Consider the following 72,089-nt stretch of genomic DNA (forward strand, 5'->3'; position numbering starts at 1 on the left):
GAGATAAACATCTTTCTCAGACGGGATTATAGAAAAATTAAAGTAAGAACCATAAAAAAGGCAGAAGAGGTAGCACCATGAATCTGAAGAAACTGGACATGTGAATTAGTAACCAGTAGGAAGAAGAGCTGAAGATAAAAAAAAGGCAAAAAGAAAGTTCTCAATTTTCTAAGATGGAAATGTAAATCTTTCTTCTTCAAAAAGAAAAAAGTCATTGAACTCTTTCCTTTAAAATAAAATTGAAAGGGGTCACATGTTGCAAATACTGGTTTTAACCATGATGTCACTACACAATAACGTGTAGCAATCAGTTGTTAAGTGCACTGCAAATAGTTCATTACTTAATAATTATGTTATCAAAGTTTGCAATTGATATATATATTTTAGTAAATAGTAGACTGTGTGCAAAGTTGTCACTATATTATTGATAGTGTCACACTTACAACTAAAAACATAACTAGGAGGGAAAAGATGGTGTGACCTCAGATTGCTAGAGTCACAGCAAGAAAAGTCAAGAACGTGCCATCAGGTCATTTGGACAAAATGACGCTATATAGCTGTTGGGTTTATAACAGATCAGCTTGAGAAAAATAAGTCACTACATTAAATTATTTTCTACTTACCTCCAACACCCTCTCCAAGAACACATATTTTAAAATGAGAAAATATATTACATGAAAAATTACTTGCTCTCTCATTTTGAAAACTACATCAAATAATGAAGAAAAAACTAGGTTACAAACATCCTGTTATCAGTTTCAACTACCATCTTTTACCAAACTAAAACTCTAATTATCACTAATTAACTTTCAATCTAGAGCTCCTCCAGTATACAAAATCAATAACTTAAAATGTTTGATAACTTTTTTCAAATTGCCCTAAAATTTTAGAGGATAATATAAATATATCTCTTGGAAAAGTTGAGAAAGATAAAGACACTAGGAAAGGAAATGATGAAAATATTACCCCAATCAATGATGTAAAACACAAGATACGAACAACTGTTAAAAAGAATTCTCTATGAAATTGAGCAATTCTACTATCTCTACACCTGGCTATTTCCTATCAGTAATTTGATGCATAAACAAATAGAATAGTGTATTTAATGGGATCAATTCTTTTAGATGTGTGCTTTTCCTTTTAAAACTTCATATGCTTTTATGTGCTTGCTTTATTTTCAGGTGGTGTCACATTAGAACACCCTCATCTCTGAATATCTTTGCATTATGGAACTCTACCTTGGCCCTTGATCAACTGTACTCAGAGTTATGATAAACTCAGAGACTTACATGGAACAATGTTTTCTACGTCTTATCTCCCATGAGTTGTTCATGTCAGGGAGTATAGTCCACCAAGTAAACACTAAGCAGTGTCTGAAAAGCATCGGATACTAAAAGGAGGACATGCAGGGTTGGGTGTGGGCCCCCATTCAGTGCCTTAGTGCAAAGAAGAAAGAGGTAAATGCATCTCTCCAGAGACTGGGATAAAAACAGGAGGTTATGAGCACGAGGCTCCCTCTGAAGGCCTTTAAGCAGGGACCTGGAATAAAACTGTTGACACTGTGGATCATTGTTGGTTTTACAGGGAACTCATGAGGAAGATAGGACATGAAACAATGATAATTATAATAACAGCAGCAAACACGTCTACTGAACCAGGCACTGCAATCTGAATGTTAATTCTGTGCTTGAACATACATTAACTCCCATAACCCTCAAAATATCCCGAAGTAGTAGATGTTGTGCTTCTCATCATTTCATAGATGAAGAGACTGGGTACAGCGGCTAGAAAACTCAGCCAGGTTACAAAGCGGATACATGGCCGAGCCCAAGCTCAGTGCTCTTCTGTGATGCTCTTGGACTACAACTCCAAGTGAAGTCTCTAACGACTATCTTTCTCTCTATAATCCAATGGGGGGAACATCAAAGTTCTTAACTCTAACACCCATGCTATCCTTTAGGAAAAGTTAGTGAGGAAGAGATTTACGAATAGTAACAATGCCCTTCTATTTACTCTTCACTTATAGACCAGACATCAGTATTCCTGATCAGTCCACCAAGAAGAAACTGGGACTTCATTATGCCAAAAAGAAGAAAAAACAAGGAATAAAACAACCAAATTCCTTTATACATCATTACACAAATGTGATTCTTAATTCCATATGACAAATATAAAGTGCTTTCCTGATTTGGGGCTCAATATAAAGCTGATGTTAATATCATGCTATCTTCCCAACCAATAACACAAAATACTTTAAGACAACAAAAGGGAGAAAGACAAAAAACAACCCAACAGAAAAATAAATATTACATCTGAACGCTGTACAATTTTTTAAAGATTACTTAAGTGTTAGATTTAGTAAAATTTGTATCTCTATCTTGCCTTTCCCAGTTATCTCTGAAGGTAAAAAAAGGCATAAAAAAGGCACAAGGAAGCCAGTTAGGGAAGCGAGTCAGCGGGAAGAGGTGAGGTGGCCGCCCCTCTGCAGACGACAGACAGAAATCTCCCCTGCGAGCCGTCTCAGGCCTCACAAGATGTGGAGCTTTGACCTCGGGCAGTGGCTACAGCTGGACGCCAGCAGCAGTGCTTCTCAGACCTCAGTCTACACGGTAATAACTGGACAAGTCCAGTGTCCCTTCCCCGGAATTCTAACTCAGCAGCTTTGAAGTTGGGACATGAGAATTTTCCATTTAACAAGCCTACCAGTGATTTTCCTTGAGTTATCTGCAGATTATGACCAAAGGCACACCTTGAAGAGAAGCACAAACTTACTACCCAGTATGCACTGCACAGATACTTTGTGTCACACACTCTCAGAACATTCCCTGCTCCAGGGATCCCACCTGCTTCAGCATCCTAGGGCCTGTGTTCTTCATCAGGAGGTTCCGAGGGTGGCAAAGCAGACAGGACTCACCTGGGAAACTGCCCTTCTGTGTAATTCAGTGAGTGCGTGGGCTGCCTGCAGCCCAGGTGTAAAGTGGGTCTTGCTATATTTAAAAATAAATTTTTTTTAATTTTATTGAGGTCATATGGCTTATAACTGTGTAAATTTCAGGTGTACATTACTATATTTCAGTTCTGTATAGACTGGATCATGTTCACAGCCAATAGTCTTGTTTTCATCTGTCACCATACATATGTGCCCCTTTACACCTTTCCCTCTTTCCCTCTGGTAACTACAATCTGTACTCCTTATCTATGTGTTTGTTTATTTATTTTCCCAATATGAGTGAAATCAATCAGTATGTTTCTTTGTCTATCTGACTTGTTTCACTTAGTATAATACCGTCAATGTCCATCCATACTGTCACAAATGGCATGATGTTGTCTTCTTTATGGCTGAGTAGTATTCCATGGTATATATGCGTATATATCACATCTTTATTCATTCATCCATTGATAAGTACTTGAGTTGCTTCCCAGTGTTGGTTATTGTGAATAATGCTGTGAAGAACATAGGGACACACACATTTTTTTGAATTACTGACTTCATATTCTTTGGATAAATATCCAGATGTAGAAAAGCTGGATCTTATGGTATTTTTATTTTTAATTTTTTGAGTAATCTCCATCCTTTTTTCCATAGTGGCTGCAGCAGTTTGCATTCCCACCAGCAATGTATGAGGGTTCCCTTTTCTCCACATCCTCTCCAACACTTATTATTTTTTGTCTTTTTAATAATAGCCATTCTGATGGGTGTGAGGTGATACCTCATTGTAGTTTTGATTTGCATTGCCCTAATAATTAGTGACGTTGAACATCTTTTATGTGCCTGTTGGCCATCTGTATACCTTCTTTGAAAAAATGTCTTTTCATAACCTCTGCTCATGTTTTGATCAGGTCGTTCTTTTTTTTGTTGTGGAGTTGTATGTGTTCTTTATATATTATGGAAATTAACCCCTTGTCAGATATATGATTTGCAAATATTTTCTCCCAGTTGGTAGGTTGTCTTTTCATCTTGTTGACAGTTTCCTTTGCTGTGCAGAAACTTTTTAGTCTGATGTAGTCCCACTTCCTTATTTTTTCTTTTGTTTCCCTTGCCTAACAAGAGACAAAGACAGACATTATATAATGATAAAGGAGACATTCCACCAAGAAGACATAATACATTAATATACATGCACCTAACACAGGAGTAACAAACTATGTAAAGAAACTATTAACAGACTTAAAGGGAGAAATTGACAGCAACACAATAATTGTAGGGGACTTCAACACCCCACCCACATCAATGGATTGATCATCCACACAGAAAGTCAACAAGGTAACAGTGGCCTTAAAAGAAACATCAGACCAGATGGTCCTAATAGATATATAGAGAACATTTCATCCCAAAACAGCAGAATACACATTCTTCCCAAGTTCACATGAAACATTCTCAAAGATAGACATATGTTGGGAAACAAAGCAAGCCTCAATAATTCTAAGAAGACTGAAATCAGATCACGCATTTTTCTGACCACAATTGTATGAAACTAGAAATCAACTACAAGAAAAAATTGGAAAAGTCACAAATATTTGGACAGTAAACAACATGCTACTGAACAACTATTGGATCAATGAATAAATCAAAGGAGAAGTCAAAATATACCTAGAGACAAATGAAAATGAAAAACAACATATGAAAACTTATGGGATGCAGCAAAAGTAGTACTAAGAGTGAAATTTATAGCAATAGAAGCCTAACTCAAGGAACGAGAAAAAGCCCAAATAAACAATCTAACACTGTACCTAAAAGAACTAGAGAAAGAAGAATAAACAAAGCCTAAAGTCAGTAGAAGGACAGAAATAAAAATCAGAGCAGAAATAGATGAAAGAGAGGCTAGAAAAAGAATAGAAACATTCAATCAAACTAAGAGCAGTTTCTTTGAGAAGATAAGTCTCTTCCTTTTGAGGTAGAGATGGCATGTGGGCAGAGATTATAAGATCAGAAAATCCAGACGCTCAGTCAGAGAACTCCCTGAACTTTAAGCATCTTTTAAGCAATTTTTTAGCATCTTTAATACATTCAAATATGCTGTCCCTTTAACATCTCTTTGAATACGTGTGGCAAAGTCAAAGGACAGGCTGTACTAGGCACCACAGGATGATAATACCTTCCCTGCCTTCAACAACAAAAGGTCCAGGAAACTGACTTATCTTAGGTCCAAGTTGGGAACTGTTTGGGAGAAATATAGTGAAAAAGTAAATAAACTAGACAAGAATAAAAGAATTGGACAGAGATCTGCTAGCAAAGAAAACTTTTCCCAGCTACAGACAAATAGAATCTGGACAGAATGAGAAGGCTCATAACTACACCTGGCACCAGGGAGTAAAGTGGAAATCTCACAAAGGAGGCCACTTTGAGGCCTATAAACACCTTGCAAAACTACTCATTAGTATTTCAGAACAACAACATGTTTAGTATGTATGTGTTCAATATATGCATGTCCTGGGTTCTCCCTATGATATTTTCCTTACTTATATGTATATTTTGCTAAACCTTTGTTGATTATAAAGCAAAGCAAAGAGAATAAGAGTGTGGCAGAGGTAAAGAGCAAATTAAAAACAAAAAACATACTGTAGTCATCATGTTGAGACTATAAAGTAAACTGAATTAACTGATGGACAGGAGATGCTCTTTCTGTAATTTTTTTTAACAAATTAAGAGATTCATAAAATATTCTTCATCATTGACGGTAATATACAACGCATAGATGAGTTAGTTCAAGCTTTACCTTCAGGGACAGTCATTGACCCTAATAGAGAATTCAGATTCCAGGGGTCAGCTAGTCTTGTATCAGAAAGTGTCACATTTCAGACCTGGCTGTGCGTTTCAGCTATTCACGTCTCTTTAAGCTAGTCATATCTTGATAAGCACCACAGGCTTTGCTACTTAGCTTACTGAATATTAGAAATAGCTTTTCATTGGTGAAATGAGTGGTTCGCTTAATTAGCACGAATTTAGAAATGAGCTCTCATTGATGAAACTGAAAGAATTCTGTATATGTGCATTGGCCAAAATATCAGAGAATATCCTCATACTTAGAGGAAGAAGGTAAGAGTCGGGCAAGGAGGATGTCAGGCGTGATGTCCTGACAGTGCTGCACCAGCTGCTGGTTTAGGAAAATGTCTCCCTGCCTGTTGCCAGCCATTAGGCACAGGATCCTGCCTCCTTCATATCTGTATCATGTGAACATTTCACGGAAGGTGTAGCCGGGCATCTATCAGGGTAGCAAACTGCACATCTCCTGATGAATGGACTCTTGCCTAGAGCGTTTCATCATCCTAATACAATGATTCCACTCAGTCTTGGACATCGCTGGCTCCATATAAAACAGGCGGCACCAACAGCCAAAGGGATAAATGGTTTCACTTAGGATTCCACGTTCACTCCAATACAATGTATGCTATAAGCACTCTATACAACCCCATATAAACTATATATATATGGAAAGTTCAGTTGGTCCTCCAGGCTTTCAGCCACAGCCCAGGACTCTCACACATTACAGTGCTGTGAGGTAATCTCAAAACCTCTCCTTCACCGCATGGCTCCAGTAGCAGAAAATAAGGAAAACACAATCTCTTTCATGGCTTTTTAGTGTCTACAGATGCCATCTCTTCAACCAGACTATCACTTATATTTTTCTACATGCCTCCTGTCCACTCCCCAAATTCATCTCTCCCTGTTTCTTGAGTCAAGCTCCACTTCTCTAGAAGGCCCTCCCTGGTCCTCCCCTCACAGAGTCTCATCAATCACTAAAGTCTGGTTGATGGCCCAGCTCACCTGGACCACTTCGGAATCAGCACACAAACACGGCACACCTGCACCCCTCGTTTTGACAATAATGTTGTGCTTTCTGGAAGGGTGGCAGCTTAACACTTTCCTGAGTGTATCTTATCTTCCCTCAAATGCACTGAAAGTCTCTTCAGCACGAGAAGTGTGCACACTTGTCCTGTCAATCCCCCCACTCTTGACAATGTGATGATGACTGCATGACAGCCACTTAATGTCTATTGAATGAACACGCTTGTCAGGTAGAAAAATAAAGGAGATGGCTTGTCAATATGAGCAGCAGCTGTAGCTGGTAATCTCATATTTTCATCATTTGCTTAACAAGGGACCAAAAGATACCCACAAACTTTGTGGGTTTCATTTCAAAAACCAAGGTAGAAAGTTATCAGTTATATTGAAATAATGGCAATTACAGAAGATAAAGAAAAATACTGAGTAGACAAAAATCCTAGGATATCATCAATACCGGCGCCCAGACAGATCTCCTAACTTTACAAGGCCTCAGCATTCTCATCAGGAAATCAGGAATGATACCCGCTCTGGCCCTGTTCATAGGGCTGGTGTGAGGCAGGAGCAAACACTATGCGGAAAGAGCTAAGATGATGACAGCTGTTATTCAGAAATAACACACCAGGAGTACCACTCCTTTTGACATTTTAAAAATCTACGTTTAGGGCCGGCCCCGTGGCTTAGCGGTTAGGTGTGAGGGCTCCGCTGTTGGTGGCCCGGGTTCAGATCCCGGGCGCGAACCGACGCATCGCTTCTCGGGCCATGCTGAGGCCGCGTCCCACATACAGCAACTAGAAGGATGTGCAGCTATGACATACAGCTATCTACTGGGGCTTTGGGGGAAAAAATAAATAAATAAAACAAAAAAAATCTATGTTTAGTTAGAATAATCACACATTATTTCCTGTATTTAAAAATTTCTCCTCTGAGGAATTCAAAGTCATCACCATATGTCCACATCAAGGTCTCTCCAGAACCAGTGCTGAACATTTGCTTTATTGTGAGAAGCTATTTGAGCTAGCTTGAGACTCCAGAGCTTTCTTGGCATTTGTGCTGATTGTCACTATTTGCATTCACTTAATAAATTTGCTGTGGCATTTCATCGACCATTGAGGCATGTCTTTTTCTCTGCTGTGTTTCTGTTTAGCATTTCAGAAATGTAGTTATTGGGGCCGGCCCCAATAACTGCTCGGGTTTTGGGGGGAAAAAAAAAGGAGGAGGACTGGCAATAGATGTTAGCTCAGAGCCGGTCTTCCTCAGCAAAAAGAGGAGGATTAGCATGGATGTTAGCTCAGGGCTGATCTTCCTCCCAAAAAAAAAAAAAAAAAGAAATGTAGTTATTTTCCAAGTAGGGTAATAAGCTCCTTGTCTGCAGACACTATATCCTATAACCCCTGTTTTCCCCAGGATATTACATATTCTGTATACGTAACAGACACACAATGAGTACTAAGGAACTGATAAATAAATGGCAAGCAATAGGATATATTGGAGCACATGAGAAAGCCATTTGGGGTAAAACTAATTTGGCCGGAGTTTGTTTTTCCAAAAGGGCCTGTTGCCTGCATTGTGTATCTGCTTTCCCATGTCCCAAAGAGAAGAGAATATGCCCGTAAAATAAGGATGCCCTCATTGGCATTACCTTAAGCATGAGCATTTCTCCCTAAGCTAGGATTTGCTTGCTGCAGTCATCCTGTGACCACCTAGTTCGAGACAACAGACCTGACACCAGCCAAGCCCATCGAGACAGCAGACCTGCTCCCTGCTGTGTCCATCAATAGCTATTCTGGCAGGGCAGTCTGACAGGGCGATCTTGTCGCTGTAGTAAAAGGGACATTACAATCCTATGTGATACATGCTCTTTGACAGCATATATCTGCTCTGTACCCCCCACTTCGTTGATGCCCTTCCTTCCTTAGGGAAGGAAGGCCCTGGGCCATGGTCCTCAAAAGGCGGCTCATAATAAACTCACTCCAATTTTGATTTATACATTGATTATGGATTACTTATGTAGACATTTGTTGGTGTAGTCATGGCAGGATTTCAGAGAAACCCACCAGAGACCACCTGGAATCTACACTGAACTGGCATTGGGTACCAATAGGGACACACTGTGCCCTCCAGATCACTGCATTCTTCAGGTGACCCCAGTGAGTTCTCCTGAAACCTGGACCTCCTTATTGTAAGTCAACAGTTCAGAATTTATTTGAGCTGTTTTCAAGGCTTAAGGCTAGGTGTCTTAAGGGGGTACTGGTACATAATCTAGGTTAGAGGAACCTAGGGGGGAATTCCTAGGAACGAGAAACCCAGGGGGAATTTCCTTGACCAGGGGAGGCTAGGGGGCACTTTTGGAGTGAATGGGGGAGGCTGACCTTTTTAATTTGGCTTAAAATTGGAAAGAATTGTGTTTATAAGGTCTGAACAAAACTTCTTGATAGAGAAATGAGAGATTGAATCTGTTCAGCTGTGAAAAAAAGGGACATTGCTCCTCCCGGCCTTTTGTGCATTCTCAGACCTGAAGCTGTAAAACTGCTAGAAGAAAACATAGGGAAGAGGCTCCTCGACATTGGTCTTGGCAATGATTTTGTGGATATCCCACCAAAACCGCAAACAACAAAAGAAAAAATCAACAAATGGGACTACATCAAACTTAAAAGCTTCTGCCTAGCAAAACAAACAACCAACAAAATCAAAAGGCTGGGAGAAAAGTTTTACAAACCATGTATAGATAAGGGGTTAAATATCTAAAATTTATAAAAAATTTATACAACCCATAACAAAATTTATAATGAACTCATACAACCCAATAACAAAAAAGCAATCCAATTGAAAAATGGGCAAAGGACTAAGTAGACATTTGTCCCAAGAAGACATCCAAATGGCCAACATGTACATTAGAAGGAGATCAATGTCACTAATCATCAAGGAAATGCAAACCAAAACCACAAAGATCCATCCCCTCACACTTGTAAGGATGGTGATCATCAAAGAGACAAGAGATAATAAGTGTTGGCAAGGATATGAAGAAAAGGAAACCCTTGTGTGCTGTTCATGGGAATTTAAATTGGTGCAGCCACTATGGAAAAGACAGTGGAGGTTCCTGAAAAAATTAAAAATAGATACACTTCAGTATATTTATCCAAAGAAAATGAAAACACTAACTTGAAAAGATATATGCACCCCTGTGATTATTACAGCATTATTTATAATAGCTAAGATATGGAAACAACCTAAACGTCCATCAATAGATGAGTGGATAAAGAAAACGTGGTATGGGCCGGCCTGGTGGCATAGTGGTTAAGTGTGTGTGCTCTGCTGTGGCAGCCCGGGGTTCAGATCCCGGGTGCGCACTGCCTCACCACTTGTCAGGCCATGTAGTGATGGAGTCCCATATAAAGTTGAGGAAGGTGGGCACGGATGTTTGTCCAGGGCCAGTCTCCCTCAGGAAAAAACGGAGGGTTGGCACATGTTAGCTCAGGGCTCATCTTCCTCACAAAAAAAAAGTAAAGAAAATGGGGTATATATTTACAATGGAATATTATTCAGCCATAAAAATGAAAAAATCTTGCCATTTGCAATGTCATGGATGGACCTTGAGGTCATTATGCTAAGTGATATAACTGAGACAGAGAAAGATAAATACCAGTTGATCTCAGTTATACATACAATCTGGCTCTTCAGTTTCTCACCAAACTGCCACTGGCAGGCCGAGTCAAATACCAGTTTTCTTTAGTGAATCCAAGGGAATGCCTCTCAGAAAAGGCTTTTAACTGCAGTGTGTCTTGGAATTTATGTGTGAGACAGTCTTAATTCCTAGAGCTGAGGGAGGTTCTGCACGGTCTCAGATCCAGAAATGGAAGACAGAGATAGTTTGACTCAGCTCTAGGGACGAGCCTCTAAGGGCTCTGCAGTTTCTTGCCAAACTGCCACTGGCAGGCCGAGTTGAGAACTGGCTTTCTTTAGTGAATCTGAGGGAATGACTCTCAGAAAAGTTTGGTAACTGCAGTGTGTCTGGGAAGTTATGTGTGAGAGAGCCTTAATTCCTAGAGCTGAGGTAGGTTCTGCACAGACTCAGTTTCAACAATGGAAGACAGGGAGAGTTTGGCTCAGCTCTAGGAATAAGCCTGTAAGGGTTCTGCAGTCTTCTTGCCAAACTGCCACTGCCAGGCCGAGTGGAAAACACGCGTTCTTTAATGAATCCGAGGGCATGTCTCTTGGAAAAAACTTGTAACTGCAGTATTAGTGGTGGCTGTGTGCCTTGGCAGTTCTGGTGAATGGCTGAAATTCAGTATTCAGATTATTCAATGTCATGATTTGGGATGTTCAAACAGAAACGGAGGCCCCTGTTCTGTGCCCAGATGGGAATTTATAGAGATATCATGAAGAGAGTTTCAGATTCAGTATACAAAATTCAGTTGATTTTCTATATACCAACAAATAATTGGAATATGAAACAATACCGTTAACAACACACACACATACACAAAGAAATCCTCAAGTGTAAATCCAATAAAATATTTACAGATATCTGTGGAAAAAAAATATGAGACACTCTTAAAAGCAATAAAGGAAAAAATAAATCAATTGAGATATATTCCTTGCTCATGATCAAAAGTCACAATATTATTAAGATGTCAATTCTTCTTAAATTGATCTAAAGATCCAGTGCAATTCCAATAAAAATCTCACCAAGCTATTTTGTAGATATTGAAGAACTCATTTGAAACCTTGAGTGGTCTAGACAATCCTGATGAAGAATAAATTGATGAACTCACACTTCTCAATTTCAAGATTAATTACAAAGTCAAGAGACTGCGATATTTTACAATACTACAATAATCAAGAGACCGTGATTTTTTTTTATAATTTTATTTATTTATTTTTTTCCCCCAAAGAACCAGTAGATAGTTGAATGTCATAGCTGCACATCCTTCTATTTGCTGTATGTGGGATGCTGCCTCAGCATGGCCGGAGAATCCGTGCTTCGGTGCACGCCCGGGATCTGCAACCGTGATATTTTAAAAATAGGGCCGGTCCCATGGCTTGGCAGTTGGGTGTGCGCGCTCTGCTGCAGGTGGGCAGGGTTCGGATCCCGGGCTCACCCCGACGCACTGCTTTTCCGGCCATGCTGGGGCCGCATCCCACGTGCAGCAACTGGAAGGATGTGCAGCTGTGACATACAACTATCTACTGGGGCTTTGGGGGAAAAATAAATTTAAAAAAATTTAAAAATAAATAAAAAATAAAAAAATAAAATGAATAGACAGAGAGGTAAATGAAAAATCATGGAAAGTCCACACAAAGACCTCTGCAAATACAGACAACTTGATCTTGGTCAAGACAATAAATGCACTCCAACATAAAAAATAATAGTCTTTTAGGTCTTTAGTCTTTTAGTCTCTAGTCATCATCAACCATGGTGATGATACAAAAGGATGACCCTATGGAAATAAATGAACAAAGACACAAACTTTGCACCTTAGACATAAATTTACTCAAAATCACTCATCAACTTAAAATAAAATGCAAAACTGTAAAAATCATTCTGGGAAACAGGAGAAAATCTTCATGATTTATAGTTTGATGATTAGTTTTCATATACAACACAAAAAGCACCATCCATGAAGAAAATAATTGATCATGTGGACTTGGTTGAGTTTAAACTATCCAATCTGGGACAGACGGCATTCACAGAGTGGAAATACAAACTCCTGACTAGGATAATACATTTGTAAAACACATATCTGCAGAAAGACCTGTATGCAAAATATTCAAAGAACCAATCAAATACTGCAACAAGAAAACAAACTCCCCAAATTAAAATAAATAGACCAAAATATGAATAGACAAGTTACCAAAAATATGTATATACATGGCAAATAAGCAAATAAAAATTGCTCAACAACAAGAAATTATTGGAAAATAAAATGCATTGTGCATTAAGAAAAAGCAAATTAAAACACCAATGAGATACTCTACTCTTCTAGTAGAATAGCTAAAACCCAAAAACTGACAATACTAATTACTGGTGAGGATGTAGGACAATAGGAAATCTCATTCACTGCTGATGGGAATACACACAGTACAACCTCTTAAGAAGACATCTTGCTAATTCTTGTGAAGCTAAATATAGTGTCACTATATGGTGCACCAATTGTGCACCAGTGTGTTTCTCCAACTACTGTGAAAATATACATCCACACACAGACCCCTAAGAACATCTATATAGCAGCTTTATTCACAGTGGCCAAAACCTAGAAGGAACCAATATGTCCTTTAACAAGTGAATGACACCCAAGCGTGGGACACTGAGTGAAGACACTTGAGGCACACATGGGCTACAGGCACAGGGTAAGGAAACACACGAGTTCAGACAGGGGCTAGAGGAACAGTAAATGAAAACACTGGTTGTCTAGATAGGCTGGAGGCACAGAGAATGTAGACAAACACGAGCTGGCGTGGGCTGAAGCACAGCGGACAGGCATGCTCAGGGATGGAAAGGGATGCAGACACATGGAATGAGAGAGGCATGTGAGGTCTGGTATAAGATGTGGGCACAGGAGATAGAGACACTCGAGGAAAATATACGCGCTGCAGGTAATTGAGAGAACGACATGAGTTGTCTGACATGGGTTTTAGAGAGAGGGGATGGAGACTCATATGGGTTGGCAAGGGCTACAGGAACAAGGAATGAAGACTTTTGAGAGGTGGTATGGACAGAGGGGAGAGAAAATCTTGACAAAACAAAAGGGCAGACATGGACTGCAGTCATATGAGATGGTGACACTCGACACAAGGTATGAGCTTCAGGTAGAAGGATGGAGACACACAAAGACTGGCATGGTTGCAGATCATGGGCTGGAGACGCTATGGGGCAGACATGGCTTGCAGCACAGAATTTAGAAATACACTAGGGAAGACAAGAGATACCAGCTACATCTGTATGTAGCCTTAAATGAATGTATGAGTATGGAAGAAAGGAAATCCACAATCTCAGCTTCTGTCTCAAGAATTAAAAGAGAATAACACTGGAAAAAATACAGATAGGAAACAATAATAAAGATAAGAATCAATGAAATAGAAAAATACTAAAGAAATAAATCAGGCTAAAAGTTATTTTTAAAATATTAATAATGTTAATAAACCACTAGCAAAACCGATTAAGGAAAAGAAAAAGAAATGAAACACAAATGACCAGTATCAGAAATCAAATAAGAAGTATTGTCTACAGAGTGCTTAGATCTTAACGAGATACATCATTTTGTGAAATACTTAGCACTACGAATTAGACAGCAAAGGTCAAAATTCACTTTATAAAAAATCCATATACTGAAACTAACACACACAAAAAAACATAAAATAGGAAAACTCACATATCTACGAAATAAATTGAATTGTTAGATTGTTAAACCAACTAACCAACAAGAACAACAAACACTTTCCACAAGCAAAACTCTAGGTCTGGGATTATTAACTATTCCAGACAATAGAGGGAGGATGGAAGGAAAGGTTCAGATTCCAGATTAGACTGAACACAAAACTAATATAGATTTTATTCACATTGAATACAGTACAAAGATGATTCTTTACCACACAGAACCTCTGAAGTCACCTTTCCACTATACTACCCAATAAATTGAACCTAGAGAAGAACTGGAGAAAAAAAGCACAACACTTATAAATATATATATATATTTTTTATAATTTTATTTATTTATTTTTTCCCCCAAATCCCCAGTAGATAGTTGTATGTCACAGCTGCACATCTTTCTAGTTGCTGTATGTGGGACGAGGCCTCAGCATGGCCGGAGAAGCTGTGCGTCGGTGCGTGCACGGGATCCGAAGCCATGGGGCCGGCCTTATTAAATATTTTTAATACAGTAAAGAAACTGAGGTTATCTAAACAGAAGAGGAAAATGCTAATAGGTGACATTTACCATCTTCAATGTATGAGGAAGTCCAGAGAAGGCTAAATTTAAAAAGTGGATATAAAGTGAAAATTATTTAAATAACACAAAGAAAAATTTTATTATATGGCAAAGTAATATAGCAGACAATCAACCAATCAATAAAAAACCAATTAATTAATGTATATCATTGATTAGAGATATCAGAACTGATTTCTGGAGTTAGTGGAGCATTTGTCCCTGGAAACTTCTCAGAAACAAACATTAAGGCATTTGTTCTGGATAGACTTTAGACCTTCTCCTGCTGGGGCTCAAGGCCCCTTCAAGTTTCTTCTGTAATTTTACTCTATTGCTAAATTAAATGAGAGAAGGCATGGTGAAGTCAAATATAAGTGTGGTCTGGGGGGTTCATTAGAGGAGTGGTGGAGAAACAGTGAACACACCTGGGATGCCGTAGGGTTCTGAGAAGCAGAGCAATAAAAGTCTGTAAAGGGCTTGAGACATATTAGGTCCTCAGTAAATAACCATTGTTATCACTAGTAATTCATTTCCAATAGTGTAGATAAAAGAAAGTGGGCTATTCTGTCAAAAAAATCTTCCTCAAAAATGTCTTAATTGACTGAAGATTAAATAATCAAAGCTGGCTTTGTTTTTAATATTCTTTCCTAGCCAGGTGGGGGTTGCCGGAAGCAAGCAAAGGAATTGGGTAACACATAGGAGAGTCACAAACCTTGAACTCAGAGTAATCTTTGCTTTAGTCTCTGAAAATTCAGGAGCCTCTAGATCCAAATGCCAACACATTGAAGTTGTTGGTGAATCTTGATTAAGATTTTGATAGTTTTGGCTGTCTGCTCAAGCAAAGCATCCTTTGAAGCCTAGGGTTTCTAAGCCGGTGGTTCTCAATGTGTGGCTGGTCAGCAGCATCACCTGGGAAATGGTCAGAGACGTAAATTCTCGGGTCCGCCATCCTACTGGATCACAAACTCTGGGATGGGCTCAGCATTCTGTGTTGTAGGGGACCTCCACACAGTTCTAATGCACACTGGAGTTCGAGAACCACTGTCTCAGGAGAAGCCAGTCCTAGGTACAACATAGGGTTAGCAAGGATTCCTCTCTCACGAGGGCTTCTCCTGAGGCCCCATGGCCAAAATAAGGATTCTTTTTTATGGCCATAGGAAGAAGTATCGGCTCAACTCCAGGTAGCCTTCTTCAGGAATTTTTCCAATATGACCAGGAGCTCTGAAATTTGGATTCAAAAAAGAAAAAAATATAAAAAATTGGCTCAACGTTCAAGAAATTTTCCTGCTTTAGATTGAGGGTGGAGAAGTAGCTGAAATAGAGAAAACTTTCCCAGAACACTGATCTATCATTTCTTGATGGAAACCACTGAGTTCCTTCAGTGGAACTAAACAATGACCAGGAAGGTTATGGTTAGTCTGATGTGTTAGAGGAGAAAGAAACACAAAGATAAAGCAAAAAAAAAAAAAAAAAAAGGAGAGAGGAAGAAACAGCGACCATCAGTCAGAGGTGGTGAGAGGAGGGAGAAGGAATAGAAGATGCGGAGGGAGAGAAGCAGCTGCCGCTCGGTAGGAAACATACCTGTTGACACTGTGCACGTGTGGCTTTCATAGAAAGGTGTAAGGTTTCTAAAAAGCAAAGAAAATAAAAACAAATCCATCCAATATAGTAACTTGTCCTAAATATTCATTGATCAGGTCTGATCACGCTGATGTCTTCCTACTCCTTTATTTCATTCCTGTCTCAAATTCTACGTCCTGCCCTTGTCTAAGGCTTCAGAAACACACCACAATTCAAACTGTCACAAGGTGAACTTTTTAAATCATTTCAACTTCTTCTTCCTTGCCCTTCTGCACAAAATAGATGCCCTACAGTGTTAGCTCACCTTTCGGTGCCTTTCAAAAAATCTTTAAACACTTTATTCTTAACAATACTGCTTTAGATTCACAGAGAATTGAACAGATAGTATGTCGGGAGAGGGAGAGAGTCTCCCTCTGCCCTTTCCCTTAAGGTTCTTATGGCTGGCCAAATAATTAACAAGACAGGTTAGCAGGAGAAAATAATACCAAGTTTAATAACGTGTATACATGGGAGAAACTCAGAAATGAGCAACTCGTCACTCTGTCTAAGCTGCTTGCTTAAGTATTGCAGCTAAAGGCGAGGAGCGTGTTGGGGGCGGGTAGTGGCTTGGGACTTCAGAGGGCAGGAAAACAATTCTTTTCAGGGTCATCTATAGATAATGTGGTCAGGAGACACAGAGTTTTTGATAAAAGAGGCTTGGTGCCTTTCCTATTGTAACCTCTATCCTACATTATCTTTACAGCCATCATGATAGAAGATCTGTTCCAGGAAGGAGCCACCATGTATAAATTCTTTAGGCAGTTAGTGGGGGAGGTCAAATGTCTCTCAGAGAAAACAATCAAGGTAAAGAGATATATTTCAGGGTGGCCAAATCTTGATCTCCCACAGTACATAGAGCTCCATACACTCACCATACTGCCTCTTCCCTCTCTCCCAAGCGCCATCTCCCCTGTTATTAACACCTTGCATTAGTGTGATACGTTTGTTATAATGAATGAACAATATTGAAACGTTGTTATTGTTGGGGAAGTGAGAGAGAATCTCCCTCTGCCCTTTTCCTTAAGATTCTTATGGCTGCCCAAATAATTAACAAGACAGGTTAGCAGGAGAAAATAATATCATGTTTAATAACATGTATACATGGGAGAAAGCAGGGACATTGCGTTTCTGAACACAATAGCAGAAATTCTCGTCTTAAATACCATGTTCAGCTAATGATAAAGGAGGATGTTGGGGGTGGGGAGAGTCAGTTACAGGAGATTATCACTAAAGCACAGTAAACAAGAGTAAGGTTATTATGCAGATTTAAGACCTCATTTTTCACATTGATAAGTTTCTAGGAATGAGGTCATCCCCCCTCTTCCCAAATACAGAGAGGGAGATACCTTTACAAATGGATATTTCCCGTATAAATGTAAATGTCTGTCTGGCAACTCCTTGCAGGGCCATCCAAAGAATGTGGCCAGAGACAGAACTTCTGAGAAGATGGGCTTGTTGGTGCCTTTTCTATTGTAACATCTATGACACATTATATTACAGCCATCAGACAGAAGATCTGTTCCAGGAAGGAGTTACTATGTCAAATTCTTTAGGCAGTTAGTGGGGGAGGTCAAATGTCCTCAGAGAAAACAACCAAGGTAAAGAGATAGATTTCAGGTGGCCAAATCTTGATCTCCCACATTATGAACTACAGTCCCTAGATTAAGGGTCACTCTTTGTGTTGTACAGTTACATGAGTTTTGACACACATATAGTGACATGTAGCCACCATTATGTACAGAACAATCTCACGACCCTAATAATCCTCTGAGCATCAGGTTATCTCTTAGTGGCTTTTTAAAATATTAACAGTTGTCAGAATGACATAAATTTTTACCACAAAAAATGTTCCACAGGTGTTAAGTTTTGTTAGTCTCACTATTATGATCACTATGAGAAATAATGAAAAAAATGAACTCCTATATAAACAGCAAAAATCACAGAATTTTAAAGATAAAAAAGATCTGGAAGATTAGGAAATCCCACATTCTTCAAGACCCTGCCCTCCAGTCTCTCAGCTTTCTGTGTCATTTATCTGCCGACTCCACTGAGGAGAAAGAAAGAAATCGATAAAGAAAAACAAAGCAAAAAACAAATTTTGGTTCTAAGTAGTCCTCTTGAGCCCGAGTTAATCAAGCATGGATTCTTTTTTACTGCCTATTTGCATCAGGAACATAATTACTAGCTAGAGCCTAATTTGAGAATATCCATTAGAAATGAAAGATGTCATATCTAAGAGCAGAATGGAATTCACTGAGGCTTTATTCTTGGGATATTTGTAGGATTAAGTCAGGACATGCTGTGAGAGTGATAAATAAGTTCTATATATTTTTCTTCTCCAAGACCATGGATTTCAGCCACACTTTATACCTATGTACTTTGCAACAATGAAAAACAATTAAACACTGACCTTGAATATTTTGCCCTCAGATACATTAGTCTTTAAAATATAAATTGAGCAATTTTAATCTAGATGAGTGAAAGACTATGGACATTTCTAGAATGTCACGTTAGGTCCTTTAGAAGTGAAGAATTGACTTTATAAAGCATTTCTATTCGTTCTCATACCTTGACAATAGTGCTACTGTGACTCTGTTTTAAAGAGGATAATGGCAGGCTTTACTTTGATTTGCACCTTTTTGTTTTAAGTACATTTACTTAATATTTCTCAGTCTCTTGAAAACTTTTATCATTAAGCTCAACCTTCATTTAAATCACCAGACCTATTTGATGAAGGCGACGTGAATATTTACTTGCAAACTCCTTAGAAAATTACTAATTTAACCTTGCTTCAGATGATCCATTGTAGAACTCAAACTGGATTTCCCAGGCCCCTCAGAACGGCTCATAACTGTGTGTTTGTACATCTATCTGTGAAGATATTATCTAAGGGTAATTGTTCTTCCCAAATGCTTTCTTTACCTCAAACAGCAATACTTCCAAAGTTTTAATGAAAATGTGGCCAATTTGGTGAAAACCAAGTGACTTGTTTGTTTTTGCATGCCAATGAGATTAAGAAAATAAGTATTTTAACTATTGTTATTGATTATAAAAATCAGAACTTAAGAAAACAAACTTCTTTGTCCAAAGACATTTCTGCAAGTGAAATCGTCAGAAAAACTGACAGCTAGCCTCCCATTTTAACCACTCAACCATAAGAAATGTAATATGGTGGGCAAACATGTGAGCGTTGTCACTTGCACGAGTCCCCAACGCTGTGGCCCCATCACGGCCACAACTCAGAGGAAGGAGCCGGTAGAGGGGAGACAGCTGTGCCCTCAGCGTCCTTCCTTCCTAGGTCAGAACTCAGTCCCAGCTGCTCACTGTCTAGTCTTCTGGGGAAGCAGATAATACTTCTGGGGACACGACACACCAGGTGTTAAGGATGTCATTGTTCTTTTTTAAACAAATGTTAGATCGTGTAACGTGCTTCTCAGGACAGGAGGAGCTGCCTCAAGGGAAGGCAGATCTTCTCCAGGAGCTGATGGTCATCCAGGGAGAGCAGAGTCAAGGACTGCAGAGTGCCAGCCAGCTCTAGCTCTCCCTCTCAGGTACACCTTGGTCCCCGCACCCCCATCCCCCTCCCGGTGCCCCCAGCGGCTCCCATTGTTCTTGGAGGCCAGCGCATGCGCAGGACTGGCTCTCGGAGCGGCAGAGGGGTTGGCGAGCTGGAGAGCCCCGGGGCGTGTGCACTGGAGGTGGGGCCCCAGGTGCGCAGGTGGCTGTCTCGGAGGTTTGTGTGGGGGGATGGGCGGTTTCTGGATCCTTCCTCCATGATTTTCAGCGTTGGGGAGCTCTCCTTTCTGCAGTGTGGAGGAGCGCTGGGCAGGAGGCGGCGCTGAGGTAGGCGGTGGGCGGCGGGCTGGGTGTGGAGATCTCCACCGCAGATGGCGGGAGCGCGGTGGGGGGGGTCGGCGGATGGGGCCGGGGGACGGGGCTGCTGGCGGGCTGCCCCAGGCGGGGGAGCCCAACTCTGTCCCTTTGAGGAGCAGAGGAGCGCCGCCTGCCCGGTGGGTCCCTCTGCTTTGGCGGGGCCCCACCCTGGCGGGGCCTCCTGCCCACCCAGCGGAGGTGCAGGGGGCGGCAAGGAGTCGCCTGCCCTCTGCTCGAGCCCTTGAGTTCGTGCCCCCGGGGCCCGTCTAGGCCAGGTCTCGACATCCCGGGGTGAACACTTTCCTTCAGAAGATGGACTGTGGTCAGCGCTCCTCTGCCTGACTCCGCGCAGGCTATTGGGCTCCTCATTGCGTTCTTTAAACAAATAAGCGTTCCTACTTCCTTGGGACCACCTTTATAGAAAAGCCTAATCCCATTAATGGTTTCTGATAATTGACTCTATATTTGCAAGGGGAACTTTGAAGCCTGTGAATTGTTGTAAACTGCATTTAATGAAAGGAGCTTTAAACAGTCTTTGGTGCAAATTATGTAGCTTCCTAATAATAACTCACCTTCTGTTAACATAGACTGATGACTGATCAATTGATGATTGACATAATGTGTACGGAATTTTGGTTTCAGTGGAAAGGTTTTTCTTGGCAGTTGGTGCTAAAATTAAAATCGGATAAGGAGGAGGTTTTTAGAAGTAGTATGTATTGTGTGTTTTGTCTCCATACTCATTTAGATTTGTAAGAATTTAGATTTGGAAAGCTCGTAGAGCAAGAATTTTCAAATTTTGATTTGATTGTGTCGGGGGAAGAGGTGGAATCTCCCTCTGCCCTTTTCTTTAAGGTTCTTATGGCTGGCCAAATAATTAACAAGACAGGTTAGCAGGAGAAAATAATACCAAGTTTAATAACACGTATACATGGGAGAAAGCAGGGACACTGCATTTCTCAACACAATAGCAGAAATTCTTGTCTTAAGTACCATGTTCAGCCAAAGACAAAGGAGGGTGTTGGGGATGGGGGGAGTCAGTTACAGGAGATTACCACTAAAGCACAGTAAACAAGAGTAAGGTTATTATGCAGATTTAAGGCCTCATATTTCACATGGATAAGCCTCTAGAAATGAGGCCATTCCCCCCTCTTCCCAAAACAGAGAGGGAGATACCTTTACAAATGGAGATTTTCCTTATAAATGTAAATGATTGTCTGGCAACTTCTGGCAGGGCCATCCAGAGAAGGTGGCCAGAGAGACAGAACTTCGGATAAGATGGGCTTGTTGGTGCCTTTCCTATTGTAACATTTACCCTACATTATCTTTACAGCCATCATGATAGATCTGTTCCAGGAAGGAGTTACCATGTCAAATTCTTTAGTTAGTGGGGGAGGTCAAATGTCCCTAGAGAAAACAACCAAGGTAAAGAGATGGATTTCAGGGTGGCCAAATCTTGACTTCCCACAACTGAGAGGGTGAAAGTTTAAAAGGCCAAATATGGTAGGATTTCATTTATATGATATTCTAGAAAAGATAAACCATAGGGAAAGACAACAGATCGTTAGTTGCCATTAGTTTTAATATTTAGTTAATCATTTAGTTTAATAGTTTAATCATTAGTTTTAATATTTCTGATAAAAAAATACATTTTATTGATAGCATCCTAATTATACTTTTGGATGATACCAGAATTTAACAACCTATGAAATTCTGCAGGAGGAACAAATGACATGTTGGTTATAGGTGTCTTTGAAGTGTAAGGATTGTTGGTAATGAATCTAAATAAGCATTGTTGGATTGTGAACTACTGATTTTTTTATTAGATTCTGTTGGACATGGCATATTACAAGTTTCAAAATGCTCTTTAAATTACTGTAGCAGTCTGAAGCTATTAAATTGTAATGTAAGATCTTTATAGATGAAACAGGCAAAAATACAAAAAGCCATTTATCTTTTTATCTTTGTTAAAAAATGAAGTAAATCTTACCATATACATGAATGACTTCTGGCTAGACAGACCTGAACTTGACAAGACGGACTCACTAGTATGGTGAATTTGTTTTGGAATGTTAAAGTGGGAGAGGACATGTTTTTCCTGAGGGTGACCCAAGTCAATATGGTAGGTTTTGCTGTTTATATGCTCTTTCTGAGTTACCATCTTGATTAAACAGCTTGTCATAGACGTACCAAGAAATTTGGGCCATTTTATGTATCAATATTTTTTTTAATAATTTTATTTATTTATTTTTTCCCCCAAAGCTCCAGTAGATAGTTGTATGTCATAGCTGCACATCCTTCTATTTGCTGTATGTGGGACATGGCCTCAGTATGGCCAGAGAAGCGGTGCGTCAGTGCGTGCCCGGGATCCGAACCCAGGCCGCCAGCAGCAGAGTGCACGCACTTAACCGCTAAGCCACGGGGCCAGCCCTATGTATCAATATTTTAAGATATCCTATTTCCCTGATAGTTTCTAATTTCAGGGTGTCTGGGAAAAACAGTTTCTGAACATAGGTACTTTGGAATATAATTTTTGATTGTTGACTTATTGAAGCATAGATTTGTGGAGTTGGAAATAATTTTAGTGGTTGTAGAGCCTAAACTCTTCATTTTCCAGTAAATGAAAAGTGAGGTTTCTCAAGTTAAGTCATCCATAGTCTGACTGCTACTTAGTGGCAGAGTTGGAACTATATGCTCAGATGCTTGTCTCCAGATTCCTAGTACAGTGCTGTCTGTGCTATGTACTATTAAGTAGACAAACCAGTGAGTTACCTTCCCAGATCATATATGTAGCCAGCAGGGTTGATTCTTTCCCATATGCATTTTTTGCTTTCTTTTTTAAATAACTACTAACCACAATTAATTCATTCCCATACCTTGTTTAATAACTATACTTGTGTGTGTCTCCTCGAGCACACGTGGATTCCCTAGAATGGACGCCTGCCTGTGAGTGGATTGCTGGTCCAGAGGCTGATGTGCATCTGCAACTTGACGAGATGCAGCCAAATCATCCTCTGAAGTTTTAACAATTTCCATTCTCGCCAACAGTGTCTGAGTCATCCTTTCCCTGGGAATTGTCAGATCGGGATTGTCAGATTTTTAAAGTTTTGCCAATCTGATGAGTGAGAAATGATGTATTTGTTTGAAAAGGCTAGGAAATGGATTAACCTTTAGAGTCCCCCCAAAAGAACCTAGCTCTGCCAACACCTTGATTTTAGCCCAAGGAGACCCGTGTCAGACTGTTAACCTACAGAACTGTAAAACAAATCTGAGCTGTTTTAAGCCATGAAATTTGTGCTAATTTGTTACAGCAGCATAACAAACTCCACTTGAAAGCTGTTTTCCAAAGAGGCTGAACCACTTTGTGTTCCTACCAGCAATGTAGGAGTGTTCCAGTGACTTTCCATCCTCATTAACATTTGGTATGGTCAACATCTTTAATTTTAGACATTCTAATATGTACATAGCAGTATCTCAATGTGGTTTTCATGTGCATTTTTCTCATGATTAATGACGTTGAGCATCTTTTCATGAGCTTATTTGCCATCTGTTTATCTTCTTTGGTGAAGTGTCCAATTATGTGCCCATTTTAAACTTGGATTATTTTATTGCTGAGTTTTGACAGTTCTTTATAGTCCTGTCAGATATGTGATTTGCAAAGGTCTTCTCCCAGTCTGTGGCTTGCCTTCTCCATCCTCTCACCAGTGTCTTTGGAAGGTCTGTGTAATGTAACTCGAGAGGCTCCACGTGACCTTGTCTTCCTTCCTTGGGAAACAGTGAGGTTGGAGCACCTGAGTCCAATCAGATCTTGATCAGACTTGGGGCTGGGTCTCACTTTTAGTAAACCCAGCCCTTCCGCTTTCTCCCTGTTCCTGTTTGCTGTGCTCCCCTCCCCCGCACAGGCGTCTGGTTCTAAGTCTTGTAGATCTCTGTCTCCTCTGGTTTGGGAGCCCACAGAAAATTCAGCTACGCCCTTCAGACATTTCAGCGCAGCTCTCCAGCCTCCTACCTTACATCGCTTCACAATATGGCAAATTCTCTGAAGGTCAGACTAGCAGTATGTTGGACTTAGGCCACTTCCACCACTTCTGGGGGTTTCATTTTGCTTTATGGAAGCTTTGGCCTAGTTCCCCGGATTCCTGTGTGGCACCAAAACTTAGCACAGGTGCTGTGAGGAAGAGCAGTTGTGTGTGTGAAAGCCCTCAGGTTTCCTCTGCCACACCAATCCTGCAGAATCACTACAAGTTTGCCTAGTTTATCTTTTCTCTAGCCGAGGCTCAGACTGAGCAAGCCAGATCCTCAACAGGCACCCAGAATCAGAAAATGCTTCTGGGGGAAAGAAAGGTAAAAATTCTTGCTCACATAAAGGAGTTTTTCTTCTTTCTGGAATTTTAGTTGGTTGGTTCTGAAGTTCTCTGATGCTCTAAAAATATATCTATAATTTATCTGGCTTTGTCCGGTTTTGCAGCAAGAGTGCTTTCCTGTCCTCGTCTCCTCTAAAACAGAAGTTCCCTTGTCATTAGTTTTTAACTCCATCTGTCATACATTGTCAATATTATTATTGTTTGGTAAAGTCATGCTTTCAATGATTTATTCAGATGTTTACCCTTTTTTATCCTCACAATCCATTTTTACATCTTAGCATTTCTTCTATCAATTTTTTGTTAAAGTACATTCATTTTACTTTTTAATTTTTTTCCTTGAGTAATATTAGCTCTTGGCTAACCTCTGTGCCAGTCTTCCTCTATTTTGTATGTGGGTCACCACCATGGCATGGCTGATGTGTGGTGTAGGTCCACTCCTAGGATCTGAACCCATGAACCCAGGCCTTGGAAGCAGAGCGTGCTGAACTTAAACCTCTACACTGGGTAGCTGGCCCCCTTAAAGTACATTCTTTAGAAGTTCCTTAATGAACATTTGTTGGTGGTAATACTCTTAGTAAATGTTTGCATAAAAATATCTGTAATTCACCCCAGTTCTTGAGATATGGTTTGATTGGGTATACACTGAAAGTCATTTTCTCTCTGTATCTTTAAGATTTAATCCAACTCTCTCTTGCCTTCCATTGTTAAGAAATGTATCATAGGTCTAAATGTAAGTCTCTGTAAGTGTTCTGTCCCTCTGTGGGGCTTTGAATATCTTCTTTTGTATTTGGTGTTCTTTGGTTTCCCTGGATGGATCTAACTCTAGATTTTTTTTTTTTTTAATTATGCTTGAGATGTGTTCATCTGCCTGAATCTAGAATAGAAGTCTTTTATTAATTCTGGAAATTTCTTTTTTTTTTGTGAGGAAGATTATCCCTGAGCTAACATCCATGCTAATCCTCCTCTTTTTGCTGAGGAAGACTGGCTCTGAGCTAACACCTATTGCCAATCCTCCTCCTTTTTTTTCCCCCAAAGCCCCAGCAGATAGTTGTATGTCATAGTTGCACATCCTTCTAGTTGCTGTATGTGGGACGCCGCCTCAGCATGGCCGGAGAAGCAGTGCATTGGTGCGCACCTGAGATCCGAACCCGGGCCATCAGCAGTGGAGTGCACGCACCTAACTGCTAAGCCCCGGAGCTGGCCCTGGAAATTTCTATTATGTCTGAATATTCCTTGAAATCATATATATATTTATATTATTTGTGAATAGCTTCTGTTGGACTATGAATGTCCTTTTTGTTGTGTCTTAGAGGAGGAGAGTTCAATAGGAGAAGCTCACTCTGCCATGATGTTGATGTCACTCTCTTCTATATATTTATATTATTTAATTCAAATATATGTACACATACTTATGTTATTTATACACATTCAATATATATTCATTATATATATTATTTAATTCAATATATTATATTATTCAATATAATGATTTATATTATCCAAAAAATGTACATATCTTATTTCTATATATGATCCTGTACTTGACCAAACTCAAGCCAGGCTCCATTGAGCTCTCTTCTTGACTAGGCCTCAATCTTATCCTATAATAACTACAGCCTCTCAGCACAAATGTTTTCACACCTCCACACGCATTATAAGACTTAAACACTGACACAGTTTCTAACAGCTCAAATCCACATCCCTAGGATGACCCCTGCCCCCTTAAAGAGTGTCGGCCTGAGAAAGCTCAAAGCAGCCAAAAGAACTGACTGTTTGTTCTGGCCAACACTCAATCATTTGCCTCTGACATCCCTTTCTTAGAGAATTTACCCAAAAGTGCTTACAACTGTGAATATTTCCTCTGTCCTTTTGAGTTTTATATATATATATATATATATAATATATATATATATATAAATATATATTTAGAGACACTTATATATATAAGTGTCTCTAATAACCAAGGAATGCATTTCTCAAGGTCCTGAGAGCCATTCATTGAGATGAGGATAGGGTGTCTGTCTCCCAGACTCTGTGAGAGGAGAAAAGTGAAACTTTGATCATTTCCAACCAGCAGACACAACTGGCCAGATTACACTGCACTGACCAACACTCTGTAACTTTTCCCTCCCTGACTCTACTGAGCCCCTGCTCACCCCTCTGCCTGCTCCCTCATTCTCCCTTTCAAATGCCCAGTCACCTCTGTACAAATCAAATTGAGTTCAGTTCACTCTGTTCCCTCTTCCCTATTGCAGTGGTATATTACTGATTAAAATCTGTCCTGACCACTTTCACTAGAGCCTGGTTTTGCATATATTCTACATTTAACACACATATAGATAATCTCAGGCATATGCATATATATGCATATACCAACATAACCATGGGCCCTCCAGGACCAGTTCAACTGACCCCATCTTATCAACAGAGTAGTTAAGAGTTTTCTTTCAGGAACTGAGACCCCTAGTCCAGTTCAGGCCAGTTGACACCACCAACCCATCAACTACACCTGCGCAAATGCTCGATAAATGATATTTTTGACATCAAGCAGCTAAAAGCTCCATCCTCAGATCATCGTAACACTGCCAATTTCTGAACACACATCCGATGAAGAGCCACAAAGCTTGACTTTGCTTGTGAAGATCATCAATTACCTCACTTCTCCTTACTTCCAATCATCTACTTCCACATGTCAGACCGCCCTGCCCTTCATCCCATAAATTGTGCCCCAAGCCCTGGATCGGGGAGATAGATCTGAGACAGACACATGGCCCCTGTCTCCTTGCAGATAAATCTCACAAAAATAAAGCTACAATTCTTTTCCCAAAGGCTGATGCCAAAATAACTGGCTTTTTTAATGTGCATTGGGCAAGAGAACCCCAATATTGTGCAGTAACATCAATACATATATATATATATACACTTAATGGATGTTTTATCTTCTTTTTTTTTTCCTTTGCTGATGAGGATTCACCCTGAGCTAACATCTGTGCCACTCTTCCTCTATTTTGTATGTGGGTTGCCACCACAGCCTGGCCACTGATGAGTGGTGTAGGTCCATGCCCAGGAATGGAGCCTGGGCTGCTGAAGTAGAGTTCTCTGAACTTAACCACTAGGCCATGGGACGGGCCCATGTCTAATTGTTTTGAAGATGTTACTAGATATGCAATTGAAGTTTCACTATGATCTCTGGATTTCCTTGCTACTCCTTTAGTCCTTCACTTCAGTGTATGTGTTTCTTGCTCCATTTTTCATGCTAGAGGATTTTCTCAAATATCAAGTGGTCCTTGGCTACCTGTTCATATTTCTCTGATGGGAAGAAAACAGCTGAGTAGGATCTCTGTGGGCCTGATGGGGCCTGTGAATGTCTGGACTCAATGTTTCTTCAGGGGTGTTGAGTGTTGAACTAGTAACAGGCAAACAGTGTTGGTGCCCATGCTGATCTGTAACAACATACTTATTCCACACATTCCCACAATGACAGACATCCTCTGAACACATGGAAATGCTGACAACACACCCACACCCACATACACACTATTTGTAAATGACCATCAGCATTCAGTCTGTAAACTACACCTGATAATGCACACTGATACTCAGAACATACACACAAACTCACACACTTACAGACCACTCACTGTCTCAGAGCCCACAGTGACTTGAACTCTCTAAACACACACAGACATCAACAAAACACACCTTCACATAGATGCCATAATAGCTGTGCACCCTGTGACCATACAGAATTGCTGAACACACACACATCCATACAACAAGGAGCATGGCCGTGCATGTGTGGGCTTGATCAGGAAGTTTTTCACACCTCAGCATCAACATGGACACCCTGGGGCAAGAGGGAGAGGCAGAGGACACAGGGACAAAATGTGAGGAGCAGTCAGGAGGCACTTGCATAAAACAAATATGATACCTGCAAAGCTGGTTGCTAAATGACATACGACTCAAGGATAGGAGGACCCAAGAGGATCTGAAATGGTACAAAAGAGGTGACTGATACAAACCCATCACAAGATATTTAAATGTAAGGAACAGTGATATTTTAAAAGGCACTGAGGAGAGTCCATCAAAGCTTAGATATAATTTCAAACAATGAATGACATGGAATTCTGGCCAAAGAACAGCCATTATTGCTGTTAAAATTCCTATTTAAATGTTCTTACAAAATTATAGAAATACTCATTGAAAAATGACAAATGCTCATTGGTTTAAAACATTTCAGGGTAAAATGAATGCAGCTTCCACTTTTATTGAGTAGCTTTCCTGGGGCAGCTAGAAAAGCTGTACAATGCACACAGAACAGCTGTTTGAAGGGTCTTAGAACATCCCGTGCAGACAGGACTTGGGGGTCTACAATCTCTGAGATGAGGGAAGCAGAAGATTGTGAGCACCAGCTCCACGTGGCTTCTCCCCTAAGGCATTTGCTATTTCAACAGTGAGAGAAGAGAGTCTGAGCAGAAAGAGGAGGAAAAATGAACTGAAATTTCATTTCAGCCAAGTCCAGTAACTTCTGCTTCCAGTCAGTTGTGGTAAAGGCAGAGCAACAATTAAACATTGATTTAATAAATACTGTAAGACTGAAAACACCAAAGGGATGTGGAAGCAAACAGGACTAGATGAAATAGAATTTCAAAAAGGAAAGAGCCTTTTTAGGTGAGATAGCCACACATGCCCTCACCCAGGGGAATTTGCTTAATCTGGACTCTGATAATCAGACCTGTCTTACCAGAAAACAATTGTAAATACAATCTGTCATAATTGATCTATGTTAGCTTTTTAATATCACAAGCTTTGTTTGGCTGTTAATTTTTATTGCCTCCACTAGAAGACTCTGTAAAGGGAAAGACATTGTATCATTTGCCACATGATTTCCAGAACATTCTTCAGTTGGGGCTGTATGACTTCTATAAATATGTGTTAATTGTTGGTTTCATGAATGCTATGGACTGAATGTCTATGTAATCCAATTTCATAAGTTAAAATCCTAATCCCCGAAGTGATTGTATTTGGAAGTGGGGCCTTTGGGAGTTAATTAGCTTAGATGAGGCCATGAGTGTGAAGCCCCCATGATGGGATTAGTGCCCTTATAGGGAGATGGAGGGCCAGAGCTCTCTCTGCTAGATGAGAGTAGAGCAAGAAGCTGTCCTTCTGCAAAACAGGAAGAGAGCTCTCACCAAAAACAAATCAGCTTGAACCTAGATCTTGAACATCCCAGTCTTCAGAACTGTGAGGAATGCACTTCTGTTGTTAAAAGTGCCCAGTCTACAGATGGCCCGGCGGTGCAGTGGCTAAGTGTGGGTGCTCCGCTGTGGTGACCCAAGGGTATGCACGTTCAGATCCTGGGCACACACCGATGCACAGCTTGTCAAGCCATGCTCTGTCTGCATCCCATAAAAAAGTAGAGGAAGATGGGCACAGATGTTAGCCCAGGGCCAATCTTCCTCAGCAAAAAAGAGGAGGATTGGCATCAGATGTTAGCTCAGGGCTGATCTTCCTCACACACACAAGAGGAACCCCAAAAGTGCCTGATCTAGGGGTCTGCCCCACAGCCTACTGGTTAAGTTCAGTGAGCTCCTCTTGGTAGCATGGGTTCAGTTCCTGGACACAGACCTATACCACTCATCAGCAGCCATGCTGTGGGGGTGACCCACACACAAAATAAAGGAAGACAGGCATGGATGTTAGCTCATGGTGAATCTTCCTCAGCAAAAAAAAATAAAGTACGCAGTCTATGGTATTTTTGTTACGACATCCCATACAGACTAGGACACTGAGTGTGTGAATAAGTTCGTTTAGATTGACGATCCTTCTTCTACATGACACATTATTGCCAATGATCCCTAAATTGGTGTGAGTCAAATTCCCCTTAAGGATCATAAAGACATTAGGGCCCTTCTCCCTAGTTGTGCACATATTGCTACACATGAAAAGATGTTGCATCATGTGTTTTATCGACACCTTAGTCTTACACCTCATCCCATTGGCCTTCAGTGAACTTCAGTGTTACAGCCAGTACTTTGGGCAATAAAAGAAAGTCCCTGGACTGAAGAGGGGTCGGTATCCATCGTGCAGCTCCTGTCCTCTGCCCAGCCAGCTCCAGCACAGGGTCAATTTACAAGATGGGCTTTCCTCCAGGCAGCTCTGTGTTTCTCCCAGCCTGTTCTCATTTAGGATGATCTCACCAGGAGCAATGAGTGTAAATTTGGAGGGAAGAGCTACAGAAGGCATCTGCCAGGGGAAATTCTTTGTGGTTACATGGTCTAAAATATGGACACCTGGCTGCTCTAAGGTGTCCTGAAAATGGAAACATTCTCACGTCTGTAATATCCTTCCATGTCCTCTTTCCCCTCCATCTCTCTGTTCTTGGTGGAAAAATTCCCTTGGCAACGACAATAAAAAAATGAAAGTAGGGAATGGCCCATTTCCAGTCTCAGAATTCTGTGAAATTTTACTGCCTATCCCCAGTCTCCCAGGACTGAGACCCTTTTTACTCTTTTAAGATTAGATTACATTTTAATCTCCTTTAATCAAAGTTTTCTCTCATCCTTGTTATGTATATACATGTTCTAATGTATAATATTGAAAACATTATTTTTGGCCCTACAATTTCCAGATTCATTCATAGTTGTTTTCTAATGGATGCATGACTTTGTAATTATGTTTATAACTCCATTAACTATAGAAATTGACTAAATGATGAGTAGTAATGTACTAATACAGGAAAATGGCCCATTTTTATTCAACATAAAGTTTCATGTTTTCATCAAGACAAATACACGAATACTTAATTGTTCAACAAAAACTCTTCCTGTGTACATGTAAGCAATTATAAATCTATTGAAGTTGGTTTACCTTGTCCATTATTCCTTATTTCTGAGTTGTGCATTCAGCATTTCCATGAACACTTTAGAGTCCTGCTTCTTTATCCTACCATTTTAAATACTAGGTCATCGACAAAAGTCCACATGACTTGTTCAGTTGTGTGCTAGTGGGTCCTTTGTAGGGTGTCTTCCCAGGTATGTTTTCACAGGGTCATCGACAAAAGTCCACATTACTTGTTCTGTTGTGTGCTAATGGGTCCTTTGTAGGCTGTCTTCCTGGGTACGTTTTCCAGTGTGAACTCCAGCTGATGGCCTTGTGACACTGATGAAAATACTGTTGTCTCCACAGATCATGGGGCCAATGATGTGTGGTCCTTTACGAAGTCATATATAATCTAATACTTTTCATTCATTTAGTGTAAGGCATGCTATGGAAAGTAGATTGGGGACAATTAATAAAAGATGATTGATTATGAACATGCTGTTAGGGAGAAAAATTGAACCTCTGGCTATACAGGTTTACGTTTCATTCAATTAATCAGCCAGCCTAACAAACCCCGTTCATAGGCAGGGCTATATACATATATATATTAGATTAAGATTATATCATCTATTAGTTTGAATGTGCTTTTGTAAAGTAAGCCTTGTTTCTCTTGCCCTTTCTTACTGGGAGAAATATGGAATAGATAGAAACTGCCTGGATTACTCTGGTCTGAACTCAGATCACATAGGACTTGAGTCATTCAACAAATGAGCCATTAATAGTGGCTGCACCACTGGGATTTCCTGATCCAACATCGCAGTCATACACCCTATTGTGGATATGAACTGTAGAATAGGACTGTGCTGTTTTCCCGAGGGTAACTTGTTCTGTTGATCAATATTTTGGATCAATAAGTGATGAAATATTTTGACTTGTTGGTCTAATCACTCAGAGGTTATTTTCTTCTCTGAGGTCACCCTAACCAAAATTGTTAGTCCATTTAAGATTTGTTATCCCTTGATTTGGCTTACTTTTTTTTTTTTTTGAATTAATTGAAGCTCCACAGGGTCTTCTTGTCTTATTTTGTCATTCCCGCCTCTTCAGGGAAAGGTCAATTTCACTGATTAAAAGTAAAAGAGAGTAAAACCCTCGAGTGGCTGTTCATACAATTCCTCATTTAGACAACAAATGATGATGCTGCCTTTGCAGGGTCCAGTCACTGCGGCCTTTACACCGTGTCACTGGGCAAGCAGTGCCTGTAACACCAGAAATGCCAGAGGAGATGCTTTTGGTAAACAGGTGGGGGCTGTGTTTGCAGAGTTTACTTTTTTAAATCTTTCCTTGAATGCCTACCTGTGTTGGGTTAACAATTAATGTAATAAATAATTATTGGGTTGAATTTATTTTATTGTTAACTTTTGGTGATTATCTGTTATAAGATTATGCAAGGAGAAATAATTCTTGTTGCTTATAGTAACAGTACTACTTCTATGAATTAATAGATTAATGCAGTATTAGATTAGGAGTTAGTTTCTGTGATTGAAATTAAGATAAGTATATTGTTGAACCTGAAGGCTTTCTTAACTGGTGGCTGAATTTAGGCCAACTAGGGTATTGTTTGTACTCCCTCTCTAAGGAATGTTGTATCCTGTATCTAAAAGGCTGTACCTCTTTAGGGCTGGGTCTGGAGGAGGCCAGAGGCTGGACAAGTGTGGAGCTGGCTCTGACCCAGAGGGATGAGCAAGAGACACAGGGCACCTGCTGCCACACACAGCCGCAGCAGACATCACCCATCAGTCACGACATGCTGGGCTGCAGAGCCCAGAGAGCCCCCCAGTTCTCAACAAGGTGTACTCGGAAGCCACTCCCGGGCAGAGCAGGGGACTGTGATGAACACATTTGCCATCCCCGCTCCCCTAAGACGTGCTCCAGGCCTCATCTCCCCACTTACTCCGCCAGCTCCTCACTGTCCTCGGGACTCAGGCTTTCAAGGCCCGCCAGCAGGCTACTCCAGGACTTCTCCTTCTTTACCACCGCCTCCCCTCTCTGCTCCCACTCTAGTTCCAGGGCACGTTACCTGTGGCTCCTGAGTGCTGCTCCTTGCCCTGGAAGGAGCCCCATCCTTCACCCTTCCACCCTGTGCACTCCTACTTACCCTTCAAGACTCGACTCCAGTGATGCCTCCTCGGGAAGCCCTCCCTGATGCTCCATCTCCCCAGGCCTGCTCTGGACCACCACTCTGCCTCCTGCCCACATCCATCACTGCCGGGAACCTTGCTGGGCCCCCTTGTCTGGTCTTCAAGTCCAAGCCCCTCAGGAGGGGAGGAAATGCTTGGGCTCAGGGCAATGGAGCAGATTCCTGGACTGTGGTGACACTGCCCACCCCAGGAGAGGTCATTCTTTGGGGCAATTCCAACTTGGACCCAATGCAGCTCAGGGGGAGCCAGGACATGGGAAGGCTGGCTCTGGGACCAGCAGGTCACAGGGTCAGCCTAGGGAAAAGGCACAGGGGCCACACAGAGGGGCTCAGGACAGAACTTCAAGTCAACAATACCCTTGCTAAGGGCAGCAGGGGCCAAAGGCAGCTGCACAGGGCTCACGAGGGTCTGGCGAGCTTTTCATCTGCTCAGAGAATCCCAGGGCTGGATAGAAGGAACTCAGGAGGCCCATCTGAGGTGGAGGTCACCTCGGGGGCATGCAAGCAGAAGCTGAGGGTCCCACAGCAAGTGGAATCTGAAGAGCTGACTCTCAAAGTCCTAGTGGCTCTAACGTCTCCGAGTTGGAAGTCAGTCCCCTCAGTCACAGCCTCTAGCTGCCCCCTCACAGGGCTGTGCCTCTCAAACACTGCTCCCAAGGCGAGTGGAGGCTGAGGGTGAAGGCAACCTCCTACCCCTGAGAACTGCTATGATCACGGCCTCCCGCAAGGGGCAAAGGATGATGAGCAAGGGACAGAGGGACTGACCCACACGATTCCCCTCGGATGGTGAACATGCTTGTGATTCACGGGGCCAATCAGTATCTGTCTTCATCCTCCACTCCTCTCTCCCCAAAAGGACATGTCAGTGTTTACTATGACATCCACAGACACATGAAGGGCATCTGGGAAGAATCGTGTACATCTGGAGAGAAGGGAACTGTGAAAACCAGTAATATCTGCATCCATGTGTGCAGATACCGACATCTACATACAGCTGTCACATTCCTCCAGCAGCCCTGGAATACTCCGCAATCATGTTGGCAGGTTTTTGGCACAAGGTAGCCAAACCAACTGGTGGTGTCCCCGAATGCCACCACTGCTGGGGCCTACCTTGAGGTTGGGGGGAGGCAGGGTGCCATGCCCTGTCTCACAAAAGTCTGGCTGGTGTCCAGGTGGGTCTCATAGCCTTTGATGATCATGCCCTCCATGGCTATGTTTTCCTGGATGATCTCTGTCTCGTTTACTTCATTGTGCATTATCCTGTGGGGACAGAAAATAAGTCAGAGACAGGCTGCCCCCACCTCTCAGGAAGAAGGGAATGCCGGGCCTCTGGCCAGACCTAGGAAGAAGGCCTGGCACCCAAGATGCTCAGGTGGAGACTGTGGTCACGGAGGGGGAAAGAGCATGCATATTGAATACCTGCTGTGCTGGGCACTCTATGGGCATGAGCTCACATCATCCTTCTGACAGCCCAAGGAGACAGATGTTCTTATTTCAGAGAGAAGGAAATGGAGATTAATAGCTAGAAAGCAGGTCTGATCTGAAAGTCCGAACCACGTGGAAAAGAGACGGCAAAACTGAGAGGAGGACGGGAGTACAGGAAACAACATTTCTTCATTACTCTGTGCCCCACACCACTACTGGTCTTATCTCCATCCATCGAACTCCACCTACCCATCCTGCCTCAGGGCCTTTGCACTTACTCTTTCCACCCCTCCTCCAATGCACTTTATACAGTTGCTTCCTTAATGTTCGGCCCTGGAATGGCTTAATTTTTGAGCACCTGGCAATCGCACTGGCTCATGGAAAGACTGACTCCCGTAGGCTCCAGCACTTCTGGGGGGAAGCAGAACACACCTTGCCCCTTAGTCTGAGAATAAGGACAACTCTCCTATTTGTCCTGTTCTGACTGCTGCAACACTCCTCCTCCAGCAGGTGGCGCCATTTAACTGTTTTTTAAAAATAGCATTGGTGGGAAAAGAGGCCTGTGAGTTGCCAACTTTGCTAAGAGCCTTGGTGGGTTTTCAGGAATCTTAGGATGTTAGTAATTTTGTGGGGAGGAGAGTCTGGAAAAAGTACCCTACCTACTCCAAGAAAAGCACAAAACCTCTTATTTGTCTGCTGATGCCTCAAATTCTACAAGCACGACCAGATCACCAAGAGGGCTGGTTAATGTGTGTGGTAGTAGACACTGTCCAATTTAACCCTCCGAGCAATGAGAGATGACACTGGTTGAGCTGGATCCGTGATTAATGAACTCAGCGTGATGAGCAATTACTGGGCCCTTCTGACTCTCAGTTTGCTCACCTGTAGAAGGTCAGAGTGAGGATGGAAGAGAACGCTGATGGTGCTCAGGGCGAGCTACCCCAGGAAGCACCACTCTGGTATGTGGATTATTTCGAGCTGAAGACAATAAGGACTCAGGGAACTCAGGAAGAATATTTGAGTTTCCCCTCCCAAACTGCCTAAAGAATTTAAAACAAAAGATCTGTTTCAGGAAGGAGTTATTATCATGACTGCTATAAAGATAATGTAGGATAGAGGTTACAATAGAAAAGGCACCAACAAGCCCATCTTATCGGAAGTTCTGTCTCTCTGGCCACATTCTCTGGATGGCCCTGCGAGGAGTTGCCAGACAATCATTTACAAGAGAAGTCTCCATTTGTAAAGGTATCTCCCTCTCTGTATTGGGAAGAGGGGGGATGACCTCATTTCTAGAAACTTATCAATGTGGAAGGTGAGGCCTTAAAACTGCATAAGAAACCTTACTCTTGTTTACAGTGCTTTAGTGATAATCTCCTGTAACTGACACCCCCACCCCCAACATCCTCCTTTGTCATTGGTTGAACGTGGTATTTAAGACGAGAATTTCTGCTATTGTGGAGAAACGCAGTGTCCCTGCTTTCTCCCATGTATACATGTTATTAAACTTGGTATTATTTTCTCTTGCTAACCTGTCTTGTTAATTATTTGGCCAGCCTTAAGAACCTTAAGGAAAAGGGCAGAGGGAGATTCTCTCTTCCCCCGACAGCGCATTTCACGTGCTGACCTCAGGCCCAGCCCACACGGCAGGTGCTTGAATAAAGGGCAGTGATCACTGTTGCTATTATCACTGGTTTCAAAGTTGTTATTATAAAACTATTATCATCCGTTGTTTTCTGGTTATCAGATTGGGGCATGGAGATAGGGTCTCTTCCTTAGGAGCCTCAGTCCGTCCCTCCCAGCAATGCTCTCAGCAACCCAGGCCCTAGCCCTCTTCTAGGGAGGCACCTTTCAAAGATATGCTAGTTCCCTGGAGATGGACTCATATTTGGAGGTGAGCAAAAGTAAGCAGAACCATTTCTTTTGAAGAGGGTGGGGATTTTGCTGAGGAGGGCCGTATTTGCTACAAACAAGGGGGCGATCCCAGAGTAGCAACACTAGTTTCACTGTTAGACAAGTGCCAGCTGCAGCTGCTCAGGACTCCTGCCAGCCCCGGCTGGGTTTTGTGCTGAGAGCCACACCGTCCACGCAGCTGGGGAGGAGTTCCCAGGACCGCAGGCTCCCGGGGGAACTGAAACTGATGACCTGGGTTACATTGAGCCCAAGAGATGAGGTTCAGGACAAAAAGCAGGACAAAGGCCAGAGGTAGGAGAGAGCCAGCCCCAGGGGAGGAGTGTTTCTGAGCACAGCCAGGGAGGATTTGTTATCTGATGGCTTCCTGCCGGGCTGGGAGCTTGCCTCAGTCCCCGGAGGGAGAGAGGAGGATGAAAGGGCTGCTGTCAGGCTGATAGGAAAACCCTCTTCTGTGCCAGTAGGGCTGTGTTCAGGCCAGGTACAGGTGATCAGGTGGGACAAAGGACGAGTAGGCTGTGGGAAAGGGGATCAGGATCTTAGAATAAATGCCTTGGCACCCATGTGCCTTCCTCACCCCTGCCCGCACCAGGACAGGGCATCTCGCAGGGATGAGGAGCCTCGCTGGTGTCCCAAGTCTTCTCCTTGGGGAAGTGTGCAGGATTTGGCTACTTGCGGCACGAGAGGACTGGGGTCTCCACCCCACAATGGTTTCTGTTAGTCTACAATCACGCTCTGATTACATCTGCTCCCTGAATGAACCTCCACTCCGGGGCCTGTGCCCTGCCCTGGTCCAGCCTGGTCCTCCCTCTGCCCAACTGGGATCCGTGGCCCTACTGGCTGCCTCTTGCTGGACTCGTGAAGCCATTTAGGGCACTGAGTGGTTGGCAGAGCTGGGGAGAGCACCTCACACGCTGCGGACCGACCCTCCTTTGCAGCTTCTGGCAGCCCATCACTGAGTACAAGGCTGCTCATCATATCTTGGCCTCCATAAGGTGCAGAGCCCAGGGCCTAGCTCCTGGTGCACATCTCGTTCCTGCCTAAACTCACTCCCCTGGTGATCTCACCAGTCTTGTGACTATAATCCCATCTCCGAGCTGATGGTTCCCGAATGGCTCGCTCCCTTACACTCCAGACTCAAATGCCCTGCTCTCTTCTTGTCCTCTCCACAACTGTTATCCATCTCAAGTTCAACATGCCCCCAGTTAAGCTCCAATGAAACAAGAAAGATTCCCCCTCCACACCTGCCCCTCCTGCACCTTTCTCCATCCCCGTTAGCAGCAACTCTAACCTTCTGCTTTCTCAGCCAAAAACTCTGGAATCGCCCTTGACTCCCATCTTCTCTCTCCCCACATCTAATGCATCAAAAACTCCTGTTGGTTCCATCTTCAAAACACACCCTGAATCTGAACCTCCTCCTCACCTCCACTGCCACCACCTGGTGCAGGCCCCCGTCAACTGCTGCCTGGGCTGTTGTAGGCGCCTCCTCCCTGGTCCCCCTGCTTCTGCCCTGGCAGAGGAAGGTTCCCCCTGGGCTTTGGAGACTGAAAGAGGGGCAGCGGAGGTGCCTTGACCAGAGGGCTGGGGCCTCTGACACTGGACAAGTCATGGGCTTGTCCACTTGTGACACTGCCTGCTGTTGACTGCAGTCTTGGGCTCATGAAGGCCCACCACCCAGGCTCCCCTCTGGGGCTCCTATACCACAGGTTGTGAGACACTGACACTGGAGAACAGAGGAAGTTGGCAGAGTGCCTGTGAGTCCCTGGGCCGATCCCCATCCTGGCAGATGGGCCCACGTGAGTGCCCAGGGCCCTTCCTCGAACCACAACTGTGCCAGGGACAGCACACTACCCACACCATCCCACCAACTGCCCCCTGGGCTTCAGCTGTGAACTCAGGTTGCTCCGGGGACCCTGCTTCCAGGTGGGGCAGGCTGGGGGTCCCCCAAACACCACCTCCTGGGATCCTAACCTGAACATGAGATTTACCATCTGGGGCTCAGCAAACTCCCGCTGGGGAGCATCCTCAGCCCTGGCCTGTCCACTGGCGGGGGCACCTGGGAGGCGAGCTCACCCAGACAACCCCCCCAGTTTAGCCCTGGCGTCGTCCAGGCTGTTGGCTGGATGTGCATGTGAAAAGTGGGCCAGGAGCTCGTGCAGTGTCAGAATGTGCCTGGGAATCTGCAGGAGGGAGAGGCAGGGGGAGAGGGACAGAGGCAAGGATGAGGAAGGAGAGAGACTGTGATGAAGCAAGTCAGAGAAAGCAGCAATGTAGAGAGGGAGAGAGAAAGCAGATGGAGGATGGTTCTGTGAACTCCCAGCACTCCCATGAGCAGGGCTGAGGACGGACACCCACAGCACTTCTGATCTCAGACTCTAATGTGAAGATTTTTCCAGGGTCTTGTCTAGGGCAAGAGCCCAGAGCTTGAGGCTCTAAGCCAGCAAGAAGAAGGGCCTGGAGGTGGGCTCAGGACCAGGAGCTCCCCCTCGCCTTCCCACACTGCCTGCTCTGTGGAGCTGGACAGGCCTGCGATCCACTAGGTCAGGGGCTGGCTCTAACCCCATTCTCCAGGCAGCCCAGAGCTGGGGCCTGTTAGGGCTTGGGCTCTCCCGGCCATGGCCCCCTGGTGCCCCCAGGTGTGGCTTCCTCCCTGATGTGGCCCTCACTGTCATGGCCCCCAGTGGGCTCCCCATGCATTTGCCCTCAAGGACAGGGCTAAATGCCAGCTGGAACATGGGGTCAGTAAGGAAGGTCTCCAAAACTCTCTCCTTGCAGTCAGTTTGGTCTCATAGTGCTTCAGCAGCTTGTCAGTCACTGTTCTGCTTGCAGTGGGCCAGGGTCTGCAGGCTGTACTGCTGGCTGGATACTAGCTCCTGATAGAAATTGAACACGGGCAGCAGGATGGCCAACATGTCTGCTCGGTGAGATGCCCCACAAACCCTCGGTCACCCAGCCCCACCCACGGAGGTCAAGGCCAGGCTCAGACCTCCCACCCAGAGACACTCTTGCCTTTGGGGATGACTCTGGCACCACTGCCCTATCCAGGGCCAGATAGGTGGCCCCAGGCATTGGGACCACATCAGAGTCACAGATCTTTATAGAGATGGGGCTCCGTCTACTCTGACACCTGTGTATTGGAAGGTCGGAGAGGGCTGTTGTGGGTGCTGTGGTGTGCCCCACTGCCTGAAGGGTCTGAAGGGCCACCCAGCTCCGGAGTTTTGGGGGTTCAGCTGAGGTCTCTGTGGTAACTGAATTGCAGCTCCACATCCCCCTCAGCCCTGGCTCCCCCAAGAGGCCTCCCAGAGTGCCCCACCAGTGACAGAAGTGACCCATCCGTGGTCATAAGGTGAATCAGTAGCTGGCCTGGAACCAGCTCTCTTGAGTCCCCCATTCCAGGGCTTCTCCCCACATGACATGCCCTCCCGGGTCATGTCCCCTCAGCTCTCTGTCCCTTTATCTGTGTGTCCCTGTCCTTCCATGCCTCCCCAGGTTCAGCAAGGTGGGTCTGTTGCTGGCCCGCTCTGTCCCAACCTCCTGGATACACAATACCCTGCCTTCCAGCCCCTGAAAGCCCAACCAATCTCCCCAAACCTGCCCTTCAATACTTGATGGGCAGGGATGAACCCACTGAAACCTCTGCTTATAAACTCCATTAAAAAAGAAAAACGTGCTTCCTTTGCGATAAACTCTTAAGTGGGAGCTCTTACACTACCCAAGGGACAGCACCTTCAGTGACGCAACTACAGGAAGTGCAGACCTTTTCCTTCTAGGTAGTCTTCTCATTGTGACCTTGGGGAAAAGCGGGGCTCTCTGACTTAGGAAAGTGAACAATAAAAGGGTCACACTCAGTGTGGGAGAGGCGCGATGCAGGGGTCCTGCTGTGCAGCCCTTGGGGCCATCAGGACGGTGCAGCCAGCTCGGAGAGCAGTGATGCAGGGTGGACGGAGTGGGAACCTTGACCGTGCTTCTACCTTTTCTTTGTCATTCTACTTTTGGAAACCTGTCCCAAGGAGACGCTCTCTCATATGAACATTTCAGATGCAGAGATGAGTGTTTCTAGTAGTTACGACAACTGTAAGAGCCAATGATGGGAGATGGCTGCATGGATGAGGGCATGCTCACAGGTACTGGAGCATCATACAGCCATAAAAAAGCATGTGCTAATCTTAAGTAAAAAAAAAACACATCAATATTCAAATTCAGTATTCATATGTGTGACATTATGTAAATCAAATGGGGGGGGGAATCCCAAGATCTGTGTATAGAAAAAAGTTTGAGGAAAACACATCAATGTGTTTACAGTGGTTATCTTTGAGAAGGAGAACTATGGTTGATATAGCTTTTAACATTTTCTGCTTTTCTAGATAGTCAAATTTTCTCAAATGTGTTCATATATATTATTTTTAAAAGGGAAAATAGATAAGAAACTAAAAATATCTCTTCTTCCTAGAAAAACAGCTTTTGCCAACTTTTCTTTCCTCTTCTGCTCCCTCTGAGGGATTATATGAGTTTTTAAGGGGCTACTGTTACACTCGGGGAGGATGGAAGTGCCGCCAGCCTGGAGGAGTGGGCCTTGGAGAGGGACTTCTCAGGTGGTGGCTGGGGACCTCTGCCAGGGCTGGCTGCTCACCCAGGCCCCAGTGGGCCAGCTGGAGATGCAGGTCTTCGGGCCTTGGTAAAGATGTGGTGCAAACACACGATGGCCTCACTGACAGAGGAGGCACAGTGTAAGCTCCGGCCATGGAGTTCCTGCCCCTCAAAGGGCCTCTGCCCCCAAGTCCCAGCAGAGCTGAGGGGCCCAGGGAGAGGGCAGGGGCTGCCACCGTCCGTGGGACTCTAGCAGCAAACACCTTTCTCAAGTGACACCTTATGTGAAAACCTCATCAGCGGGATAGACTATGTAACTTGTGGGGCCCAGTGCAGAGCAAATATGCAGGATCCCTTCTTTAAAAAATGACAAAATTTCAAGATGGTGACAGCAGAGCTCTACACCAAACACAGGCTTTTCTAAACATGGGTCACACTCCCCAGAAGCCGGCAGAGGATGGGAGCTGCTCTCGCTGCCAGCCTTCCTGGCACCCTCAGTGCCCACCTGCTGGGGTGACCCTAAAGGATCTTAGAGGAACTCAGGGCTCTAGAGAATTCAGAGGAAATGCCACTGATGGTGTGAAAAGAGCTAAGGCTTGAGACCCACTCAGAGCAGGCTCAAATCCGCCTTATGCTGCTTCTCAGCTGTGTGACCTCCAGCAAGATGCCTAACATCTCTTAACTTCAGGTCTTTCCTGGAGAATCTGAAGGTGAAATGAGGTCACCCCTGCAAGTAATGGGACAATTTGAGGGCCTGATGCAGAGAAGGTGCTCAGTAAATGCTAGCTCTCCACAACCCCATTTTGAGGGAAAACAGAAAAGCAAAAACACCCAGATTCTCCCATGCAAGTGCCCTGTCACCACCTAAAGAGAACTGGGGAACATGCCTTCTCACTAGCAGCTTAGCACCAGGCTGGGTAATGGCCCTCTGAGCACCTCTGGCAGCCACATTTGCTGTGGCTCCCCTCCCAGCATCCTCCTCCCCACCCATGCTCCCCAGCCAGCCAGCTCCAGAACACAGCCCGAGTCTCCTCTCCAGGGTGAGCTGTAAGGATGCCAGAGAGACTTCTGCTACTTCCTGCAGCCCCCTCCCCTCCCAACTGTTCCTCCTCTGCCTCTGCTCATAACCCCCATCTCCTACCACCCTGGAGAACTGGGAACTTCCCCAGTGTGTCTGGGGTTTGAGCTGAACGACATAGGGGATGCCATAGGGACTCTGTCGTACACCCCATTTGTGGACAGGAAAACAGGCCCAGAGAGAAAGTGTGAACCCCCCCGGGAGTCAGGGCAGCCCCAGCCTAGGAGCCTGTCCTCATCTCCCTGCCGTGGTCTCTGTCTTTCTCTGCCACATCAGATGCCCCTCCCTGGTCCCATTGTCCACGTGTGCTCTGTGCTCCCTCCTCTGTGATGACCCAGCACTTTGGCTGTTGGAGGCCCCTGGTGTTGTCCTCCTCGGGGATGTGTCACAGGGGGCTGTCCCCTCTCCCAGCAGTGTGTTGCCTGAGGGCAAACCCCCACCCTGGGGTCTCACTCCCTCAGTACAACAAGAGCAGGAGTGGAAGGTGCTCAATGGGTGGAGACATCCCTGAGCTGTGTGGTAGACGTCCAAAGATAGTAGCTTAGGAAATCACAAACACGCCACAGAGCCAACTCTGCTCCCTTTTCAGGGCACGTGGCTTTATCCCCTCAAGGCCACTTGCTGAACCGCAGGATGCATGGGCTCTGACAATTGAGCGAATGGAGCACTTTGAAAGCAAAATGGGACAGTTATCCGCTCTCCACTTCTGGGTTACTAAAACTGCCCCCGCCTGTGCTTGAAGAGCGGCTGAAAATATCTAATGGAGAAATATGCATTGCTGATGCAGGCTTTTCTGTTTTTTCGATTCTCTGAGACCCTTGGCACATGAAAAAATGGCTGTTCTTGGATCTGAACTCTAAAGAGCTAAGGGACTCACACACAGGCTCGTGGAGAGCTCAGAGACACGTGAATGCCCAGTCAGCACCCTTACTGTCCTGATGTCATCACCCTCATGCCAGTCTGCTGTCTTTGCCAGTTCTGGTATCTGCACGTGGTATCCTTTTCTCTTTAGGCTGGAGGGATGTGTGTGTGTGTGTGTGTGTGTGTGTGTGTAAGACTAGTCTGTATGTAAAACTGATGGCGCTCTTCTCAGATACGTCTACAAGACATCTACTCCCCAGGGACAAGAGCAAAAACCAGATGCCATCAGGTCAGGCACTCTGCTCCCTGCATAGGCAACACTGGCAGTCTGGGAATCTGATTTAAGGATTGGGCCAGGTTGGCAAAGCTCTGGAAAGCTGTGAGCCTGGGGACCCTGCAGAAGCCTTGGGCCATGGCCTAGCCCTGCTACAAACCAGTGTCAGGATGGCGGCAGGAGCCCCAGCCCCACTGAGATCGCAGAGGCCTCCTTTCCCTTATCCTGCAGGTCCCTTCTGGGGATGCCTTTGCTTTGGATCTGGGTTTGCTTGGCTGACATCAGGGCCTGCTCAGCTGACCCTTGTCAACGATGTCCATGGAGAGTTTGGAATTTGGCTTACACCCCAACTCGCCAGCTAGAGTCCAGCTCTGTCTGCCCAACTGGGTCAATGCCTGGTGTCTCAGCTGAGCCCTGCCCACTTTCCACCCCACAGTCTGACCTTCTTGGCCCATCAGAGGCAAACCCTCATTTGTCACACTCCTTAGCAGCACTGCTCATCGGCTCCTGCCACACCCCAGTCCCCTCTCTGGAGACAATGTCTTTAATCCAGAATGCATTTAGTCAGTGCAGTCATTGGTGGAGGAGTTAGTCCTGGGTTTTCTCTCTTTTGTTAGCAAAGTTTTGCTAAAGATCTCTGTACTTCTTGCTTTTCCAACATCTGCCACCCAACTCAGTTCTCTCTCCTTCATTCTCCATTCCCTCTGGCCTCTTCCAAGCCTAAGAGATGCCCATCTCTGTCTCCCTTTGTGCCAATCCTGTCAGCATGTCCTGATGGAGTCTCTGTGGTGGGCACCATGCTGGGCATGGGTGAGACACAGCCAGAGGTGGATAAGTCAGATCCCTTCCCTGGAGGAGCTTCCAGCCTAAGAAGCGGGTCAGATACCCACAGAGGTAACTTATACTCCAACAAGGTGCACACCTCCTGCAGTGGGAGGGTCTCACCATGGAAGCCACAAGCGCTACCCAGAGGTTTTGCAGGACAAATAGGAGCCCAACTGTGTTGACCCCCTGGTGTAGCAGTTAAGTGCACGAGCTCCGCTGCTGGCGGCCCGGGTTCGGATCCCGGGCCTGCACCGATGCACCTCATGTCAGGCCATGTTGTGGTGTCATCCCATATAAAAGTGGAGGAACATAGGCACAGATGTTAACCCAGGGTCAGTCTTCCTCAGCAAAAAGAGGAGGATTGGCATGGATTTTAGCTCAGGGCTGATCTTCCTCACAAAGAAAAAAAGGAGCCCAGCAAGTGTGTTATAGAATGGAAGGAATTGGAGCAGAGGGGATGGTGTGAACAAAGGTGCAGAGTACGACAGGGTGTTGAGTGCAGGACAGCAGGGTTGAGGATGGCAGGAGGAACATGGGAAACAGGACTCAAGGCACAGAGTGGGCCCTGCAGAGGGGCTGACTGGGGAGGGGTCAAGGCGGCCCTCTCCATGTCAAAGTTGGTTTGCAAACCTGATTCCATGGCTACAGTTTTACCTTAAACCCTGAACTAAAGATCTCTGCAGTTTCTTGCAGAGTCAGGCTTGCAGGATTCTGAGTGCTACCAAGTCAGGAAAATATCACCACCATCTCTAAACTCCTACCCTGCCATTTAGAGCTGCCTGAGCCATCCCAACTTACTTCCAATCATAAATGGGAGAAAAATAGCTATTAAAACAATGAAATGGTGCCAAACTGAAGATTCTAGAGGAGGGGAGGATTCTTCTCAGAGGAGGATGCTCCCTTTGTTTTAGATGGTCCTTGGAGCTTTTTGGTTACAAAAGATAAGGCCCAAGAGGGCTGTTTAGATGGAAAAGAAGAGACTAAGCAGAGCTGGATAGTTTTGCTTAATAAATTTTGTGCAGACTTTTGTTTGGGTATGCTCTCCCGTTACCTCTAGGGAGACATGGCTGTGGGTGGGGGCTCCAGGGATGGAGAGTATACATGGAGTAGAGACAGGGCCAATGTCCTCGAAGTGTGACCTGTGAACAGCCTGCTTAGAAGGGCCTAATGCCTGGTATCAGGCTCTGTTGTTGTTGCCTTGAAATTCTTAAGAGCCTTGCATTTTCATTTTGCACTGGACCCAGCAAAGTATTTAGCTGGTCCTGAAGAAAGTGTATACAAGGGTATATTGGTAAAGGATTAATGACCAGCTCTCTGAAAAAAAAACTCTGACTGGTAGCACTGGCTGATTTCCATGGTGTAAACATTCCAACCTTGGCCCATTTTAAGCTACCAAATGGCGAATAACAAGCTTGAAAGAGTCTTGAAAATTTCACAACAAACTTGCAAATTGGTATAAGCCAGCTCCAATACATCACTGGACGGGGGCGAGGGTCTTGGCAGATAAAGAGATTATGAACACCCCCACCACCAACAAAATGGTGTTGGAAGCATGTGGAGAGAGGCCAGTGTGAGGAGAGGAGGTCAGCAAGAAATCCGTGTAGCAGGAAAGGGTGAGTGACAGAAGGGCAAGGATGTCTTCTATTCAACTTTAAGCCATTTTCTGTTTCAGTACTGCAAACCCCTTCTACTGTATCTAAGCCTTTCAGAAAGTCTGGTCTATACTGGGCTGGTGTCAGGGGCTTGGGGACTGAAAGAGGAGCCAGTTGGGTGTCATTAGGTCTTTCCTGGATACTCTGGTTGTCCTCCTGGGACAGGGCAGGACTGTACTTCCCCAAGCCCCTGAAGTTGAGTGTGTTCAAGTGACTCACTTTGTCCAATGAAATGTGAGCAGTGCTGTCAGGCACCATTTGCCACATTGCTTCCCCTGCCATGGGACTGGTGAATTTCCTGATTGTGGGAGACCCATCAGCCTGTGACCCTGACTCTGAGTGAGAATGTTGTGGAGCGGAACCCACAATGGACACACAGTGTGAGAGAAAAAGCAATCTTTGTTGTTTTAAGCCACTGAGACTTGGGGGCTGTTTGTAATTGCAGCAGAATCTAGCTCCACCTGATGGACACAAGGAGTGCCCATACGGGGGTAAGGAGCAGTCAAGACTGAGTGAAGACAGCCACTGTGAGAAGTGATACAAGAAGCCAGGAGAGCAGAATTGGAAGCCAGACGTGGCCATGAAAATGGAAGACCCTGAAAATCCTCAGGAATAAGTGGGGTGGGGCTTGAGGAGTTTTTCTGGCTATCAGGTGGACCATGAGAGCTTGAGGCCATCCAGGTGACACAGTGGTTCCCGAACATGCACCTTTTATCTGGCTCGTCTCCCCAGCAAGGAAGGAATAAGTTGTGGGGCAGGTACAGGCCAAGGATCTGCAGCCAGGAGACCCAAGGTTAAGCCTGGATTCTAGCACTGGAAGTGACCTTGGAGTGACCTTGGATAAGTCCTCCCTCTTCTGTGGACCTCTGAGTTCTCAGATCCCTCCCAGCTCTGACTTTCTAAGACACTCTATCTTTGTCACGGGCGTCACTCATCACTTACTTGGCTTCTCAGTGCCTCCTGCCTACCTGATGGCCTACTTCCTGGGAAATGGGCTCTGTTTCACCCTCCTAAAGCCCCTCCAGAGCACACAGGTGCCCTCTGCCCTGCAGGATGTGGATGTGTGTGTGTGAGTGAGAGTGAGTGCGAGTGAGAGACAGTGAGAGACAGTGAGAGAGAGAGACTACAGCCAGAAGGCTTTACCAAGCTGATCTTTCAGTCTTCTTAAAGAAATCCTTTGCCCTGGAGAGTAATGCACTCAGTTGAAAACGTTGCTCCAAATTCCCACCAAACAGGCCTCTGCTGCCACACTGACAAACACACACACACACACACACACACACACTTTCACTCAAAACTGACGAGTTTTGTGCTCCCCAGCACCAGAGAGGGCCCTGCCTTTTGCACCCACCCCTTCTCTGGCCTACCAACCCCTGAAACCTTTCAAGGCCATATGCGACATGAACCCACACCTTCTTTGGCCATAAAATGACTCATTTTCTAGCTGGGTTCACACCACAAACTCTATTATGGCACCAATCACACTCTACCCCAATCAGACCTTAAGGGTAGAATCTTCCATCTCTTTACTGCCTGCCACAGAGCCTGATGCCCATTCATTCATCAAGCCCTTACAGAGTACCTACTATGTGTGAGGCAGAAGGGACAGAGTGATAAAGGACACCCCTGCTTTCAAGGAGGTCTCACCAGGCCGGGTTGGGGACAGACACCCAAGGACCTGGCTCTGACATGGCATGCTGAGGGTGGGAAAGCCGTGGGAGCAGGGGGCAAGGAGAACATTCTGGGATGAGAGTCCCCAGGAGGAGGCATTCGAGCTTGGTAGGATCCCACCAGGCAGGGAAGCGTGGGGGTGGCAGGGCCACTCCAAACAGAAGCCCCAGCATGTGCAAAGGCCAAGATGTGTACAGCTCATGACCAGGGAGCACTGGCTGGATCCCCAAGTGATGGGGGAAGAGGAGCCTGGGGAAGAGGATGAGGCAGTGGTCAGCTGATCTTAGGCAGTTAGTGAATGAGTGAGTGAGTGAATGAATGACACCCGACACCCTCGATCATGAAGCCACTAACCTGGTGCTGGTCCCTAGACCTATTCCCTGGTCCCTAACAATGACTCAGCTTGGTTTCAGGGATATGTGTAGAGCTAGGATAGATCTCAGAATGAACCAGATGTTTTAGACTCGGGACAAGCCCCCATCCCAGGAGCGACATGGGAAGAGGCTATGAGTAGAGTGGCAAGACTAGCAAGTAGACAAGGAGACGTGGGTTCTAGTCCTGGCTGTGCCACCTCCCAGCTGTGTGAGCTTGGGCAGGTGACTTGAGTTCTCTTAACCCCCTTCCTCGTTCAATCCTATGATTATAGCTATGGGGACTGACTAAGGAAGCATGTCTGACAGTGCCTGGTGCAGGGTAGAGGAGGTGTGTGGAATCTGAAACTTTTGTTCAACCTCAAGTTCCGAGCTGACGTGACCATCAGTTCAGAGCTTGGCAGCGGCACCATAAGGTGGAAATGGCAACTTCAGATCTTTGAACATTCCAGGTAGAGCTGGCTTCAAAGTCATGTGATGGGGTCCTATGCTCAGAGGGCCCCGTGCTTGGGGCTTCAAGTTCCGCAGTTGTAACCTTGTAGTTCTTAACCATTTCTCTTTTATTTATTTTCATGAGTAACATCTGATGGAACAATGGAGCACACCCCAGGGGCTTGGAGCCTCAGCCCCCATGTGTTCCTGCCTCCTGCTGCCTCACTGGGATGTTCTCTCAGCTGCTTGCTCCACACACGTTGGCACCCCAGAACCCATGACCTCCTCTACCCTCTCTCTGGGAGAAAATGGGTCTAGTCAGCAAGGAAAACTCACATCCCTCCGTGAGTCACCCTCAACCCTCTTCAGGAGCCTCGGTGTAGGTGCAGTAAGAGTGGGTGCAGTGCAATCCCGATGGTGTCTCACGGCAGGGTGAGGGACAATGTCTGGGCACTAGGTGGGTGACTCAGCAGGGGCATCTTGCCCACCCTTCATCTAGGTACGAAGTGTATCATGGCACAGAGGTTAGAGGAGGTTGGAGGTTGATATTGGGGGGTCGCCTGTCTGCCATGGGTGGGTGGGTGGGCTGTGAGAAGGGGAGGTCGACTTCCCCGACTCCACCCAAGGCCTTGCATTTTTCCCTTGCCTCAGGCCCTACAAATCATGCATCCGACCCTGGTTAGAATCTATGTTTCCATTTTCCCGTCCTCAGCTCAGAGTCCGCGGTCCTCGTGTGACATGGCCAAATGGCTCTGAACATCTGGTGAGCATGGTGAGATGAGGGGGGAGAGGCAAGCTGATCATTCGGTGCTGGGGTAGACAGCTGGTGAGGGGCGTCTAAGGGACAGAGAGCCAGCGCCTCCCAAGCTTTAATGTAAATGGCAATCGACTGGGCTGTTGTGAAAGTGCAGATTCTGATTCCGGAGGTCTGGGCAGGGCCTGAGATTCTGCATTTCTAACATGCTCTTGCTTCATGGACCACATTTTGAGTAGTGAAGTTCTAGAAGGCTTAACTTAGCAACAGCATGGCCTCCAGACCGATGAGCCTGGAGCCGGTGAGCCCCTGTAGGAGCTCTTATGACAGGCAGAGAGAACGACTGCTTGGAACTGAGCCAGGAGCCCACACTATGATGACCTACCAGGGACTCTGTGTCCCCGGACTCTTCAGCTGATAATGTGGGCATGCTTAGTCAATGTGGTCATCAGCAGAGTAAATAAAAACTCGCCCATAAATAACCTCACTCAATCCTCACACCCTTGTCAGGCAAGTATAAAAAGGCTGTTTTATAGATGAAGGAATGGACGCATAGAGGATGGGGGGGGCGCACTCCAAGTTGCAACTGTCAAGTGGCAGATCTGAACTCAGATCTGACTAAGGCCCTTCCCACTCTGCCAGCATCACTAAATTTACTTTTGGAGACTGGCTTAGTTGTGAATGGAAGCTGGTCCCCGCTGCCGGTAATGTGCCCCCCGATCCTGCTGAAGCCTGGAGTGTGAGGTGTTGGGCCTGTGCCCTGGGCACCCCGGCCACCCTCCTCTGCACCCCTCGTCAGCAGTCACCTCTGCCTTCAGCCACTCGATATTGATCTCCTCATTCTCGATCTGCTGCCATAGCTGCTTGGCCACTGTCTTCTCATGTCCATGATCTGCAGCAGGTGCAGGTACTTCTGCATCAGTGCTTCGTGCTCCCTGGCCAGGGTCTGGGAGCTGTGGACAGACAGACGTGGTAAGACACTGCCTTCTTGTCCCCCAGAGATCCAAGCAGAAATGGGGCTCCCACACTGACTGCAATTAGAAGATCCTGACTCCCAGACCTCGTGCACAGGGCCTTGACCTGGCTGCTGTGCTGTTACCGACTGCTCTGGCCCCTTCTCCAACTCCTGTCTCACACTCTGACCTCTGGTTGCTCTAACTGATCCTGTTCTCTCCCCTCCCCCTCCAATCCACCCCCCCCCCGGGCCTTTATACACTCTCGCTCTCTTGTTAGGGGTAATGCATCCGGTGACTTTAACTTAGAGTCAATGCTCAAATAGAACAACAAAGCCTGGATGACAGCCCATCTGTTTAGTACATCGTTCACTGAATATTTTGAACTCATTGTTGAGACCTACCGCCCAGAGAAAGAGATTCCTTTCAAAATATGACTGCTCACTTGTAAGTGCTATGGTTGCCATGGAGAGACTGATGCTGGTGTGTGTCCCCCTCCACACACACACAGAAGTTAGCAAAAGTCTTATGACTCACATAATAGACGTCTCTGAGGAGAGCAGGGCCAAAATCACAAGCAGCTCTGAAATGGCTTGAGGGAGCAAGGAAAGAAGCCAGGCCTGGGTTTTTATCGTGGTTGGAGGTTTTAAAGAAAAAATATTCAATGACACTCGTCAAAAATGGTAAGGCATATTTTATTCAGAACCACTGCAATATGTAGAGACCACTGTGATGGGATTCACAGCTGGGGAGAAATGAGATTGGGCTCGACTTTGAATGCAGCATGGGCAAGTGAGCATTCACGGCCAGGCAGCATTGTGGGGGTCAGGAGATGGAAAATTACTAAGAGAAAAAACAAGTGTTGGGGTTTCTAGCTAACCTGACCTAACAAGATTATTACCGAAGCCGGGCCAGAGTTATCAGACACCACCTGAGGGATGGTGGGGGACGTGGAGGAGCCCAAGGAGATCTCGAGGGTGATCAGATCTACGGGTGTGGGTTCTGCTTAAACTGACTTAGCAAGGTTCTTACTAAAACTGGATTTTACAAGGAAGTGCACACACAAACCTAGGAAAAGGTTCAGGATCCTGACTAAAGTTTGGTCAAAGCAAGAAATCTTTGCCAGGGGTGAGACCAGGGCGAGAGTTCTGCACACATACAGGGGCTTGTGTGGTTGGATCCGAAGCCAATGCCAGAGAAGGGAGACTCTGGACTTGCTCTTCAGCTTGTCCAGGTGTGGACATGAGGGGAAGAGGGAGAGGAGAGGCGTAAGCTGTCAGCACACGTCAAAAAGTGCGGAGTCTGACTGCTCATTACAAGGACAAACATGCAAAGAAAAGCATACATTGGCAATGGCTTGTTTTTATATAAAGAAACACTAACAGAAGCTCAAGAACGATCAGAACTGTGCACTGGGGGTGGCTGGAGTAAGTGCTGCCATCTTGCTGTCCTGTAGGCCACGGGGACCAGTTCCACATCCCATAGAGTGTTGCCCAGAGCTCTACCCTCGTGGTGGTCACACTCAGGGGTGGTGAGGAGGGGGACGGAGCCTGGCGGTGCAACAGCCTGAGGCCTGAGATGGTGTTCGCTGTGCGGCCACGATCTGCTCCCATTGGCCAGGCAACGAGGAGAAACCACAGTCTCCTTCCACAGGTAACTGGCCACCACTGCCCAGTCAGCCCCCCATGAGGTCCAGCCCGAGGTGGGCAGCACTTTGTGCTCGGGGCTTGTCCAGCAGGTGAGTCAGCGCTGGGTGCTGTGCAGCTGTGGTCTGCGCCACCGTCTCTGCTCAGGGCACCTCGGGCCACCATGGCCACCCCACAGCCACCAGCACCCACCTTATGGCCTCCACCACCCTCTCACCCCCACCCTGCAGCCACCCTGCTCTCCACTGATTTGGGCTAGGGCCAACAATGTCAAGTAACAGGATAGTCTGGAAACGCTCTTCCTTATGTCACTATCTTCTTGGATTTGCTGTGACTTTTCTGCTCTTTTGATGGCAGGGAGCCTGCCTTGATCTCTGCAATCAGGAATGTGGCTGAGCAAATGCAGCTTGTACCTGCTGGATGGATACATCTCCCAGATGCTCTGTTGCTAGAAGGTTCCTGGCAGTGCAGGGAAAGGTGGCTCTGCAGGTGGAGGTGAGTGCTGGAGAGGTGTCTGACAGCATCCTGGGCAGAGCAGGTCAAGGCCCACTCCTCATGGGAAGGCTTACCCTGTGGACTTGGACTCAGACAGCATCCTGGGAGGAGCAGGGTTCAGCCCACTCCTCAAGGGGAGACTTACACTTGGGACTCTGCATCTGACAGCATCCTGGGTGGAGCAGGGTGAGGCCCACTCCTCACGGGGAGGCTGACCCTGCAGACTGGGCATCTGACAGCATCCTGGGGGAGCAGGGCACGGTCCACTCCTCATAGGGAGGCTGACCATGTGGACTTGGATTCTGCATCTGACAGCATCCTGGGTGGAGGAGGGCACGGCCCACTCCTCACCGGGAGGCTTACCTCGGGGACTCGGTGAAGGGGCTCCTCTCTACACATCGTCCTTGGGCTCCTACAGCAGGGTGAGGGGTTTGCTTTCCCCCTGGCCTGGCTCCCTTCATGAGGGCTTCTGGAATTCAGCTAGTTCAATGAGTCCTTTCCTGCGGACTCCACACTGGAGGTCCCAGAACAGTGCGCTGAAGACATTCTAATTTGAAAACCTCCTGGCAGATCATTTTGTTTCATGTTGCAGGTTGTTATTGAATTTTGAAAGACCTGAATGCCACTTGTTGTCTGTAGTCTTATTGAAGGTTTACAATGGTTTGTTCTAATTCGGAAGTTGTTACAATCTATCCAAAGAACTAGTAACATGAGCTTGTTTCAGAGGTCAGCCACCCTGCTTTCTTGACGGTTTCCTTCAGAGCCTGTGTCCCAAAAGTTCTGTTACTGTTTTGAGAATGAGGCAAAGCCCTGCAGAGAAGGTGGCTCTTGGCATGTGTCATTGTCTAATGTGGTCTGGGGGCAAATGAAGTAGGAGTCCTTTGGTAACTAGTCACAAAGCATTGAGAAAGGTTAGAAAGTCATGTTGCTTGGAACTCCCTGAGGACCTAGTATCCACCTGGTCTGGTCCACAGTGGCCTCAGGGGCGTTAGATGACCTCAAGTGGAACAGAAAGCCCTCGGGACAGACCCCCCCAACCCCCGACGTGCACAGTTTGGTCTAAATAGAGATTTTACCTTAATGAGGAGAAGAGATTATGAAGTGTCTTGGTCAGTACCTTGCAGGGGCTGGTTGATTTGTACAGGAAGCAGCTTTCCTCCTGGTAGTGGGAGGACAGGAGTAATACTGATCCACAGCTCTTGGGGCTGACCTCCCCTTGGTGGTGGTCTCGCATCCTCAGCTGTTTGAGCAGAGCTGGGGCCAGGCGCCCTGCTGGGTGCCTGGGAGGCTCTGCTGGCCAACACCTGGCCTGGCTTTGAAATAGGGGGACCAACCCTCCCCGTTTTAGCACCCAAAGTCTTGCATCCTAGGGACAGCAGGAGGATTGGGCAGCCATGAGCTTCTAAGAACTATTTCTGAGGCTTTTTGAAGCCTTTCCTGTTGTCTTGATGCCATCCTGTGTTATCTGCCAGAACGTCTGTGTCCCTACAGGGCACTTACCACAGCCTGGGAGGAGGTCCTCACCTTCCTTCCTTCTCTGCCCTACAGACGGTCACCTCCTTAAGTTAGACAGTGGGTCTTTCATGTTTCTATTCCAGTAATAAGTTGCAAGCAGGTGTTCCTTAAATCTTTACTAAAGGTTTAAATGGGCAAAGTGGCTACAGGTGTGGGTGTTCCCAAAAACACTTGTTTTGCTTTTATAGCTGATTATTTTAGGGGGAAACATTTAATTCTTTCTTTCTAATTACTTTTTCATTTATCCTTGCAGGCTCCACATAATGGGCTCAAAACGTCTGGTCCAGTGGTTAAAAGCTGTTCACAGGGGTGACTGGACCCCACTAAGCATTCTTTCGTCTGTACTGAATATTTCACCAAAAACAGCTCTAGGAAAGGCTGGAGGATCAGTACTATGTGCTCAAGCCATGGCCACGCCCTCCATCTTCCACCTGACTCAGACGGGGGGGCTGAAGGCCACAGCCACCCCAGGATAAAGGACATCAGGAAGGCCACCGGGGGCCTGAGGAACATGTGCGTGAAGCAGATGGGAAAGGAGCTGCAGGTTCATTGTGGTCCTTGAGGGAAAAGCTGAGGGCCCAGCCGTGGTCCCGCAAGTGTAAGTAACCCGCTCTGCAGGGTGAACACGCACCCAGTGCCGCCCAGGAAGCTGCCAGTCAGGATTGGGCGCAGTCTCTGGAAGGAACTCCAGGAGACAGTGTGGCCTCCACAGCATTAGGCAGCCAAGGAGATGCAAACACGTCTGCTGTAGATGCTGACGATGAGACCCCCTCTTTCCAGCCAGGGCCTGCTGGGTAAGAGTGGCATTTCCGTGGATGACTTTATCCCTCAGGATCGGGGCGTGCAGATTTATTGGCTGGCTTCCTTCTTACAGTTTCTTCTCAGAGCACACTCAAGAGAGGCCATCTGTCCCTTGAGAGGCTGTTGACCAAAAGAGGCTGAAGAAGGATGTGGAGCCCAGCTGCAGCGGGACCAGCCTGGGGCCTGATGAGAGCTTGGCCCAGAACCCCCAAGTTCATCATTCACAATGATGCCTCAGAAACCCTCCCAGAGCCCCTCCACCCTCCGACGGATGTCACCCTGAAGCCAGACACAGAAGCTGTGCAGGGCGAACACAGCAACACCAGCCCTCCGTCCCTCAGCTGAGTCATTCTGTCAGCACTGGGGGCCCAAGATCTCCTCGACTGCTGCACTCCTACTGCTTCTGCTCCCGGGGGAACAGGAGCACGGGTGCTGCCTGCGGGAGCAGGTGGAGAAGAACGGCGAGCTGAAGAGGGGCAGCCGCCGACAGCCAGGTGCACACGCTGCAGGAGGAGCTGGACGAGCTGAAGGGAGGGGGCTCCCTGCCTTAGCAGCCTGGCGCCCCCAGCCGAGGTCAGTCCCGGTGCTCGGGGCTCCCCCACTGCCTGCTCATCATGAGGGGTTTCCTGCTCCGCAGCAGACGGCCCCTGAGCACTTCTGTGTGCAGCATGCCTGTTGCTGTCTTGGGAGAAGGCTCTGCTGGTAGCCGCCCCTCGCAGACAGGGAGCCCAGGTTGCAGAGCTCACCCCGCTCGCTCTAGGGCGCTCGAGAGGCAGCGGTAGTTGTTGGAGTTTAGCAGGTGGGGAAGGAGGCATTGCAGGTCAGCTGTGAAAGCCAGACCTATGCAATGAATGGTTCCTGGACGGTTGGTTTTCCACTTGAACAGGAGAAAATCAGCTTCTGTTGCATCCCTCAAACAAATGTAAATTTCAATGAGTTAGGATGTAAATGTGAAATAAAATCGAAATAGTAACTATTAGAATAGTTAAAGGCGGGGCTTGCACCGTGGCTTAGCGGTTAAGTGCGCGCGCTCCGCTGCTGGCGGCCTGGGTTCGGATCCTGGGCGCACACTGACGCACCGCTTCTCCGGCCATGCTGAGGCCGCGTCCCACATACAGCAACTAGAAGGATGTGCAGCTATGACATACAACTATCTACTGGGGCTTTGGGGATAAAAATATAAATAAATTAAATTAAAAAAAAAAAGAAAGAATAGTTACAGGAGACTCTTAAAGTCATGGGGGGGTTCTTTCCCTTCATGTTTTAATGAATATCCTTGAACTGAAGTCATTTTGAACATTTTAATAATTTCTTTAAAATTTGAAACATCTTTTTGAGTAGTTGTAAAAATTAAAACACTCCAGAAATATACAAGCTAACAAGTGGTAAAAACTCCTATTTCTCACATACCTCCCAACTTTTATTCCTTGTTGGTAGTAAAATTTGGTATGTAATCTCCTAGACTATTTCCTGTGTTTTACATACATATTTCTCTACCTGTACAAATAGGTTGGAATATTGTTGGTGTGTTTATTGGCTACATTTCTGATTTTCCTGCTCTTTTACAGTTTAGTCCTTGTAAACATTGGTTTCTCGATATTCCTTATGTATTGAGGGTACCATCTTTTGCCTGTTATACACCCATGGAGAACATTTCCCTACCACATTGTTCATTTAATCTGGATCAGTGCTTGTCTTCCCAGATGTCAGTAACACTTCAGGAGGGAAACGGCTCTATGTGACAGGCTGTTCAGGACCTCCCGGACCCCCAGGGCAACAACCATTAAGAAAACACAAAACAAGAAACAAAACCCATCCTGCGTGTTTCCAGATGCATCCCGGGGGAAGGACAGCTCCAGTTGAGGACCGCTGATGTCCTGGTCAGAGTTATCCCCTATGATCTCCTATCACGTTAAAGCTGTTTCTGTAGTTTCTTGTACCTGATGGTACAGTTTCGTGCCTTTGTCTGTTCCTCTTGGTCAGATTGCGCAAGGTTTCTCACTGGTACAGGTCTTTCCAGACAGTCAGCCCTTGACTCCATTGCTCAGGTCTACATTGTTGTTCCTGTCTTGTGAATCCTCACTTCATTCTGCTGATGTTGGTTTTATTGTGGTGTTGTTCTGGCTCCTGGAGGGAAGTGCTCAGGTTCTTCGTGTACAGTTGATATTCCCTGATACCTGCAGTGGAGGCTGTGTCCCTTCTTCTGTTCCTTTGTCCCCACGCCATAGATTTGTCTCATGCTCCTCTCATTGCTATTCATTTCTAAAGAGGTTGTCCTGTCTGTCTGGATTCCCTCTTTAACCTGAGAGATTTAGAAGGGTTTGGATAGATTTTCAAGTGGATAGGTTGGGGGAGGGGAGCCAATATTTTGTGATTATTTTTTACTTTTATTGCTTTAAGGTCCGGTAATATGGTCACATAGATTTCTGCTTTTTGGACTCTTTAGAGATTTCACTGTGGCTTAGCACACAGTCCATTGTGGTGACTGTTTCATTGTGGTTTGAGAAGAATGTTTCCTCTCCACTAGTTGCTTATGTTGTTGTCCCTTGGGCTGAGTCTAGATCTAGCTTTTTTGTGTTCATCATCAGATCTGTTTCCTAACTTACTGTATCACTTGACATGTGGATTTCTAAGAGAGGTAAGGTAGGTTTCCCTGTGATTCTTGAGGTGCCTGTGTCTTCTTGTTTGTCCAGTTTTGCTTTATGTTTCAAGACCATATTGTTAGGTGTATAAGTGTTCCTGACAGTTATCAACACAGAGAACCCCTTTTTGTCCCATTTAAAGTCTTATTTATCTCCTTATTTTCAACCATATTATATCCCTTTATTTTATAACTATATTTTAACTCAACTTGAGAGCCTTCATCTTTTTCTAGAGCAATTTGCTCCATTTACAATTGTGATTATCGATAAATTGGAATGTGAGTCTACCATTTAATTTAATTTTTAATTTGTTAGGCTTTCTCATGATTTTTCTATTCTTCTAGTGGGTGTCTTTCAGCTTTTAGGAACAACAATTTCTGCCTCTCTTACTGTAAATGCTTAGAGTTGATCAGTTCCTGTGTTCTACACTCCCGACTCATCACCTTCCACTCCCCAGCTCGAGACTGTCTGATCTTACTTAGTTCTATGTTCTTATTTTCCCCATCAAGCAACTATGGTTATATGCAAGTAGACATTTTATTGGTTACTTTGTTCACTACTATTTATTGTTGCCAAATTTTTCCTCCTTTTTGGAAATATTTGATGCTATTTTGGAACTCATGACAGTAAAATTTTGAAAGGAATCGAGTCTGAAATACTTCTTAGGTGCCGACACTGGGGAGCCAGCACCTATCCTCTTAAAGTTGCATCAGTGTGTCTGCAGAGTCAGGATGAGGTCAGAGATGTTTAAAACCATGGAAGTGAATGAGGTCTCCTGGAGACACTGCAGCTGTAGAAGGGACCAGGGCCCAGCCTAGGAACAGGCAGTGTTTACAGAGGTGCAGCTGAAGAGGGTCCAGGAAAGGAGACTGAAACGGTGGAGCATGGAGTCGCAGGAGACACGAGGGGAAAAGGGTATTGCAGAAAGGAGGGGTGCTCTGCTGGGTCGGATACAGCTCTGATCAGAATGGAGAAAAGATGGCTGGACTTGACCACAGGGGATCACTGGTGACCTCAGTCTCCTTGAGAGGGTGGGAATGAAGCTGGGTCTAGAGTGGGTGAAGGGGGTCCATGGGAGGGCAGTAGGGATGAGACACTTTACTTAAGAGGTGTAGCCATGAAGGGGAGTCAGGAAAGTGGACAGTAGCCAAAAAGGAGCATGCGTCCAAGGGAGAGTTTTGTTTGTAAGGTGGAGATGAGCTAACAGTTGCTGCAGGTAGGACCGGATGGAGAGGAGGAGCCTGAGGGTCAGGGAGGAGCATGCTGGGCCCTGAGGAGGTGCAGGGCTGGGCTTCACCGCCTGGGGAGGTGCAGAGAACAAGAGGACAGATGTGCTGGTGGAAAGGGCACCCTGTGCCTCTGTTCCTGTGTTCCTGGAGTGTGATGTGGGCAGTGGCTGGGAGTGGAGGGGCGATGAAGGAGGTGTTAGGTGAGCGGCAGGGGGAGGAGGGGGAGAGGGAGAGGGCGCTCTGGCTTGGTTTCCATGGCCCACCAGGAGCTCCCCACTGGGGTCCCCGGTCACCAGCTGCTCTCTCTCTTTGATGTCTTTCTCAAAATGTCGGCTCTCTTGATGGTTCTCAGGGCTATTATGAATTTGTTCAACAATCAAGGAATCTTTGGGTCATTTTTTAGGGACTTTATGTCAAGGGGCTCTACATGTGTTTATTCAGTCTATCATCTTTACCCAATACCTTTGTTTTTGGACAGATTCTGTACCACAGAACAGCCGGGCCAGTGGCCTGCAAGTTCCAGGGTTTGAGAGGTTTGCCCTCCAGAAAGCCCGTGATGATTGGCCTTCTCACAGGACGTGGTACACTGTCCCTGAGCCCGCTCTAACTGGGAGTGTCACAACGTTGTAAATCCTCTGGCAGTTTTGTCAGGGCCCATCGTTGGCATTTCTGTGACCAGTGAGGGCGAACATTTTTCCGTGTTCATTATCTGTCACTTCCCTGACTGCTGTCGCCTGCCTTGCTCACTGAGCTCTGAACCTTCCTGGTGGAACCAGGACGTTCACTCTCTATCCAGTGTGATTGCACGTTCCCTCAGTGTACCCCTTGAGTACTTGCTTCAAAAATGTGTTTTTTTCACATTCTTTGATTCTTTGTACATATAATCTAGATTTAACCTGGAGCTTTAAAAATGTTTTATTGTGGAAAACTTTTAACATACACAAATTAAACAGAAAAGTGTGATAGCCCCCCATGTCCCTATTACCCAGCTTCAACACTTATTAATATTCTGATATTCTTGTTTCCTCCATATTTCTACCCACTCCCTATCTTCCATTGATTAATTTTTAATTAATAGATTGTTTTTAGGAAAGTTTTAGATGGACAGAGAAATTCAGCAGACAGTGCAGAGCGTTTCTCCCTCCTCCCCCACAGTTTCCCCTACTGTTAACATCTTGCATGACCACCTGTGTTAGTGCGATTCATTCCTTACAAGTGAGGAGCTGATGCTGCTACAGTGTTCGTAACCAAGTCAGTGGTTTACATTAGGGTTCACTGTCTCACTGTCACGTACTTGGATTTCGACAAATGCATAATCTCATGTATCCACCATGACAGAGACTACAGAAGAATTGGATTGCCCTAAATTCCCTGTGCTCTGCCTCTTCATCCCTTGCCTTCCAACTCCTGGCAACACTGATCTTTATACTGTTTCTATGGTTTTGCCTTGTCTAGAATGTCGTGTGATTGGAATATATGAAAACTATGGAACTGAGTATATAACCTTCTCCAGTTGGGTTCTTTCACTTAGCAATATGTATTTAAAAGTCCACTATGTCTTTTTGTGCCTTGATAGCTAATTTCTTTTTTTTTATTTTTGTATATTGAGTTAAAATATACATAACAAAAAGCGTGACATCTTAACCATTTTTAAGTGTATACTTCAGTGGCGTTAAATACATTTACACTGTTGCACAGTCATCGCCACCATTCATCCCCATAACTCTTATGATTCTGAAACTCTATACCTATTAAAGAGTAAGTCTCCCTTCTCCCCTCCCCCCAGCCCTTGGCAGCCACCATTCCACTTTCCATCTCTGTGATTTTGACTAATCTCAGTTCCTCATGTTAGTGGAATCATACAGTATTTTTCTCTTTGTGACTGGCTTATTTCTGTTAGCATAATATCCCCAAGGTTAATCCACATGTAGCATATTGCAGAATTTGCTTCCTTTGTAATACTGAATAATATTCTGTTGTATGGATATACTACATTTTGTGTATCCCTTCATGTGTCAGTGGACTCTGGGGTTGTTTCCACGTTTTAGCTATTGTGAATAATACTGCTATAAACATGGGTGTACAAATATCTCTTCAAGGCTCTGCTTTCAGATCTTTTGGGTGTATATCCACAAGTGGAATTGCTGGATCATGTGATAATTCTATGTTCAATTTTTTGAGGAACATTCATACTGTTTTCCATAGCGGCTGCACCATTTTACATTCCTATCAACAGTGTACACGGATTCCCATTTCACCTCATCCTGTCAAACACATGTTGTTTTCTGTCTTTCCTGTAGCACTCATCTTAGTGGGTGTGAGGTGGTGTCTCATTGTGGTTTTGATTTGCATTTCCCTAATGATTAGTGGTGTTGAGCGTCTTTTCATGTGCTTATATGCCATTCATAAGTCTTTGGAGAACTGTCTCTTCAAGTCCTTTGCCCATATTTGAATTGGCTTGTTTTTTAGTTGTTCAGTTTTAAGACATCTCTGTATATTCCGGATACCAGTCTCTTGTCAGGAATATGATTTGCAAATTTTTTCTCCCACTCTGTGGGTTGCCTTTTTACTCTATGCACAGTGCCTCTTGATGTACCAACTTATAAAATTTTCGTGGAGTTCAATTTGTCCGTTGTTTTTCTTTCGTTACCTGTGCCTTTGGTGTCATATCCAAGAAATCATTTGCAAGTCCGGTGTCATAAAGATTTTGTCCTGTTTTCTTCTAAGAGTTTTCTTATTTTAGGTCTTACATTTATATCCTTGAGTTAATTTTTGTATATGGTGTTGGATGAGGGTCCAAGTTCATTCTTTTGCATGCAGATATCCAGTTTTCCCGGTACTATTTGTTGACAAGAAACCTTTGTCCATTGCACTATCTTGGCACCCTTGTCAAAAATCACTTGACCATATATGTGAGGGTTTGTTTCTGGGCTAGCTATTCTATGCCATTGGTCTCTATGTCTGCCTTTATGCCAATACCATACTGTTGATTACTGTGGCTTTGTAGTAAGTTTTGAAATCAGGAAGTGTGAGTCCTCCAGTTTTGTTCTTCTTTTTCAGGACTGATTAGGTTGTTCTGAGTCCCTTGAGATTCCATGTGAATTTTAGGACGGGTTTTTCTATTTCTGCAAAAAGCATCATTAGGATTTGGATAGGAATTACATTGAATCTGTAGACTGCTTTGGGTAATATTGACACTTTAACAATACTAAACCTTCCAATCCATGAATATGGGATATCTGTCCATTTATGTATGTCTTCTTTAATTTCTTTCTGAGATGTTTCATAGTTTTTATGGTGCAAGCCTTTCACCTCCTTGGTTAAGTTAATTCCTAAGCATGTTATTCTTTCTGATATAAATGAATTGTTTTTGTAATTTCCTTTTCAGAGAGTTCCTGGTTCATGTATAGAAATGCAACTGATTTTTGTGTATTGACTTTGTATCCTGCTACTTTCCTGAATTCTCTGTTAGATCAAACGGCTTTTTGTGGAGTCTTTCCGATTTTCTACATATGAGATGATATCATCGTCAAACAGAGACCGTTTTACTTCTTTCTTTCCAATTTGGATGCCTTTTATTTATTTATTTTTATTGCCTCATGGTTCTGGCTTGAACTTCAGTACTGTGTTGAATAGAAGTGGTGAAAGTGGGCATCCTTGCCTTGTTCCTGATCTTAGAGCTTTCAGGAAAAGCTTTCAGTCTTCCATCACTGAGTTTTGTGTTTGCTGTGTGTTTTTTCTCCTATTCCTTGTTTCTCGAGTGTTTTATCATGAAAGGGTGTTAAATTTTGTCAACTGGTTTTTGTCCATCAATCGCGATGGTCATGTTTTTTCCCCTTCATTTTCTTGATGTTGCATATTACATTGATCGATTTTTGTGTGTTAATCTACCCTTGTATATCAGGAATAAATTTCACTTGGTGGTAGTGTATAATTCTTTTAATACGCTGTTGAATTCAATTTGTTAGTATTTTGTTGAGGATTTTTGTATCTATGTTCATCAGGGGTAATGGTCTGTAATTTTATTTTCTTTTAGTGTCCTTGTCTAGTGTTGGTATCAGGGTAATTCTGGCGTCGTAAAATGAGTTTGGAAGTATTCTCTCTTTTTCAATATTTGACAGAGTGTAAGAAGGCTTGTTTTTAAAACTTCTTTATATGTATGGTAGAATTCACCACTGCAGTCATATGGTCCTGGGTTTTAATTTGTTGAGAGATTTTTTTTTTATATATTTCTTGAAATATTAGTGACATATAACACATGTAAGTTTTAGGTGTTCAAGATGATGATTTGTGAAAGAATTACCACAATACAGTGAGTTAGCAGCTCCATTCCCTCACATAATTAACTTGTTTTTTCTAGCGATCACTTTTAAGATCTACTCTCTTAACAACTTTCAAGTCTATAATATATTATTGTTAATTATGATCACCATGTTGTACATTAGATCCCCAAAACTTATTCATTTTACAGCTAGAAATTTGTGCACTTTGACTTACCTCTCCCCGTTTCCCCCACGCCCAAGGTCCTGGCAAACACCATTCTAGCCTCTATTCCTTTGAGTTGGGCTTTTTTAGATTTCACATATGGGTGAGAATATATAGTATTTGTCTTTGTCTGTCTGACTTATATCACTTAGCGTAATGCCTCAAGTTCCATCTGTGTTGCTACAAAATGCAGGATTTCATTCTCTTGCATGGCTAAATAATATTCCCTTATATATTTCATGTATATATACATATGTCTGACATTTTCTTTATCTATTTATCCATTGATGGACACATGGATTGTGTCCACGTCCTCAGTTTGTGATTAATGCTGAAATGAACATAGGGGTGCAGATATCTCTTCAGAATAGTGACTTCATTTCCTTTGCATATACAACCAGAAGGGGAATTGCTCATTTATATAGTATTTCTATTTTTATTTTTTTGAGAAAATTCCCAATTTTTTCCATAGTGACTGTAGGAATTTACATTCATACCAACAGTGCACAGTGTTCTCTTTTCTACACAGCCTCGTCAACACTTGTTGTCTGTTGTCTCTTTGAAAATAACCATTCTAGCAGATGTGAGGTGATATCTCATTGTAGTTTTGATTTTATTTCCCTGATGATGAGTGATTACGAGCATCTTCTCATGTACCTGTTAACCATTTTTATGTCTTCTTTGGAAAAGTATCTATTCAGGTCCTTTGACCATTTTCATATTGTTTTGCTGTTTTCCTTGCTGTTGAGTTGTAAGAGTTTCTTATATACTGTGGATATTAACCCCTTAATTTGCCAATTATTTTATTTGCTGTGCAGAAGATTTTTAGATTGATGTCATCCTACTTGTTAAGTTTTACATTTGTTGTTTGCACTTTTGATGTTATATCCAAAAAAATCATTGTCAAGATGAGTTTCTTGGGCCTGTTTTCTCTATATTTTCTTCTAGTTGTTTTATATTTGGTGTCTTGCATTTAAGTCTTTAATTCAATTTGGGATTACTTTTAGAGTGTTGTAAAATAGGGGTCCAATTTCAGTTTTCTGCATGTGGTTATCCATTTTTCCCAACACCATTTATTGTAGAAACTATCTGTTCCCCATGGAGTCTTCTTAGCTGACTCATCAACTTTTAGCAAAGTGTATGTGTGTGGTTTTATTTCTGGGCCTTTGATTCTGTTCTATTGGTCTATGTGTCTCTTTTTACACCTGTATCATTACCGTTTTTATTACTATAGATTTGTAATAAAATTTGAAATCAGGAATGTGATGTCTTCAGCTTTTTCTTTCTCAGGGTTGTTTTGGTTATTGGAGGTCTTTTGTGGATCCATATGAATATTAGGATTGCTTGTCCTATTTCTGTGAAAAATGTGATGGGAATTTTAATAGGAATTGCATTGAATCTTGAGATGGCATTGGGTAGCATGGACATTTTAACAATATTAATTCTTCTGATCCATGAACATAAGATATCTTTTCATTTCTCTGTCTTTGATTTCTTTCATCAATGTCTTATAGTTGTCAGTGTCTAGATCTTTCACCTTCTTGGTTAAATTTATTTATGAGTATTTTACTGTTTTTGATGCTATTGTAAATAGAATTTTTTTCTTTATATCTTTTTTAAATAGTTCATTGTGAGTGTACAGAAAGGCAACAGATTTCTACATGTTGATTTTGTCTCCTGCAGCTTGAGTGAATTCGTTTATTAGTCCTAAAAGTTTGGGGGGGAGTCCTTACGTATTTCTCTATATAAAATCATATCATCTGCAAACAGAGACCACTTTGATTCTTCATTTCCAATTTAGATGTATTTTATTTCTTTTCGTTGCCAAATGTCTCTGGTTGAGACTTACAGCAGTATGTTGAAGAGTGGTGTTGAGACTGGGCACCCTTGTCTTGTTCTTTGTCTTCGCAAGAAAGCTTTCCACCTTTCACTGTTCAATACGTTGTTAGCTGTGGGTTTTGTCATGTAAACCTTTTATTATGTTCAGGTATGTTCTTTCTGTAACCCTTTATTTAGAATTTTTATCATGAATGGCTGTTGAATTTTGTCAAACTGCTTTTTCTGCATCGATTGAGATTATTTTGTGATTTTTATCTTTCATTCTATTAATGTGGTGTATCACATTCATTGATTTGCATCATGTTGAACTTGATCATGTTGTTTGATCCTTTTTTTGAGTTCAGATAGTTTTGTTATAATGTGTCTTGGAGAAGAAAGTTTTAGTTTTAAATTTTAGGTTGACAGATTGGCTTCAGGACCTTGGATGTGTAAATCTCTCTCCAGATTTGGGAAGGTGTCAGCTTATATTTTTTTTAAGTAAACACTCTTTTCCTTTATCCCTGTCTTCTCCTCTGGTACTTTAATAATGCTTATCTATTTCTTTTCATGGTATCCCATAATTCACACTGCCTTTCCCCATTCCTATCCATTCCTATTTTTCTTTTTGCTTCTTTGACTGGAGGATTACAAATGACACATCTCCTAGTTCACTAATTATTTCTTGTTATAGTTGAATCTGATTTTGAAGCTCTCTATTGAATTCTTCAGTTCAGACATTGTGTTCTTCAACTCTAGGATTTCTGTTTGTTTTTCCTTAATGATTTCTGTTTCTATAGTGAACTTCTCATTTGTTCATGCACTGTTTCCTTATTTCATTTAGTAGTCTGTCTATGTTTCCTTAGAGTTTTATGAATTTCTTGAAGAGGGTTGTTCTGAAGTCTTTGTCACATAGTTCCTATATCTCCATTGCTTGGTCAGTCATTGGAGTTTTATTCTTTTTCTTTGGCGGTGTGATTGGTTTTTGATTATTCATGATCCTTGTGGCCTCCATTGGTGTCTGCAAATTTGAGGAAGTAGGCACTTCTTCCACCCTTTACAGACTGGCTTTAGCAAACCAAAGCCTTCACAGTCATCCCATCTAGGGGTCCTGTGTAGGCCATCTGGTAGTGTCCAGGGGCAGGCTTGCTGCTGGAGTCCTTGGGCAGCCTGGTACTGGGGTGAGTGGAAAGCTTGGGTCTATGGTATTGTGTCTGGCCCTGGGCACATCTGGGACCCTGAGTTCATGAGTAGCCCCACTGGAGCCTGGTTTGGCAGGTCCTCATTGAGAGCCTGCAGCCACAGGAGTCATCAAGGGCCATAAGAGTTCGCCAGTGCTGGGATGAGCTGAGAGCGTTAGTTCACGGGAGACTGCCAGGAGCCTAGCACCACGAGAGACAGCTTGTGCTGTGGTAGGCCAGAAGTCTGGATTCCTGGGAGCCTGCTGGTATCCTGGGGCCACAGGAGCTGCCTGAGGCTGCAGAAGCCAGCAGGCACTGGGTCAAGATGGAAGCCTGGGTTCATGAGATCTTGCTGGTGCCTGGTGCCATGGGAGCTGCCTGGGGCCGCCTGAGTCAGCAAGCACCTGGGTAAACTGGGGGCCTGGTTTTGTGGGAGCCTGCCCGGGGCCTGGTTCCATGAGAGCTGTCTATGGCTCCTGGAACTGGCAGGTGGTGTGGTGAGCCATGGGCCTGAGTTCCCCAGCAGCTCTTGGGGAGGCTGGTGCCATGGAATCTACCTGGGGTTGCTGGAGCCAGCAAGTGCTGGAGTGACTTGGGGTCTTGGGGGTGTGGGAGCCTACTGGGTGCCCTGGTACAAAAGCTGTCTGTGGCTAGTGTTGCCTATGGCTGCCTGGAGTACACAGGAACTTGGGTGAGCCAGGGTCTGGATTCACCAGAGCCCACCAGGAGCCTGGTGCCAAGGACACCACTGTGGTCACAAGAGCCACCTTGGGCTGTTGAAGATGGCAGCTCCTAGGCTGAGATGGGGCCCTGGGTTCCCAGGAGCCTGGTGGGAGCCTGGTGTCAAGGATGCTGCTTGAGGCCACCAGAGCTGGCATGCTCCAGGGTGAGCCAGGGGCCTGGATTTGCAGAAACTTACAGGGAGCCAGCTAGGTCCACAGGAGTCAGCCTGGGGCTGGGGCAGGCTGGCTAAGGTCGGGCAGAGTGGAGAAGTCCCTTCTCGTTGGGAGGTATTTGATTACTGATTCAGTCTGCTTATTTGTTACTGATCTGTTCAAGATTTCTATTTCTTCATGATTCAGCTTTCATAGGTTGTTTCTAGGAATTTATCTATTTTGTCTAGGTTACCCAATTTGTGAGTGTACACTAGTTCAGAATAGTCTCTTCTGATCTTTTTCTTTCTGAAGCATCAGTTGTAATGCCTCCTTTTTCATTTCTGATTTAGTTTGAGTCATCTATCTTTGTTTTCCTAGATATTTTATCTAGGGGTTTCTCAATTTTATTTTTTCCAAAACTCTGCTTTTACTTTTATTGATCTTCCATACTGTCTTTCAATTTTTTTCCACTAGCCTCTTGGTGACTTCCGTCCTTCTGCTAACTTTGGGTTTCATTTTTTTTTTTTTTTAATGCTGTGTGTTGTAAGTCAGGTTGTTTCTTTGACATCTTTCTTCTCTTATAATGTACAAATTTATCAATATAAACTGTCCTCTTATTACTACTTTCACTGCATCCTAGAAGTGTTGGTGTGTTTATTGTTTCTTTCTTTCTTTCTTTCTTTTTTTTTGCTGAGGAAGATTGGCCCTGTGCTCACATCTGCCAATCCTCTTTCATTTTATTTTATTTTTTTTTTTGCTGAGGAAGACTGGCCCTGGGCTAACATCCGTGCCCATCTTCCTCCACTTTATATGGGATGCTGCCACAGCATAGCTTGCGAAGCCGTGCGTCGGTGCACACCCGGGATCTGAGCTGGCGAACCACGGGCCTCCACAGTGGAGCACACACACTTAACCACTTGCGCCACCGGACCGGCCCCTATTGTTTCTTTTTGTATGTTTTGAGCTATTTTCTAATTTCCCTTTTGATTTCTTCTTTGATCTACCACTTTTTTGTGTGAGGAAGATCAGCCCTCAGCTAACATCCATGGCAATCCTCCTCTTTTTGCTGAGGAAGACCGGCCCAGAGCTATCATCCTTGCCCATCTTCCTCCACTTTATGTGAGATGCCACTACAACATGGCCTGACAAGTATGCATCGGTGCGTGCCCAGGATCCGAACCCGGGCCACCAGCAGCGAAGCACACGCACTTAACCGCTACAGCACCTGTCAGCCCCCGATCTACTTTTAAGTTGAAGAGTTTTTGTTGAACTTCCACGTATTATGAATGTTCCAGTTTTCCTTCTGTTATTGACTTCTGATTTCATGCCACTGTGTTTAGAAAAGTTACCTGTTATTATTTCAGTCTTCTTAATCTTGTTAAGACTTGTTTTGTGACCTAACACGTGATCCGTTCTGGAAAATAGTCTGTGTGCCCATGAGAAGAGTGTGCATTGTGTTGCTGTCCAGTAAAATGTTCTGTGTGTGTCTGATAGCTCCATTTAGTATTTAATGTTTTCATGTCTGCTATTTCCTGTTTTCTGTCTGGATATTCTATCCATTGTTAAAAGTGGGTCTTTGATGTCTCCTACTATTTGCAACTTATATAAGTGAGAAGGCTCTTATTTTGAGGATATATAAAGATCTCTTAGAACTCAATTATAAAAGACAAGTCAATGAAATGGGGTAACCAACTGGAATAGACATGTCTCCAGGAAATACATAGATGACCAATAAGCACAAGATAGTTGCTCAGTATCATTAATTATTAGGAAAATGCAAATTCAAAGCACAATGTGATACTATTTCATGCTCAAAATGAAGGCTATATTCAACATAATGGAAAATAACACATGTTGGTAAAGATGTGGAGAAAGGGAAACCCACATACATTACTGGTGGGAAAGTAAAATGATGCAGCCACTGCAGAAAACAGCTTGGCATTTTCTAAAATCTTAAACCTAGAATTACCATTGACCTGGAGAGGCCCATGGTAGATATGTCCAAAAGAGCAAACTTGCCCATGGACATTCAAAGTAACAGTGTTCACAATGGTCCAAAAGTGGAACAAACCCAAATTACTATCCAGTTATGACTGTATAAACCAAATGTGGCCTATTCATAATATAGGATATTGTAAGCCATAAAAATGAATTAAGTACTGCTACATACTAGGCCATGGGTGAACCTTGAAACATGTGTGCTCACTGAAGCCATCCACAAAGGCAATAGATAACATGATGCCATTTGAATGAAATGTCCAGAATAGGCAAATCCGTAGGGGGAGAAAACAGATGAGTTGTTTCCATGGGTTTGGGTTAGCAGAAAATAGAGTGTGAATGAGTATGGGTTTGTTTAGGGGTGTTGAAAATGTTCTGGAATTAGATAGTGGTGATAGCCACACGACATAATCATTGTGCTAAAAGCCACACAAATGTATACTTTGAAATGCTTAAAACGGTGTATTCTACGTTAAGCAGATTTTCCACATAAAAATTTTGAATTTTTTAAGTTAATCAGGGTATTGGTTAATGTTAAGTTGGTTAGTATATTTAATAAGTGTAATTAATGGAGTTATTAGGAGTATGGCAGGTTGTAGCCAAGAGAGTAAACATCCGACGAGGGCTATCATAACAAATCCTATGATTATACAAGCAACAATCTAAAATCCAGTCCATTTCCATTGTCCACAACTTGGAGAGACCAGCCATGAAAATAGGTCAGTGATCTCGGGGGCATTTGGTATCTATTCAAAGATTTGGGTAATATTATGCAATATTTTAACCTCTTGGGCCATTTGGTGGAGGTAGGTTTGAACTTCTCTGTTGATGTACACTCAGCAAGTGGTTCTAGGAAAGGCACCAACCCCTCCTTCCTTGTCCGGTATAGACAGTCTAGGGCCAGGCCATTTTCTAAAACCATTTAGGGGAGAGACTCATGAGACTGTTGTTCAAGGGTTAAGATATGTTCTTATGGAGTTGTTGTCCATGTTGTGTTAAGGTTGTTGATACCTTTTAGTTGCCTCAGTTTCCTGATTTTGTGTGGGTAGGGCCACCACACCTGTGCCCAGTCCAGTCAGTCAATCCTAGTAGAACTGAACACCCAGTGCTATAGGACTGACATTGTTTCTATGGGTTGGTGGTAGCCAGTCAGGGCAGGAAACTCAAGGGACCTGCGACCTGAGAGAAGCAGGCTGACAGAGAGACAATAATGCATTGCACAATATAGCCTGGAGAAAGCTGTTCACGGGGTTGGGGAAGAGAGAAGCTCACTGGATGAGAGCCTTGTGATATCAGCCCACAGTAAAACCCAAAAGTGGATGCTCCTGGTGTGAAATATTCCTTAGGTGTCTTGAGGTAAAACCAGTAATTTGCACCCATTCACTGGTTACCTGTGCTATATGATTTCAGAGGTTATGGTTAAAGTGTTTGTGGGCCAAGAGCTGTCTGGGCCTGGGCACAAAATCGCCAAGGTGACCTCAAAGGCTGCCCCAAAATGACCCCTAAAGGAGCAGTTGGGGCAGAAAGTGGGGGAATAATTTTGAAGGAAGCCTGGGGCAAAGATGTTGTTGTTCGATGGAGTTGGCTACTAGTGAGTGTCTCCCAGGGTAAGCCCTTCATCTGGAGTACAGTATGTGATTGGAGGCCAAGTGACAGACCCTGTGATTCCTGATTCCCAGTGCACGGGCAGCCCTCTCAGCCCATTGGACATAAATGGTGATGGTGTTTGTGAAGCATGTTGATGGCTGTATGGAAGATATAGGGGACGTGTGGTGGGAGATGCCATGATAGTGTCGGGAGGAACTGTGTGTGAGATTACGGTGTTGAAGGGGAAGGATTGGAGGCAGGTGCAGGGGGTGTGTGACCAACAATGGTCAGTGAAAGGACAGCTGGGGTGTAACTGGGGAAATCAAGGACCAACAGAAGTCATGTGTTTAAAACAAGACACCAGGGCCTGCCCAGTGGCTTAGCGGTTAAGTGCGCATGCTCCGCTACTGGGGGCCCGGGTTCAGATCCTGGGTGCGCACCGACTGGCACACCCAGTCCTTGCAAATTCCCCACATGCATTTTACATGCATTTTCTCTTCTGTTGATGGTCGATGAGTTCTAAGGAAATGGTGAAGGCACAGTGAGGAGGAATTGTGGGTTTCTGCATGACTGCCTCTAGGAGTGCCGCCCCCTCAACCTGAACAACCACCCAGCACTACTAGAAATGAAAGACATCCCATCACCATGGATTGGAAGACTCCTTATTGTGACGATGTCAACATTATCCAAAGAGATCAACAAATCTAGTGCTGTCCTTACCAAAATCCCAAGGACGTTTTGTGCTGAAATAGAAAAAAACCCATCCCAAAATTCTTATGGAATCTCAAGTAAGCCCAGATACCAAAAATAATCTTGAAAGAAGGTACTAAGTTGGAGGACTGATTCTTCCTGATTGAAAACTTACTACAAATCTACAGTATCAAAACTGCATTGTCATAGCATAAAGACAGACATATTGACCAATGGAAACAGAATTGAGAGCCCAGAAATTAACCCTCACCCATGTGATCAAATGATGTTTGACAAGGGTGCCAAGATTATTCAAAGGGGAAAAGCCTTTTCAACAAGTTGTGCTGGAAAATGTGGATATCTACATGCAAAAGAATCAACTTGGACCCTTACCTAACACCATATACAAAGCTTAATTCCCAATAGATCAAAGACCTAAATGTAAGAGCTAAAAATATAATACTCTTAGAAGAAAACATAAGACAAAACTTTACAAGATAGGATTTGGTAATGATTTCATGGATATGACCCCCAAGGAGCAGCCAATAAAATAAGAAAATACACATGCTGGACTTCATGGATATTAAAAAGTTTTGTATCTCAAAAGACATTATCAACAGTAAAAGCACAACTCACAGGATGGGCGACCATATTTACAAACCATGTGTCTGACAAGGGCTTAATATCCAGAATAGATAGAGAGCTCCTAAACTCAACAACAAAAATCAAACAACCCAAATCAAATTTGAACAAAGTA

At 44.4% G+C, this 72,089-nt stretch overlaps 1 long non-coding RNA gene across 5 annotated transcripts; it reads left to right on the forward strand.

Moving 5' to 3' along the window:
- Positions 1–19,963: 19,963 nt before the first annotated feature.
- On the forward strand, positions 19,964–59,316 carry LOC131406531 (uncharacterized). 5 transcript variants are annotated; one of them, XR_009220169.1, is made up of 4 exons: positions 19,964–20,062; positions 52,377–52,514; positions 54,283–54,823; positions 54,904–55,770. It is a non-coding gene; the product is annotated as an uncharacterized LOC131406531 (long non-coding RNA). The 5 variants fall into 5 exon arrangements; XR_009220168.1 differs by lacking the exon at positions 19,964–20,062 and adding an exon at positions 20,088–20,172; XR_009220170.1 differs by lacking the exon at positions 19,964–20,062 and adding an exon at positions 52,013–52,026.
- Positions 59,317–72,089: the final 12,773 nt, after the last annotated feature.

The sequence above is a fragment of the Diceros bicornis genome, chromosome 5 (genome assembly GCF_020826845.1).
Source record: "Diceros bicornis minor isolate mBicDic1 chromosome 5, mDicBic1.mat.cur, whole genome shotgun sequence".
Taxonomy (NCBI): domain Eukaryota; kingdom Metazoa; phylum Chordata; class Mammalia; order Perissodactyla; family Rhinocerotidae; genus Diceros; species Diceros bicornis.